The sequence below is a fragment of the Vigna angularis genome, chromosome 11 (genome assembly GCF_016808095.1).
Source record: "Vigna angularis cultivar LongXiaoDou No.4 chromosome 11, ASM1680809v1, whole genome shotgun sequence".
NCBI classification, from domain to species: Eukaryota; Viridiplantae; Streptophyta; class Magnoliopsida; order Fabales; family Fabaceae; genus Vigna; species Vigna angularis.
The window spans coordinates 12,429,341-12,492,455 of NC_068980.1; the positions used below are offsets into that span (position 1 = coordinate 12,429,341).

Sequence of the window (63,115 nt, forward strand, 5' to 3'; positions counted from 1 at the left end):
AACAGTATCGAAAATTGTTATTTAAATTCAACCAAACTATATAAAAATAATTCAAATCCTAGTTGTGGTCCTTGAATTTGTGTTTATGACATGCTAAAACTATTACTAACAATTTCAACAATTGACTCCACCTGATTCTTCTCCTATTCATAGTTTCCCACCTAATCTAACCCTACCTCAGGACTCTTGTATCACACAAGAATAATTATGCACTTATATATATAAAAAGAGCGAAATATTATTGAAAATTTTCATGTTGAAATATAAAATAATTTAAAAGTTTTGATAAATTTTTTTAATGTATTGATAGTGCCACGAATTAATAATCTTAAATAGTGGAATTAAAGCCCCAAAACTAGTTATATTATATCAAAGCGTCAATTAAAGCTAACTTGGTAGGATAAAGTAGTTATCATGATCACCGTAATTTAAATACAAAATAATCTCTTACCCGAATAACATGCTTATTGGTTCTAAAAATCTGAAAATCACATTCGATTAGGAAAGAAATATGTAATAATATTATTGTCTCATTATGTTTTCTTATTTTGGAAAATTGACTCTGCCTCATAATTATGCTCCGATTTACTATATACATTTATAAAATAAAATAAAAAGATGGTTGGTTATATAAAATTATTCAACAAATTAAAATAACCATTGTTGAAGGGATCGTGTCATAAAAATGTGATGAAGGAAATATTCAGCATTTGAGTATAACAAAAGAAATGGAATACGTTGTGCAATTTACATTTTATATTATGAAACGGAAACAGCGGGGAGAAAATGGGTGTGGCGCCGTTGGCTGAACTTGTTACCTATTAATTAGGTAAATGTGCAATTACATTGAAAAATAATAGATTTAAGAAGGAAGCGAGTAAAGCGTCACGTGGTGATAATTTTGTTGTGAAATTCTTCCATAACTAAGCACACACAAAGAGTGGTAATATTGTTGAATTAAGAACCAAAAGTAACAAGGAATTTACCACCCAATAAATATTATGCTTAGAAAGGAATGGATGTGTTTTCCTTTGTTTCTCCTCACACAAGGGAAAAAGTCCAAATATACCATAATGAAAATTATTGGCATTAAATAGAGTTTTACCAAGCTCTGATTATGGCTGTGCTGTAAACGAGTGAGGGAAGAAACGTTACAAGGACTGGATCGTAACAGTTTCGTTCTTTCCCACTTTTTCACACGAGAAAACGGAAAATAAAAAAAGAAAAAAAAAGTGAGTGAGTAGAGAGTGGGAAGTTGGCAACCACCTAAGCCGGTGAACCGGTAACCTGTTCAAAGTTTCAAAGGGTCTTCATCGCCGTACACACTATATAAGTATTTCTTGACGAATCGCAACGAACAAGAAGGTCCCATCCCATTGCGCATTCATAATATTTCACTCCCTCTTTGGCCACTCTTGAAATCCGTGCAGTGCTAGTCCCAAACCGGACACAGAGATGAGAGAGAGGCACTGAACGCAGAACAGCGTTGCCGTTTTGAAGGACGCAAAACGACGAAGCAAAACGCGTTTGGAAGAGCACCTTAACTGACAACTGTACCAGTGGAAAATCAACGACGGTATGGTCGTGACTGTCACTACTGCATCGATATTTTGTTTCATTTCACCGCCACGAAATTGGATCTGACTTGCTGATTCCCAAAATCTTCAAATTATTCTCACTGCTTGGAGACACTTTCGAACGATTCACACACTTTTTATTTCGCTGTCAAAGTGAAAACCAAAAGCACGATTTTCTCACAGGCCTCGCTCTCAATTACTGCAGATTTTATTCAGCAGCTCGCTGAAGCAGTGAGCCGAAGCACCGTGTGTAGAAGAACCGAATGGGAAAATCGACCAACGGTAAGAGAGACTGGACGCAGATGTACGCGATCTACGGAATGGAGCAGCGCCAAACCCTAATTTTCCTCCTCTGCCAGGCGATGCTCTTCTCTGTGTTGTCTGTTCTGTATCTTCTTTATTTTGATCTCGTTTGCAACTTTTTCGAGCGAATCTTTTCCGGCGCCGGCGGCACCGCGCGATTTGCGGCAGGAATCACTGGCTCGGTCACGGCGCTCTCCGCGCTGTGCCTCTTCTTTGCGGCGGCGAACTTTTTTTACTCCTCCGTGCCGCTGCACTTCGACATGGCTCAGCGCATAGTCTCCGCCGTGCACGACTGGTCCTCCGTGAAGCTCGCGCTTGACCTCGGCTGCTGCGGTCGCGGCATCCTCCTGAACGCGGTGGCGACGCAGATGAAGAAGGAAGGGAGCTCCGGTCGCGTCGTCGGCCTGGACCGGTCGAAGCTCACGACGATGTCGACTCTCCGCGCGGCAAAGATGGAAGGAGTAGGCGAGTACGTGACGTGCCGCGAGGGCGACGCGCGGCGGCTGCCGTTTCCGGATAACTACTTCGACGTGGTGGTGTCCGGCGTGTTCGTGCACACGGTGGGGAGGGAGTACGGCGCTCGGACGGCGGAGGCTGCGGCTGAGAGGATGCGCGCGGTGGCGGAGTTGGTTAGAGTAATGAAGCCTGGTGGAGTGGGAGTGGTGTGGGACCTATTGCACGTGCCGGAGTACGTGCTTAGGTTGCAGGAGTTGAAGATGGAAGATGTAAGAGTCTCCGAGCGTGTAACGGCCTTCATGGTGAGCAGCCAAATCGTTTCATTCCGGAAGCCCAGTCAACACGTGCATGGCCCCGCCGAGGTTCGCCTGGATTGGAGATTATGTTGACGGTGGAATTTTTCACACTAAATAGAAAAGTAATAAACATATATCATACTGAGAAATGTTTTTTTGTTAAAATGTTTTATCTTTATTTTTTAAAAAGAAAAGATATGAGTGAATATCTTAAGGTTAGTTTATGACTGGGGAGGCGAAGTCGAACCAGATGTTGAAAAAAAAAAATGTAAACAAAAAGATGGATAGCTTAATAACTTGATGACAGATCTGGAACAGAATTTTTGTATATGTTGATGGTTATATAGATAGCAATGAAATTTCAGCACTTTTGGTGTATATTGTTCTTATTTGTTTTTTGATTTTTCGTAAAATTGATTTTACCTGATAACTTGATCTTTTAGGTTTTGTGGGTTAGATTGTGGAAAAACTTGTCTTACATCTTTGAATGAGTTTTTTGTGATTTTGCTACGGTTGCAAATTGTTGAAAGGAGTTTAATTATGACCTGAGGGAAAAGCCGGTGATTGTGGGTTGAATAGATGAACAGTGAGGACAAGGAAATAGATGGTAACTTTTGTATTTTATTTTTTTAAGCCTGAAGATGTCGTTGTCTTTATTTAAATTTAGGGGTTTTGGTTTCCTCTCTCCATGTGAGGTTGGATTCTATTAGAAAAGGTTGAAAGCTAATTGACGAAGAATGGATGGGAAAAAGAAAGTAGTGATATTTCTTTCCAGTATTGTTCAACTTTGTGGAGGTTGTGGGTTGAAATGATGGCGAGGATTGGTGACCCTGTTGGGGAGTCACAATCAGAGATTTTGGATGGTGAGGCTTTAACAACATGCATGAGCGGGTTTGTTGGAAGTTTACATCTCATGCTTAGGAGTGTTAGCTAGTAATAGAGAGCTGAAATGGTTTGCCAAATATTTAATCTAGCCTTTACTCATTTTACTTTGTTTGTTCTACCAATTTGGGCGTGATCTTCAAAATTACCGCTGGTATAGTATTCACAAGTAATTATGGTCAATTAATTGAGCTATGACTTGCATTGTCTCTGTAGGGTTGTTGCTTCACTGTCAGTTGCTACTTGCTAGAAAACACTTGAAAGACAAGAAGTGCTTAAGTGCATTTACAGCAGACATTTACTTATTTTATCCTGCTCTTGTTTGGTTTTTTGGTGCTTTTGTTTCCTCCAATGAAAGAGAGAGGGGTAGTATGTTTTGTTAGACGGGAAATAGGAAGGGCATTGTGGAAAATCTAACTCGCATTTACAATTAATGAACCGCACAACCAATTCAATTTAATAGGGGGAAGTGTCGTTGTCACTGTTACTGATTTGAATTGCTTACTCTTAAATCAAAACCAATAAGTGAAAATTATATGGTTAAGTTTTTTCCTCATTGACATAATAATAGCTTAGATTATCTAAAATAGTAGGCTCTCACAGGACCACATGGTGCATGTGCTCCTCCAATCTGACACCAGACGAGTCTGGGGCCATATTACCTATCCCGTAACCAATGACCTCAATCAGGCCATGATTTCCTTTCTCAGGTTCAATGGACGATCGATCACAATTTCTGAATTATCCATACCATACAGTCTGAATCCTCTCCGTTGTAATTAAAAGTAGCGATAAGGATTCAGAAACCACTGCATCTTCCTCCCATAATAGTCATAACTTGTGATCTTTCCGGATATGAAAATCGGAAGGATAATGTTTCACTTTTAGACCAAGTCAGAAGTCAGAACCCAACTAAACAAGGATTTGTCGTTTACCGTAAAACTTAAATTAGAAAATTCTTTGCTAATCTTAAACCAAAACTTGTCGCAGAGATCCTATATGATTCTAAAATTAAAATCCATTAAAAATTGTGGTGATGATATTGGATCCATTTACTGTAAGTAGATGCGATGTAAATTAGAAAGGGCAAATGCTTGTTTCTACTTAAAAGCAAACAAGATAACATGATCAACATTTGAAGATGATAATCTTGCATTCCATTGATAATATATGTCGATGTTTATTTTTCTTCTGGGGACCAGAGACACGCCTCCCAACTAACCTATCTATTGTAGCGTGGAGAGAAAAACATTCATCCAAACTTTAACGCAAGGTCCACAACCGCCATAGGCACGATGAGTTCTGCCGAGAGCAGAGATATATTTTCTTTAATCTTTTTGAAACTGAAATCAATGGTTGATTTCAAACCAAGAAGCTTCTCATACATTTTCGTATACATATACCGTACACGGTTTACGAACCCTGCCCCATTTTGAAACAGTCGTGGTGAGCTACAAGAGCAAGCTGCAAGCAATCTATTTTGAAACGATCAAAAGAGCAAAGCAGAGTTGTACATGTACAACTATTGACTAGGAATCAATACATTCTCTTTTACAACATGTATTTTATTATGCCACATTAATAATCTTCACACATACTCTGTCTACGTCAACGCAACAAAGACAACTATACAAGATTTCGTGCTTTTTCTTCTTTTAATTCTGCTGCACTTTGTTCACTTTGTGCCTGGGCACAGTGGTCATGGAGTACATGTTAACACAATTTCAGTCCAAATCTTTTACTAAAGAAAGACGAAAAGTAAAAACTAGTTGGATAAATTTGGCAATTTGAGATCACAAAGACGCCAAAGATGAGACGTGAAGAAGTTAAAAATTTAGCAAACAGGGAAGCCTGCAGTGTCATGTGAGGAATGACAAACAGGGCCAAAGCACGACCCCATGTGGATATTTTTATTTACCCCTGTGGGGGAAAATAAATAAAAGAGAAGCAAATTAATGCATCACATTACCATGATCCATGTGTCACTACTTCTTCCATTGATATGTCTCCTATCTCTCTCACAGCATCTGGAGAAAAATTAAATGGCCATGTTCAGCTGTTATTTGAAAATAAATTGATTTGTTTGGGATTGAGCTCATTCTTTAAAGTTTGGTGGTGCATTCCATCTCTGAATTGCACCCTCACCAATTTGTTTGAATGATTACCGTACTTAATCAACAATGCAGCATGTGAGCGAGAGCCAGGGCCAGGTTTTGTTGCTCGTATTTGTTAACATAATTCTTCAATGTGAGGAAAAAGTAATAAGATTTAATGTGGACTTCAATATTTAGTTGGAATCTTTGTGGACTAAAGGGAATTATAAAGTATTATGAAACTGTCATATCGCTGTCTGTACTTTATCCATTTATGCAAACTCACGGTACCAAGATTTCACAAGAGCTAGGCCTATTGAGTTTTTTTTTTCATTTATTTATAAAATATGTGTATTTTTTTTAAACTTCATATAAGATTAAAAATTAAAAAACTTACATGCAAATGTGAATCAATATAGTAAAAGATAATTTTGTAATTTCATCAAAATCAATTTACATATGGATCTTTGTTAGGTTCAGACGTTAAATTTAGTGATTTGTTGGATGTCTTACATAAACAAGAGATAATACCAACTTATAATACATAAATATGTGCAAATATTATCTTATAAGTTGATATTTTGAGTTAGGTTTAAAGTCTACTTCTTAATATGGATTAAAGTCGTGGATTTAATCTCATGTTTGAGATCATATGTTGTAAGTAGTACATCAACTATAAATAAGATTAATTTATAGTATATAAATGGATGCAAAACTTATCTTATAATTTGATTTTGTGAGGTTGAGTTAGACTTAAAAGAGATAAAAAAAGAATAAAGAGAATCAAAACAAATCTAACTATATTATTATTTGTTTTCATGTACATTAATATCCTCCCAAAAGCTTATTTGACAAAACTTTTTTCTTTGAATAAAAAGGTATCAATTTCAATATGTTTAGTTTTACAGTGAAGAATTGGATTTTGAATAACGGTCACTCCACTCTAATTGTCACATTATAGGGCTAAACCAAAAAGGAAACTAATAAATCAATAAGAAGCGTATGAATTCAGGTGATTTCAACAACACTCGCCAAGCTATGAAATTCAACTTCAATAGAAGATATAGCAAAACTAGGTTGTTTCTTTAACCACCAAGAAATCAATTTTGGACCAAAATAAATCACATATCTGAGGTAGAGTGTCAGTCATCAAGTTCTGAAGCCCAATCAAAATGAAATAGAGTCTTCATGGAAAAAGATTGAAGAAGAAACAACTTGAAGACATAAACCATAACTAATAGATCATTTTAAGTACCTTAAAACGTGCTTAATTTCCTTCTAATGAGAATCCAAATGAGTTCCCATAAATTGAAACACTTTATTCAAAACATAACTCAACTCTGGTCAAGTAATTGTAACATACTAAAGATCACCAACAAATGATCTATAAAGGGAAGGATCATGAAAATAATATGAACCAATTTTAGTGAGTCTACAATGAGGTGTCATGAGGAGACAAATTAGGCTTGATTCATCTTAGTCTTTTGTAAAACATTTTTTATATACATGCTTTGAGTTAAAAAAAAAGAGATCCAATAAGCATGGATTTTATTACCAAGAAATATACATGTCAAAACAAGCCTGAATCTGTGAACTAACCCACCTCACCACGAGTTTGAGTTGGATCGGATTAAAAAATTGAAATCTTTTTTATTGTGACTCAAAACGGGTTCGGATCACTTAACCCACAAGTTTGATGGGTTTGAGCCAAGTTATGGTGAGCCATAACCTACTTATCTGTTAAAAATTCTATCTTTCGAACTAAAAAACCCCTAATTTCGTTGCTTATTCTCTACCACTCCCACATTCATTCTTTCTTTGTTCCTTGCCTTTGTCAGACTCGGTTGCCTCTTCTTGGACCGTTGGGTTTTTTTATCTTCTCAGGGTTCTTTCATGCTCCTTTGTGATCCTCCAACAGTCCTTTAACGCTCCTTCGTCGCTCATTTGCTAGTCCTTTTCCTTCCTTTATTAATCCTCCGCATTCCTTAGCACTACTTTGACGATTCTTTGCACTTGTCTATTTCTCATCCGCTAGTCCTTCACCTTCCTATGTGATTACACGACATTCCTCCTTTGCTTTTCTTTTCTAGGTTCGTAAGTTAACTTCCCTTTCTATCATTCTTCTATATATGTTTGTTTATTACATATGTTATTTACTTTTATTTTTTCAAAAATTAATTTAAACTATTCTTCAAAGTGTCAATGTGAATTACAATGTTGATGATATTATAAAAACTAAAATAAAAAAAACGTATTGAGCCACCTTTAGTTAACAATGAAGATATGATGTTAAAAAGAAGAGTAAGAAAGCTAAGACTTGAATATTTGAAATATTTTTCTAAATTTAGTGTGAAAGATGGAAAAGAGAAGGCTAGATATAATGCATGTGGGCAACAATATATAACTGGTGGATCTAAAATAGGTACTTCAACATTATTGTGTCATTTAAAAATCATACAATGCTAGCCCAAAATATAAAGATGTAAAAGGAGTGATAATTGACAATATGAGAAAGTTGAGGAGAAGGGAAAATGATAACAAACATGTTCATGAGATTATGACAATAGCTACCATAAAACATGGTTTATAGTTTAAATTTTTTGAATACAATTGGATTAGAGAGTTGCTTTGATATTTTAATCTTGATGTAAAGCATATAAGTAAAAATACAATTGTCTATGATTTATGCAAATTTCATATTAATATGAAGGAGAAATTGAAACATGAAATGCATTAATGTCTTTGTCGAATTTGTTTGACATTAGATTGTTAGACTAGTTGTGCTTATGAGGGATATGTTTGTTTAACAACACATTTTTTTGATAAAAGTTGGAGATTGAATAGTAAGATCTTTGCTTTTTTTTTTTTAAAATAGAACATCCACATATGGGTCATGGTTTAGCAAATAAAGTGTTTGAATGTTTGACTGAGTGGGGAATTAGAGGAAAAAAATTTCTATAATTGTAGACAATGTTATTGTCAATGATTGTATGAAACAAATTTTGGTCAAGCAATTAAGCTTAAAAAATAACTTATTATGTGATGGTGAATTTTTTTCATGTGAGGTGTTGTATCATATCTTGAATCTTATAGTTCAAGAGATTTTAAAAGTGACTGAAGTTGCTTTGAAGAAAATTAGATAAAGCATTACATATTTGAAAGGGTCATGGGAAGAAAAATAGCATTTATAAAAATGTGTTGTTCAAGTGAGGGGTATTGATGCTGAAATGGGTACTCACAAATAGTAGTGTTGAGTGGTTCGAAGGCTACATTCAACGACACTTATCCTGATAAGGTAAGTTTGCCCTATTTCTTCTTATGGCTCGAAGAAAGTTGACACTTTGGGTTGTTGGAGACATGAATACACATTTTGGGAGCGCTTGCGAAGTTCTGTCAGGCTGAGAAGAAAAAGGAGAAGAACCTCCTTATAGAGGAATATGATGAAGAAATAGTTTTGTTGATGATAATGAGCCTGAATGTCGAGTTGTCGAGATGGGAGTTAGACAAAATCAAACATTCTGTTAAATATTCTTTCATTTATGACTTTTGATTTTGGTGATTCACGATATTAACTTTCTTTTATGATGTAATTTTACAGTAATTACTGTAATTATTCTTCAATATCCTATTTAGGAAAGTATTTGTCTATATTATCATAATTATAGGATCTTGATTGTACATCACTACTTGTATTTAAACAATGCATGATCAATGCAAACTATGACATTCAATACCATTTTTTTATCTTGGTATTAGAGCTTTCAAGAAAACAACTCTGGATCCATAATCACAACCATCTTATCATCTGTTGTCAATCAAAAAAATGACCTACCTTCTACATTCTCTATCAAGTTGGACAAAAATAAATATCTATTATGAAAATCTCTAGTCTTGCCAGTGATTAGAGGATGTAAACTTGATGGCTATATACTAGGGAAAATAGAATGTCCAGACCAATTCATTGTTGCAGAGAACACGACAACAAAAGTTAATTCTAGCTGTGAGGATTGTCAAACTTAAGATCAAGTCATTCTATGATTTTTGATGAATTCTATGTCAATTGACATTACAACTCAATTGCTTCATTGGGAAACATTCAAACAACTTTAGGATGAAGCTCGCTAGAGTAATCACCATATCTAGAATCATCTATTTGAAATCTGAATTTCACAACAAGTAAAAGAGACATGAAGATAAAACAATATCTTAGCAAGATGAAAAATCTTGTTGACAAGTTAAAGCTGGTAGGTTCACCAATCGCTAACTCTAATTTAGTGTTTCAAACACTAAATGGTTTGGATTCTGATTACAATCCAGTGGTTGTCAAACTGTCTGACCATATTAACATTAGTTGGATTGAACTGTAAACTCAATTGTTAACCTTTTAAAGCATAATAGATCAACTCAATAATTTCACTAGCCTTAACCTGAATGTCTCTGCAAACTTTGTTGTCAAGAAGGAGTCCAAGGCAACAAATTTGGATCCTAAAGGTGATTAGAGAGACTCTAATTTTAGAGACACGAAAAGTGGTAGAGGAAGAGGTAGGATGTCAAAACTAATATGCCATGTATTCAAAAGGATTGGCCACACTACTATACAATGTTATTATCGATTTGATAAGTCCTATACAGGAAAAACTCAATCTCCTGAAAGTGAAAAACAAGGAACACATAATGCATTCATAGGTTCACCTTATCAAGGTCAAGATTGCGAATGATATTTTGATAGTGGAGCCAACGACCATGTGACTCACCAAAGTGACAAAATTCAGGAACTTTGTGAAAATAATGATACAAATTCTTTACTTGTTGGTAATGATGAAAGATTGAAAGTAATGGTCTCAGGATTAACCAAATTGAATAATCTTCATTTGCATGACATTCTTTATCTTCCAAAAATGACCAAAAATTTGTTGAGTATTTCAAAATTGACTATTGACAATAATATTCTTGTTGAGTTTAATGAAAATTGTTACTTTGTGAAGAACAAACTGACAGGAAAGTCTCTTTTAAAAGGGGGATTTAAAATGGCCCGTATTAACTGTGTGACAATAAAAACTCTTATGTCTACAAGTCTCTTAAAGAAAATTGGCATAGAAAACTTGGACATCCCAAAAATAAAGTTTTGGAAAAGGTCTTGAAGGAATGCAATGTGAAAGCATCATCTAGGGACTCATTCACATCATTGAAGCTTGTTAATTTGGAAAATTGCATGCATTGCCTTTCAAAAGCTCTTCCTCACATGCTAATTAAATTTTAGATTTAATTCATACATATGTTTGGGGTTCTGCTCCAATTTTGTCTCCATCTAGGTTCAAATATTATGTTCATTTTATTGATGATTTTAGTAGGTCCCATGGATTTTCCCCTTAAAGCAAAAACTAGAAATTGTACATGCATTCACTCTTTTCAAAGCTATGGTTGAAAATCAGTTTAATAGAAACATTAAAGTCATTCAATATGATGGAGCTAATGAATTTAAACCTGTCCAAAGAATTGCCTCAAAATCAGGAATTGTTTTTAGAATGTCTTGTCCCTGCTGTCAAAATGAGTTGTAACCCGCGAGCCACCCCGACTCACCACGAGTTTGAGCCGAGTTGGGTTTCAAAAAAATGTAATTTTTTTATGCGGGCTAGTTTTCAACCCAGCTCATTTAGAAGCCGGCTCATCCGGGTTGAACCCGTGGTGAGCCGGGTTGGCTCACTAACCCACCTAATTTAATTTAATTATTTAATATTTTGTGTTTTAATATTATTAGTTAGCATTTTTTTTTATTATATTGTAGACGACGATAAAGAAGAAGATGTTTCAAGAGAAAAAAATATTATAGATTTATCTATTCAAGACTTTAATATTATAAATGGACAAGTGATACAAAAATTATCAATGTTAAAACCTTATTTGTTTGTCTCTGGTGCTTAGTTTTGGATTACGCTTGGATTGTATGATATATATATTTTTTGAATTGTATTTGAAGTTTAACATCATTTTAGAGTGAAATTTATTTAGATTTGAATTAAGAAAATTATAATTTTTTTATTTAAAAAAAAACTTATAATTAAATGAGCTAGTGAGCCAACCTGTTTAACCCATCAACCCGTGGTGGGTCGAGTCGGGTTCGAATTTTTTAGCTAGCTAATAAATGAGCCGGATTGGGTTAGCTCACTAAGTGACCAATCCATGGTGGGTCAGGCCGGGTCGAGCCGGATTACCTGTTTTGACAGCTTTACCCCACACCTCTCAACAAAATGGCAAGTGTCCCGATTTTTGGGATGTCCCGATTACGAGTAAAATCTAAAATTTTTAAATTCATAATACCATCGCGGAAATTCACTTATATAATACCGAAATTTGTAAAATAAAAACGAAATAAAATAAACCCGCTTACATTGTCTCTAACATTTATAGTACAAAAACTTTAAATAACACAAGTCTTTTTCCCACTCTTACGTCTCTATCATGCATCTGGAGCATCTGCAACATCTGCTCCCGTATAACCAAAAGTTATACGATCATCGCAAGACACACACAACCAAAAACACAAACAAATATGAGTAAGCTACCATAGCACAACCAATAACAATAAAATATATACATAGAAAGCAAACACAACTTAATAACAAATCAATCATCTACAGCGCTATCCTACTAACATAATCATTTTTTACACCTTTACCACCATCGGTATCCTCATTAACCCTATCACGACTATACCATCAATGTTATCCTATCAACAACGTCTTCAACACATCGTCACTACAAATTCCCAACATCATCAAGAGGGACCTTGGTCTGTCTCCTATACCCAACCATACCACCTATAGCTTCCCCATACAGACTCATATACCACCTGTAGCTTCCCCATACAGGCTCATAACCATACCACCTATAACTTCCCCATACAGGCTCATAATCATATTACCTGTAGCTTTCCCATACAGACTCATAATTATACCACCTGTAACTTTCCCATACAAACTCATAATTATACCACTTGTAACTTTCCCATACAAGCTCATATCACACCACCTGTAGCTTTCCCATACAGGCTCATATCACATGGTCGATAATCCAAAATTCAGGATTTACTAGATACAGGATAAACACATTCCTCTCTTCAAATGTATACCACTATTACAAGACCTCAACTTGACTCTCAAGATATTAGAATTCTTAGCTATGGATCTCCACTTATTGGTTTTACAAATCTTAATAAAAAAAATCAACCAAACATAATCCATAGTCAAACTAAATACTATCCATATCTCCAATTCATCATTCACACATATATAAATAAAATATAAAGTTTTAAGATATTTTAAGAATCAGAACCCAATCCGAAATTAATAAATCATTGTTACTTTAATTAATCATTAAATCTCACTACTTCCCTTTTCGGAAGTAAATTAATTTCTAATTTCAAAAAATTTAGTTTTAGTTAATTTGATTTCCAATTAATTTAAAAGTCAATTACTTTCCTTTTATCACCAAATTAATTTCTCTTACAGTAAATTAATTTCATTTCCAATTAATTACTAAATAAATATTAATAATTTTCTTCTTATAATTATAATAATTATTATTATAAATTAATGTTTTCATCTCTCCCTTTTATAATTTTATTTTATTAATTAATGTCAATAATTATGAATTCTGGACACTCCAAGCTAGGTTCAAACACTGGACTCTGCAAACCCAACTAGTTAAGCCCAAACTGAACCAGTCCAAAGTCCGCCCCAACGCTGTCAGCTCAAACCAAGACTTAGCCCAACCCAAAACCAAAAGAATCCTTAGTCAGAAGCTGCCAAGGCCGGCCACCGCAACTCCATGGCGGCATCCGCCAGCCACCAACAACCACCATGAAACCTCAGATCCTTGAATAGAAGAAACTCAACACGCGCAATCAAAAATTCACACAAAAACATCAAGGAAGAACCACCCCTAATTGCGTTCATCAGGATCAATATCCTTCATTACAGAATGTCAAAAACATACAAATTCCACAATTAAAAACGCAAGAACACGACTCCCTAAAGTCTCAAATCGAAACACAATTCTCGCCGCCAATCTGCATGGAAGAAGAATCCCAACCCCATCGAAATCAGAAGAACCAACAATTTCCCAAATCAAAGCGAAACGAAACCCTATCTCACAAATCACAAGAATCAGGTATCGAAACAAAAACCCCTAAGAACCCAATCGCAACAATCAGGAAACCCAGTTTCAACCCTGATTCCAAACGCGAAAACTCATCCAAGCCCCAGTCACCGCGAAGACGCCTCTAACAAAAACCCTCGCCGCGAACCAGAACGGAGAAAAGGAAGGAAAATTAATCTCTCCCTAGCATCGGGAACACGTTCCATGGCAGAAGAGGAAGAGAAACCCTCCTGGAGTTGTGCGATGAAGAAACTCTGCCCAGATCGTTCCTCAATTGCGCAGTCGCCATCGAAGAAGCCGGGGTTTGAACCCTCGCAAAAGTGTCGCCGCTTCAGGACGCCTTCACCGCGCCTCGTCGCGCCGTCGCTGGCCACTCACCTCCATCACAATACTCTCGCTGACCATGCTCACGAGAAAGGGGGAAAAGAAACGGAAGAAGCTTCAAGCTTTTGGCCAACACGTTCAAGGGAAAAGAAAAGACTGAACGACAAATGTGAGCGTGATCCCTCGAAAAGAATAAGGCTGGACCCTTAATTGTGTTCCATTGATTCAAGCCCAAATTGGAATCAGAAAGAGAAAGGAAAAACAAATATCTGGGCTTTAGGAAAACCATTAATTTGCCTCTGATTAAGGTTTTGCTAACTAAAAAAAACATTTAATGACAAACCCTAAACCTAATCAACTCCTGATTTTAAAGAAATCCTAAAACCCTCATTTTCATTTTAACTACGTGAATTCAATTTGAGTATTAATAGAATAAAGGCAATTGATCAAAAACTACAACACAACATCAATCATGATATAAAATATTCAAATTAAATTACAACTACACAACAATTAATTCAACAACAAAAAATCAAGCATACCTTCGTATTCATCATACAATAAAAGAGAAGGTAAGCTTCCCATGCCTCCCAATTTTAGGCTTTAATGATACTAGATTAATCTACCATAGACTCATACGCTGTTAGGCTTCTGCTAACTTATCCAAAAATTCTTTTCTCCTAACTAAAATAAATTTTCTATCTTACGAAATTCTTTTCTCCTTTCTCTCAATTTTTACGTACCTATTTTTTTAAGCTTCTTTCTTTTTATTTCTTGTTCAATAAGTCATTATTTTATTTGTAATTTAAAATATATTATAACTTAAAAGTAACTATTTAGATGGTGCTCCCTATAAATTCTCAATCAGTTTTTACAAACATAACTACTATATTTTAAGCTTTTATTTTTCAACTTGTTTAATTTCTGCACCTCAACACACAAAGGAAAAAGACATTATTGCTCTTAGACAAAAATATAACTAAAATAAAATAAAGGTTTCTCATAAACCTATCTCCCTAATATTTGGACTCATATCCATTCAAGACACACATCTCTCTACCAACAAGCCAACACATCACATTAAAAATGCAGGACATCATAAATTTAACAACCATACAATAACATGTGTTACACTTATATCAACAAAATAAATAAATAACATAGAACTTGATGTTTTACTCAAAACTTGCACACCAACTAAGTTACACAACACCTTGTGAACTCATGCAGATTTTAATAAAACATATTCAAGTCTTATTTATAAACTCTTCTTTTTCTAGGGTATTACAACAAGCCTGAGAGAAAACACATCCATGTTGCTAAACTTGGCCTAATCTCATTAGCACAAGCAAAAATTCCCTTACACTACTGGTGATAAGCCTTCTCAACTGTTGTTTATCTAATCAATAGACTACCATCATCAATAAATCCAAACAAAAGTCCATACTCCTTCATTTACAAGAAAGAACCTGATTATGGAAACTTGAAACCTTTTGGTTATGCCTGTTATCCTTATCTCAAACCATACAATCAAAATAAACTCCAATTTTATACAACTAGGTGTGTGTTTCTTGGTTATAGAAACTCACACAAAGAATACAAAAATGCATTAACTCTCATGGAAGAATTTTAATCTCAAGACCAATGATTTTCAATGAGAATCAATTCCCCCTCATAAAGGTTTTATTGATACGAGAAATTCTTTAAAAGAATTAACTAAACCTATGTCAATTTTGCTTCCAAATTACTCTACAAGTATCACTATGACAATATTCTTGAACTGGACAACAATACTACAAGTCATCAAGAAGAAATCACAAGTGATAGTCCTGCCAACAATGGTACAAATGAAGGATATCTTGGTGAATATTTTAGTGATAAATCAAGAGAAAGTCAAGAAGAATGTTCAAACTCAATAGAGTTAGTAGAGAACAACTAATAAACTGAAACTTTTGAATCTAACAACAACACTTATTGGATGGTGACTAGAACCAAAGCTGAAATTTACAAGCCTAAGCAACCATACATAGGATTGACAATGGTTCGTGAAGATGACAAAGAACTAGGAAATGTCAAGGAAGCTTTAATCAAGCCAAAATGGAAAGAAGCCATGGATGCAGAGTTTAAGGCTTTAATGTGTAATCAAACTTGAACATTAATATTATTCAAGGGTCAAGAAAGCATTATATACTCAAAATGGGTCTTCAAATCCAAGTATAAAGCAGATGGTTCAATCAAAAGAAGAAAAACAAGACTTGTTGCAAAAGTTTTTCAACAAACAATTGGCATAAACATTGATGAAACTTTTAGCCATGTGGTCAAGTCCAACTATGTCAAAATCGTATTAGCCATTTCAATACATTTCAATTGGGATGTTAGGCAACTTGACATAAATCATGCTTTCCTAAATGGAAATATGAAGGAAGCATTTTTTATGCATCAACATGAAGGCTAAATAGACTCAACTAAATCAAATTATATATGTAGATTTTTCATGGCCATATATGATTTGAAACAGGCATCAAGGGCTTAGTTTGATAAAATAAGAGACATGCTTTTGAATTGGGGTTTTCAAAACACTAAAAGTGATTCTTCTCTATTCATTCTTGTTGAGATTATTGATAAGGGGAGCACAAGTTTAGTTGAACCCAAAATCTCAGTGATATCTGTGTTTTTGATGATGACAACACATAGTTAATAAAAACTCATGTGGTTGTACTATGTTAAATGTTACATGCTTATATGCTTACTGTGTTGCATTTGTAAAGCATGTCTGTGAACATATGTTGTTGATCAAAGCATACCACTGTGTTTAATATGTGACTTTATCTGTGTATGCATAACATGAGGTTTCGGAAATGAAAAACCACAAGCACTTATGTTTGAACTTTGAAGTGTGGCAGAACAATAATTTTAAGACGATTACATTATTGATAAAATCGATTAAAACTCGTATGTTTGCACAAATACTTTTCAAATGTACTATGATAAATTTTGTGAAGAAAAGTTTTAAAAAATGTGCTAAGTATTTTTACTTAATCGATTGCATGCAACCTGTATTCAACTAAGTTAGTTATTGATTTGAAAACTGATTAAATGCTTGACATAACTGTCACAACGGACATAATATTTAAATATGTTGACCAAGCATTTACTATGAATCGATTACATTAAATGCGTTTTCAATTAATGCATTTGACTGCTATTATTCTGTTACAACTGTATTCGACTACATTATAGTCAAATCGAATTAAAACGCGTCTGTTTTGTGTTATTCTATATATTGACGCATGAATTGATTTCTAAAAGAAGCATTGATCTTAACACTTTCATATCCTTTCAGTGAACTCAGTGATATCTTACAGAAGAGAGAAAAACTCCAAGAACCAAGAACGACCATGGTGATCGAAGTCTTGAAGGTTTCTTGCGTAGCAAGGTTGATCTGTTTTAGAAACGTCTGATCCTATTGCACACAAAGGTGTTTTCTACGTGATCAGGAAAGCTTTGGGAATAGCTTAGAGTTGCTAGAATTCCCTGTGGTGTATACAGGAAGAAGAACTAGGTTCTTGACTTTGAGGGTGTCTCAAACGGGTTGACAACAGAAGATGATTGTTCTTGCTGTGTGTCTGTTTTGTACTACCTATATTAGATTAGTGGATTAGAGATGTGTTTTACATTTTGACGTGAGGTCACGGTAAAAACCTTAGTTTAAAAACTTAGATCTTTAAAGTGCATTGGCTTCCAACTCAGGTTGATTGGAAGGACAATGGATGTAGGCTTGGTCGAACTAGTATAAAAAGCAGTGTTTGAATTTTCTCTTCCCTATCTCTGCATATAGTCGATTAACCTGTCATTGCATTCGATTAAGCGTACTGTTCCATTTCATACAAATTTACTTGTGTTTTAAGAAAAGTCCAAAAATATTTTTACGCATCACCAATTCACCCCCCCCCCCCCCCCCCCCCCCCCTCTTGGTGTGAGAAACTAAGCACTTCTTTTTTAACTATTCTTAAAGGTACAAATCATACCATGTTTGTTCACATTTATGTTGATGCCATTATTATAACAAGAAGCAACCACCAGTATTTAGAAACATTCATCAACCACTTTGTACAAACAAGTCATAAGTGCATTGTAATATTTGACAAACACAAGGCCAGACATTGCTTTTGCTGTCAACGAACTCAACCAATACATGAGCACACTTACCATGGATCATCGGCAAGGAATAAAAAAAATACTAAGATATCTTCAAGGCACAATCAACCTATGTTTACATATAAAACATTCAAATGATCTTGACATAATGGGGTATTCTGATGCAGATTAGACAAGTAGTACTGATGAAAGAAAATTCATTGCAACACAATGTGTTTCTTCGAGAAACTCTTGTTTCCTAGTCTTCAAGAAAAAAAAAGGTAATGTCACGATCAAGCATAAAATCAGAATACAGATCCCTGATTGATCTTGCTGCTAAAGTAGCTTGGATTAGATCTCTGCTAACAGAACTAAAACTACAAATGCTAAGAAAACCAATTATGTGGTGTCATAATCTAAGTGTCAAGTCAATTGCATCTAATCCTGTTATGCACGTATATTCTAAACACATTGAGATAGATGTGCACTACATACATGATCAAGTCCTACAAAATGAAGTAATTGTGGCCTATGTTCTTACTACTAATCAAATTGAAGACTGTTTGACTAAACCTCTCAATCATACAAGATTCAACCTGCTAAGAGAAAAACTTGGCAAGACCATAGCACCACCAGTTTGAGAGCGAGAGTTAGACATAATCAAATATTCTATTAAATATCTTATCATTTATCACTCTTGATTTTGACGATTCATAATATTAATTTTCTTTTATGGTTACAATAATTATTGTAATTATTCATGAGTATTCTATTTAAGAAAGTATTTGTGTGTATTACCATAAATATAGGATCTTGATTGTACATTACTACTTGTATTTAAACAATACATGATCAATGTAAATTATGACATTCAATACCATTTTCTATCTATGATATTCATTCAAGATTCAACATGCTAAGAGACGAACTTGGCATGACCATGTCACCACCAGTTTGAGAGTTAGATATAATCAAATATTCTGTCAAATATAATATCATTTATGACTCTTGATTTTGGCGATTCACAATAGTAATTTTCTTTTATAGTGTAATATTATAGTAATTATTCACTAGCATCCTATTTAAGAAAGTATTTGTGTGTATTATCATAATTATAGGATCTTGAATGTACATTACTTATTGTATTTAAATAATACATGATCAATGCAAATTATGACATTCAATACCATTTTATATCTATAGATACCAGATGTCGAGTTCAGTCAGGTTGTGCTAAACTATTTTCAGATGTCGGGCTTGGTCTAGGTTATGTAAGCTATTTTCAATGAGCTGGTTGATGTTGAGCTGAATCTGAGCAAAAAACCAAAAGTCAGACACAAGAAAAACTCGACAAGCTCGCTGATGGAGAAATCAACCACTGCCTAGTATTGGGTTTGTTCAACAATAATAATAATAAAAAAGCACAAGAACAATAATCGATGAAAACAATTATATTATACCAATAAGTTTTATATATAATGCACGTTCTCAATCAGACACATTATAGTATTATAATATACACATAAAATTCTATATATATAAAACGAGAAAATAGAATAAAAAAAATTGTTAAAACAATTAAGTCAAAAATATCATATAATACAAGTGGTATATATGTAAACATAACACTATTACATTCCCCCAATAAACCGTCGTTTAAATAAGATCATGATGATTTAGAAGACTCCACTTAAATTTAATAAGGGTAAATGTACCAGATGACCCCGGACGGTCCCAGACAGAGCACGTGGGACGTCCGGCCAGACTCGAACACTCAAACTGGACGACCATGACAGGTAGGTTTGTAGAGGTGATAAGGTAAAACACCGATTAGAGGGTTTGGCTCGAGATTGGGCCGTGATTAAGACCCTGTTAATCCTAGGCCCATGACCAAAACTATAAATACAAGTCAAAGGTAAGAGGTAGGCAAATTCATTAATTGCACATTTATTGCAGTACTAAAACAACCGATCAGACCTTTTACTGACTTAAGCATCGGAGCACCTTTAACAGGTAACCTCCCAAGCGCACAGGACGGACGGACATCGACCTACAAAAGGAAGGATCACGAGAAGAGACCAGACGTAGAAGAAAGTATGCAAATTTAGGTGACTCGACCCCATATAGGAACATTTTGGCGCCCATCGTGGGGCCGAGTGACTAAACCCAATGGTGACCATGAGAAACATGAGCAGCGATGATACGGTGCTCCAAAAGAGGTGTGGGTTGAAGGTAGTGGAATGATGAGTTGGATCGTGAGTAGTGACGAAATTGGCGCACAAGAAGCAACTGGCAGCGGAATGAATTGGATGCAGCGGATGATAACACTTGTGGTTTGGGCAGCAGCGGAAGAATGAATTCAGTGGATGCAGAGATGGAGAAAGAGATCTATGGTGAGTGGGTTCTCTAGCTCAGGCGGCCTTGACTGGAAGGAAGCTAGATGGAATAGGAAAGCTCAATAGGAGGTGACTTTTGGTAGAGTCTCGGTTGCTGGAAAATGCTTCAGCAGAAGTAAGACTCATTAATCATCAAAAGTAACTTTACAATGAGAAGAGGTGCTGATTTATAGCCAATCCAGCAACCATTTCAGTGCCTATACTAAGCTGATGATCAGTCGTGTTTAGTGGATCAAAGGCCAAGTGTAAGGAAGTGAAACATGTGCTGGAAATAATTGATGCACCGAAAACATGTGCTACACGTGAAGACAAATCAGCAGCTGGATGGGTGCACGTGGGGTTTGTGCTAGCATCTTCATGGCTGAAATGAGACTTTATTCTTCAGCACTTTATTATTCTTTTCTTGGGTTTCTTCTATCCTTCTAGTGATGGGACTTTGGTGTGCTAATTGTGCTTGGTCTCCGCGTATCATCCCCTCCCTCTTGGAAAGGATTTGTCCTCAAATCTGTTGGTTTGTCTTTGCGAGGACTTATTTTTGTAGGATCCATCAAAGTTCCTCCCGGGTCAAATATGAGTCTGCAATAATCATCAAACATAGCTCGAATTAGATTTATTTGACCCAATAAGATACATAAAAAAATATGTTTAGAAGACGGTTTCCTAGTTTTGAAAATTTCAATTTCGATACAATAAAGAAACCTTATTTCTTTTGAAATTTTATTTTTGTCTTGAGTTAGTTGTAACCACAAAGGTAACAATAACTCAAGTGAATTGCCATTTTTTTCAAGTTGTAACATTGTGAAAGATGGAGTGGCAAATTCTTGGGAAGAAAAGTAGAATTTTGAAAACTTAAGGATAGATGAGGAAAAGTTTAAGGATAGAAAACCTTCCCTTAAGAGTCTTGGTTCTATGAGGAGTGTGGATAAAGGATGTGCTTTTAGTTGTACTTTCTCCCTTATCTCTTGTTCTTTTTTTTCTTCTTCTTTTCTTTCCTCTTGCTTTCTTTTTCTTCTCTCTATTTCTTCTTTTTCTTGCTCCCTATTGAGCTTCATTTGTGCTTGATCTTTGGCCACCTGGGTAGGTGACAGAGGATGAAGCACAAATTTTTTATCATTTTTGTGCATAGTTATGGTATTGGTGAGACCATGGTGTGTAGTCTCATTATCAAATTTCCATGGTCTTCCCAATAGCACATGGCAAGCTTCCATAGGAACTACATCACAAATAACATCATCTTTGAAGTTTCCTATGGAAATTACCAATTTAACTTGATTCTTGACTGTTATATCCCCATCTTTATTTAGCCAATGAAGTTTGTAAGGTTTTGGATGGGGTATCACAGTAAGATTCAGTTTTTCAACCAACCTTGTGCTACAACAGTTACAGCAAGATCCACTATCAATAATGAGAGAACAATATTTTTCTTCAATTTGATATCTTGTGTGAAAGATGTTCTCTCTTTGTGATAAGTGTTCTGGGCTTGGTTGACTGTTAAGCACCCTTCTCACCATAAGAAGTTGACCCTCACAAGGATATACTTCCTCTTTATTACCTCTTTCTTGCTCATTCTCACTTTCACTAGGGGTTTCACTTTCACTACTATATGTGTCACTACCTCTTAAAATGATTATTCTTTTGGTAGGACATTGAGCAGCTATGTGACCCCTACCCAAACATTTAAAACACTTGATCTCACTAGTGCGAGTGTGTGAAGAGGATTCTTGTTTGGGTTTTTCAACTATATTGGCTAGAGGTTTGAGGGGCTCTTTTTCTTTAACAATCTTTTGTTCAAAGGGGTATTGAAATCTTTTAACAGAAACTTTTCTCAAATTTTGTTGTTCTACCTTTATACACATTTGAACAAGATCATTCAAATCTCTATAAGGTAGGAGTTCAACCCTATCCCTGATATCAAGATTCAACCCACTCAAAAATCTGGCCAAGGTAGTTTCCTCGCCCTCTATTATTTCTGCCCTCATCATGTATAGCTCCATCTTTTGTCTGTATTCTTCAACAGACATAGACTGTTGTTGCAATCTTTGGAGCTTATCCATGAGTTCTCTTTTGTAGTAGGAGGGCATGTGCCTTTTCCGAAGGGCATATGTAAGCTCATTCCAATATTTTATTGGAGGAAGTCGTTGTCTCTCTTGGACTGTAGCAGTCCACCAGTACATTGCATACCCTTGAAAACTTAAGGTAGCAAGAGAGACTTTTCTTTCTTCTCCCACTTGATGGCAAGCAAAAATTTGCTCTACCTTCATTTCCCAATCTAGGTAAGCCTCAACATTATCTTTTCCATGAAAATGAGGCAATACCACATTAACTTCTTTAGGGGGAGGAGGATTTTCAAATTCCCTTCTATGTCTTCTTGATGAAGAGGGTTGATGATAATATTATCCTACTCTTAAGGCCTCTTGTTCATATTGGGATTCTCCACTATAACTTCTCTCCCTATTTTGGACTTGTTCCTCTCTCAAAAGTTTCAACTCATTTTCAACCATGGCACTATGTAGCTCTCTTTGGACTTTTTCTTGACTTATTTTTCTCTCAATCTCATTGAGTTGATTGACTAGAGTTTGGAATGAAAATTGATCTTTGGGAGGATCACTAATTCTAGGGGATTGTCTTCCAGACATTTTTGATGAACTTAAAAGTTTTCTTGAAGTAAAGACTAGAAGTTTTCACTTGAGGACAATATTCCAAGTAAGAGAAGTGAACCGTATAGGTTGCTTAAATACCAAGTCTTGCCTTGCCAAATATTCCTAGTTACTTACTAAAAGTCCTTAAATCAAAATTACCTCTAGATTCATTAAATGTTTAAAGACACACTCAAACTCAAAGAAAAGAAAAAAATTAGATCCTAAATGCGGACTTCTAAGACTTGGCCTATGCGCTTGCAAAAATTAATTGAAAGAAGTGAAATCTCCTAAGTGAGGCTTGGAACTTTGGATCCAAGACACACTCACTGCCTACCAATTGTATATGACAATTAAAAGCAAAGTTTGCAAGTGAAGGAAGAACACTTGTGAATTCTTCCAAGTCACTTGCTTAATGGCCAATTATAAGTATTTTTGCAAGAATAGAAATGAAACAACAAGAGAATGGAAAGTAGAAGTGGTGTGCAGCTCTGGCTTCTCTCGAAGGAAGTGAAATTAGTTAATTCACACTAATCTCACAATTGCCAAGTGAATTATGCTGCTGTTGCAGCAACCAGTTTGATGCAGACCAGTGAAGAATGTGGTTTTGCTGCACCAAAAAAATCAGCCCCAATGTTGATCTTTCCTTGCTCCAATCCACTTCCTAAGATGCTACTAGTGTTCTGGGACGCTTTGATATAGTTCTGCACCCAACATAGAGCTCAACCAACCACCAATAATCAATTATTAATCCAGAAAAACAACACTGCTGCTGCTAGAAAACTGTTAAACCAGACTGCACAACTATAGTTTTATCAAACAACTTATGTGCAGGATTTTCAAACAACTTAAATCAATCAATTAATCGGTTTCCAATGAATGGTGGCACTCAAAATGAACTTAGGAAAGGATCTAGAGTGGATTTGAAAAGCAAGAAACAAAGATAAGTTGCAGCTATGATCAATTCGAAACCAAATTTAAACTAGGCAAAGTGTTTGACAAAATGCCTAGCAGAAGGCTGAAAAGTGTGCATCAGAGTTTTCAAATTTGCTTGGTACAGGTTCAAACAGCTTTTTACAGTGCAGTTTATGGTAAGATTTGAATTGTGCACTTCTTTTGATTCAATTGAACCAAGCTTTTGCTACTAATCTAACACTGAATCTGATGCATTAATCATACCAAACACTAAATTTACAAAATCTGCAACTTATATAAGAAAAAGTGTTGAAAATTGGTGGTTTGAATGGCAATTTTGCACAAACACGTTTGGACACTTAATTTTATGATTTGAGCAACTTTGTTTTACCAAATGTGACTTGTTCAAACTGCCAGCAGAGGCTAAAATCTTGGAATTCCGATTTTCACTACTTCAGTTGCTCTTTAACACTAAAATTAAGCCAAATCACCAACCAATTTTCATTATTGGAATCAAACTGAATTGGAAACAAATATTATAACTTTATAACAACAAATTAAACTTGAACAAGACTCTAGAAATGCATTAAGAGATGTCCAGAAGTGAGTTCTAAGCTGGACAGATTCAAAATCAGGAAAAGACTCAATCAAAGTGTTTGCAGCTCGGTCCAACTACTCTAGTAATGACTTTCGGATTCTGCTGACTGGTGCAACCAGTTTTTATTGTCTTAGACAATGTACTGTTCATATGGTTTGCACATATTATAATTGCAGCACATCAACACAGCCAGGGATGATGTTTCCATACGGTGCAGTTTCAGAAAAAAAAAAATTAAAAACCAGATTTGAAACAGATTTGAATATGCATCAATTGGCACTGTACTGTGATGGAATTCAAGATGCACCGAGCTCTTTAATCATTGCTCATCTGATGTGCTTCTATTGAAAATCCAATCAAACCCAGCAGATTTATCCCAAACCAGTTTCAACTCAAAAATTTGACAAAAATAAACCAAAACACATTACTGGACATGACAACATTAGATTTCCAAATTAAAAGACTCAAAACAGTGAAGTGAACCGATTAAAATGATAAACAATAAAGCAATTAAAAGTTGGAAGAAAGAAATTAACAATAGAATCTACGAGAATTGGAAATGGAATGTAACAGTGTGCACAGAACAAGAAAACACGAGGAAAAGTTATGATAGTATGGAATGGAAAGAACACTTAGCTGGAGCGTGATGCAGAACCTAGGCTCTAAATACCACTCGGTGCTCCAAAAGAGGTGTGGGTTGAAGGCAGTGGAATGATGAGTTGGATCGTGAGTAGTGACGAAATTGGCGCACGAAAAGCAACTGGCAGCGGAATGAATTGGATGCAGCGGATGATAACACTTGTGGTTTGGGCAGCAGCGGAAGAATGAATTCAGTGGATGCAGAGATGGAGAAAGAGCTCTATGGTGAGTGGGTTCTCTAGCTCGGGGGCGTTTAGACCGAAGGAGCCCACAAGGGTCCACGTTTCCAACAGTACACCCTATTAAACGCCCTCGAGCGAAGATATTACAAGAAGCTTTGAGCACTAAGCTCATACAGGTGCCCAAGAGGCGTCTTACCCCGCTTGGTGCCGACGGGAACAAGCACTGCATGTGGCATCAGAACTTGGGTCACACCACGAAGGAGTGCGTGAGTCTCAAGGACCAGATCGAGGAGCAAATCCGGGCTGGGCAGTTGAAGAAGTATGTCAAGACCGAACATACTGAACGCCACGTTGGCTCTTCGGCACGACCACGTAGTCCTCGTAGGAGCCCGACGAGGCACGATGTTAGGCGACAGTCACGGACCTACGATAGTGACCGTTCCCAGTAGGAAAGGCGCCGGAGCAGGAGCAGAAGTAGGAGTAATGACCGATTGTTGCGCGGCCACATTAACACCATCTCAGGAGGGTTTGTCGGGGGAGGATCGTCCTCATCAGCGCGGAAACGCCATATTAGGGCCCTTCGCTCGGTTAATGCAGTGTAGAGAGCCAATAGATCCATGCCTTCAATCACATTTACGGATGATGATTTCCACGCTCCGGACCTGGAGCAGGACAATCCCATGGTGATTACAGTGGAGATCGCTCGGTACGGGGTGAGCAAGGTGCTGATCGATCAGGGAAGCTCCGCCAACATTCTTTATTAGAAGACATTTCAACGAATGGACCTGTCAGAGGACATTATCGTGTCGGTCAATGAGCAGATGGTGGGATTCGCAGGAGAGCGGGTGGACACTCGAGGCTACGTGGACCTCCGTAGTCGTCTAGAAGCCGAACTGGAGGGCGACAAGAGGAAGGTTCGGTATCTAGTGGTAGATGCCAACACGTCGTACAACGTTCTTTTAGGCCGGCCATGCTTAAATGGGTTTGGGGCAATAGTGTCTACCCCACACTTAACGATGAAATATCCATCGAAGAGAGGAACAATTTGTATCGTCATGGCCGACCAAAAAACAGCTCGGGAATGCTATGCAGTGGGGTTAAAACTCCACCCTCGGATGACGCAGCGACGGACGATCAGTTCAGAGGTGGCAATGGCCGACCTCGATCCATGAACGAATACGGATGATTGAATAGAGCCGATTGGAGAACTGCGTGAAGTGAAGATAGGGCGTAATGAAGAGCAGATTACTCGCTTTGCGGGGGGTTGGAGCCAGGAGTAGAATGGGAGTTACGGGAGATCCTTTTGCGTCATTGCGACTTGTTTGCTTGGGCAGCGTTCGACATGATGGGCATCCACCCCTCAGTAATGTCACACAAGCTGGCTCTGGTCAAAGAGGCCAAGCCGATCGCTTAGAAGAAAAGGAGGTTAGGCGCGGAGAAAAGCGTGGCCGTTAATGAAGAGGTGTGCAAGTTGAGGGAGGTCGGCTTCATACAAGAGGTGATTTACACCACTTGGCTGGCAAATGTCGTCATGGTCAAGAAAAGTAGTGGAAAATGGCGGATGTGCACAGATTACACCGATCTGAACAAGGCATGCCATAATGGAGTGTCCGGCCATCATATGCTCAGCTTTATGGACGCTTACTCTGGCTACAACCAGATTCCGATGTACATCCCGGATCAAGAGAAGACGACCTTCATAACTGAGAAGGCTAATTACTGCTACAACGTCATGTCGTTCGGCCTTTAAAATGCAGGGGCCGCTTACCTGCGCCTAATGGATAAGATCTTTGCGGGACAGATTGGTCGATGCATGGACGTTTATGTTGACGATATGGTGGTACGGTCGAAGTCCGATAGCGACCATATTCGGGATTTGGAGGAGGTCTTCGGACAGGTGAGGCGATACTCCATGAGGCTGAATCCAACCAAGTGTACTTTTGGGATAGCCGCTGGCAAATTCTTGGGCTTCATGCTGACTACTCGCGGCATAGAGGCCAATCCGGACAAATGCGCGGCTGTCCTGGATATGAGAAGCCCTATCAGTCTCAAAGAAATCCAGAGATTGGTGGGTCGACTTACCTTCTTGTCTAGGTTCATTCCCAATATACGTCCGATCGTCATGAGAATGAAGAAGGGGGCCAGCGTCGAAGGATGGGATGTCAAGTGCGAGCAGGCGTTTTTGGAGGTTAAGGGTGTCTTGACCAACCCTCTAGTCATGAACAAACCATGGCCGAGGGAGGAGTTGCAAATTTACCTAGGCGTGTCGCCAACCGCTATTAGCATCGCGCTAGTACAAGAGAAGCCGGAGCCCCGGCTAATCTACTTTGTAAGTCGGGTACTACAAGAGCCGAGACGCGTTATCAACAGGTGGAAAAGGTGGCACTGGCCCTCCTCAACGCGGCCAGAAGACTCCGTCCTTACTTCCAAAGTCACCAGGTGGTCGTTCGCACGGACCATCCAATATCCAAGATTCTGAGTTGTCAGAGTTTGGGTTAAGGTTCAAACCCCGAGGACTAGTCAAAGGTCAGCACCTGGCCGACTTTGCTGCAAAATTGCCACACACTCCTGATCTAGGCGAGTGGAATTTATATGTCGACGGGGCTTCCGGAAGGGCAGGAGGGGGTGCAGGCGTAGTCCTGGAAGGTCTTGACGAGTTCCTACTGGAACACTCCCTTATATTCAAGTTTAAGGCGTCCAATAACCAGGCCGAATATGAGGTCCTGATAGCTGGTCTTGCCCTGGCTCACGATATGAGGCCACATCGACTTACCTACCACAAGGACTCCCAGCTCGTCGTTGGACAAGTGAAGGGCGAGTTTCAGGTGAAAGACGAGCGCCTCCTCAAGTACTTCCATAAAGCCCAGGCCTTACTTGAAAAGTTTGAGAAGGTAGATATTAAACATATCCCACGGGAGGAGAATGTCCGAGCGGACATGCTATCAAAGCTCAGTAGCGGGAAGGACAAGGGTCAGTTAACGACCGTAATCCGGCAGGTCCTGTCGGAGCCTTCGGTGGCATGCCTTGCTATCGGCACGGACGACGGGGAGGATTAACAAAGCAAAATTTGCAAATTGATGCAGGATCAGGATAACGGACGCCTAGTTCGACCAACGGACGCCCGTAAAATCTCAAGGTATGTTATCATAGGGGACGATCTCTATAAAAGGGGATTTTCAACCCCCTTCTCAAATGCCTAGATCGGACGGAAGCATCATACCTGTTGGACAAGCTGCACAATGGTATATGCGGCTTACACACTAGCGGGCGCACACTAAAAGCCCGCATCGTCCGAGCTGGTTACTATTGGCCAACGATGGAGGAAGACGCCAGGAATATTGTCCAGAAATGCGAAAAGTGTCAGGCCCACGCTAATATCCCGCAAGCTCCTCTAGGCAAGTTGCATACCCTTGTCTCACCTTGGTCATTCGCCCAATGGGAAATGGACATTGTGGGACCCTTCCCGCCTGGACGAGCATAGAAAAAATTCATCTTAGTCGCCATCGACTATTTCACGAAGTGGGTGGAGGCCGAGCCTCTCGTGAGAATAATGGCCCAGTAGGTTCATAATTTTGTATGGAAGATAATATGCCGGTTCGGCCTCCCCCAAACGATCGTGACCGACAACGGCAGGCAATTCATTGACAAAAAACTTGGTTCGTTCTATCAAAGCCTGGGGATTAAACATGTTACGAGTTCGGTGGAGCATCCCCACACGAACGGACATGCAGAGGCCGTGAATAAAACCATAGTGGTCGAGCTTAAGAAAAGGTTGGGAGAGAAGAAGGGAGCATGGGTGGATGAACTCCCTGAAGTCTTGCGGGCATACCGATGCACCCCACACAGGACCACCGGTGATACCCCGTTCGCCCTCACTTATGGCTCCAACGCCATGTTACCAGTGGAGTTGGGGGAGCTTTCCTTGAGACGACAACCACAAGATCCTCTTCTCAACAACGAAGAACTCAAGGTGGAGTTGGATACTCTAGACGAACGCCTCGACCGGGCAGTTCTCAAGGCCGAAGCTTGTAGGCGAATGGTGGAGAGGAAGTACAACACCAAGGTGCGACCCCGAAGCTTCAAGGAAGGCGACCTGATATGGAGGAAGATGGGAGACGCAAGAAGAACGACCACCCATGGGAAACTCGCGGCAAAATTGGAGGGGCCCTTCAGGGTGACTGAAGACCTTCAGAACGGAGCATACCGTCTTTGCCACCCGAACGACAAGACCGTCCCCAATACGTGGAACGCTTTCCACCTAAAATTTTACTTCAATTGAATTTGCTCTTGTAATGTCTTTTTCATTCCAGATATCTAATACAATGCTCCGGCTTTCCACTACTCATACTACTTAAACTATTGGCGCATTAACCAGAGGACGGGTGGTGAAGGGCGAGTTCATAAATAGAACCACTACCACTCGAAAACTAACTACGCCGAACGGGTGGTGAAGGGCGAGTTCATAAATAGAACCACTGCCACCCGAAAACTAACTACACCGAACGGGTGGTGAAGGGCGAGTTCATAAATAGAACCACTGCCACCTGAAAACTAACTAGGCCGAACGGGTGGTGAAGGGCGAGTTCATAAATAGAACCACTGCCACCCGAAAACTAACTAAGTCGAATGGGTGGTGAAGGGCAAGTTCATAAATAGAACCACTACCACCCGAAAACTAACTACGTCGAACGGGTGGTGAAGGGCGAATTCATAAATAGAACCACTACCACCCGAAAGAAAAACTTACCAAACGGTCGAAACCCAGCAAAAACTCTTAGTAGCATAACTTTCCAAAAAGTATGACAAATATCGTAAGCAAAAGATAAAGTAGACGATCGGATGATAAAGCAGAGTTTAAAGACTTCAAAAGTTCATTGATAGCATTCATCATCGTCCTCGGCCGGACGGACATCTTCATCGCCTACCGCCTCTTCATTGACCGGCGAAGCGTCTACCGACATCATCTTGCCATCATAAACATCTTGGCCAATATCAAAATCGGCAGCCAAAGGGTCCGCCCCCAGCTGAAAGGCGGCCTGACGGAGAGCCTTATTGAAACCTTCTTCATGCTCAATGGCCTCGTTGGCCTTCATCAGCTCGTCGGCCAGGCGATCTACTTGCTCTTATAGCTCCTTTTCGCTTGCAGTCAGCCTCTTCGCCTCTAGTTTCAGTCGTCCAGCCTCCTCCGCTATCCGGTCACGCCTGGTACGAGCATCCTTCAGTTGTTGGACGGTCGTGCTCAGCTCCAAACGCGTCTCGTCCAAATTCTCTTGTAACGCCGACCGTTTCTTCTCGCATTCTTGATGCTCAAGAGTGAGAGCTTCCATCTGGGTCTGAAGATCCTCTACAGTCTTCTTTTCGGCAACAAGCTCTGCTTGGAGTTCCCCGGCGCTCCTACGGTCAGCAAACTCGCGCAGATACCAGGCCAGCATTGCCCCCCGCCTCGCGAATTCTAAGGCGGCCTCAGTGATGTCCTTCTCCGACATAGGTTCCACCACCGCTCGTTGTGACGAGCTCATATGAAAGCTCACGCGACCGCTAACATTGAACGCCAGCTAGAAGAGACCGCCTGGCAAGGGGTGAGGAGTGTTACCCTCACGGCGACTCTTCTTAATAGGAAAATAACAAGTAGATAGTGGCAAACGCCGTACCGAACGTCATTTGGTCAAAAATCCTCATGCCCAAGGCATTCAACAAGGTTTCGGGCAGGGAGGCGGCGGGATAAGGCATCAATGGTCTTAACCGACTCTATCTCAACAGGGGTCATAGCGTAGACCAGCACAACATTTATCTTGGCAGGATCCCTCTTCCAATAAAAAGGGAACAAGGGACCACCCGCTTCGGTATGAAATTGGGAGCGACCGCCTTCTTTGATTATTACTTTGAAGTTGCGGTGCTTGAAATTTTTGAAAGACTCCGAGTACGGCTTGAACAGACAGCAATCGTGGACGGAAGTTAAAGAGACCCAACCCCGCTTGGCAATCGGCCGGACGTTAAAGTAGTGGAGAAAGATGGGAACAATGGGAGTAATCGCTAGAGCCGAACACATTGCCACAAACGCTTGAATACAGGCCCACCCATTAGGGTGTAGTTGTGAGGGGGCAACGTTCAGCCTTCCAAGCACGACCGACTGGAACGCGGTGAACGGCACCCGAACGAACATCTGGTTGAACAGATACGTATATACAAAGAAAAAGTCTTCAATATGAGTCCCCTTTCCGTGAAAGACTCGCTCGTTAGGATGACTAACCCCGAGACGGAACAAACGGGCATCTTCCCCATCCCTTGCTATGTACGAACGTTCCGCCCACAACCGCAGTTCCTCCCGGGTAGAAAAGTCGGGCTCATAGGACCCCACTTCGTGGGAAGCCCAGTCGTATCCCCCGATCACGAGCCACCCACCAGCCGGTTCAGCGTCTATGACTACGCCCCCCTGAAGAAGGAAGAGCGATATCTCGTTTATATCCATCTCGCCCCCACTCGCGGAAGACTTCGACCCCGATCCCCCCTCTTGCTCAGGCCTTTCAAGATAAGACGAAGACACCGAGCTGGGAGACGACGACCTGCTCCAGTCGGATGACTCCCCGCCTCCCCTGCCCGTCAACTCATCGGAAGAAGAAACACGAACAATAGACATTTATTAATTACCTTGGAAAAAGAATTTTCAGCCGAACGGTAACAACAGAAGAAAAAGAGTGTGTGTGAAAGTGACTCAGCCCCACGCTCCTATTTATAGCAAAATTTTTGAAATCGCTGATCCACATCGACCGTCCAAATCTGGCACGATCAATGGCTCAGATCAAGCGACAATCCCACTACTCGAGACAAATGGCCTATGATAGTATGCCACGTGTTTTCCCGCTCAAAGTCAAATTCAAAAAGCGCCGACCAGCCACTCGTTACTATAAAACCCAACGGCAACTAGTTCTCTAGGGCTTGGGGGACCTGATGTACCAGATGACCCCCGAACAGTCCCAGACAAAGAACGTGGGACATCTGGCTGGACTCGAACACTCAAACTGGACGGCCATGACAGGCAGGTTTGTAGAGGTGATTAAGGTAAAACACCGATTAGAGAGTTGGGCTCGAGATTGGGCCGTGATTAAGGCCTGCTAATCCTAGGCCCATGACCAAAACTATAAATACAAGTCAAAGGTAAGAGGTAGGCAAATTCATGAATTGCACATTTATTGCAGTACTAAAACAACCGATCGGACCTTTTACTGACTTAAGCATCGGAGCACCTTTAACATGTACCCTCCTAGGCGCACAGGACGGATGGACATCGACCTACAGAAGGAAGGATCATGAGAAGAGACCGAATGTAGAAGAAAGCGTGCGGATTTAGGTGACTCGACCCCATACAGGAACAGTAAACGTCATCTTTCACTTGTAAATAAATCAGAAAACTCAAACTTGAATAAGAATATACATATTAATTATAAAAGATAAATCTAATTTTTTTAGTTTATTTTTTATTTGATAAGTTAATAAATATATTGAGTTCAATCCCTTCAAATATTTTTTAGGACATATGAAATTAGTTCTTTTTCTCAATTTACATAATTAATATTGTTTACTTTAGCTTGTTAAATTTAGTTAGTAAAATTGATATTAAATTTTGTAAACTTAGTTAAAATAGAAGAAATTATATAAGGACCAATAAAACTTGGTAAACCTGGTAATTTAAACCGACAGTGATCATATTGGTAAGAGAAAGTGATAGTTTTACCTTGTCTAAAATAAGACAATTGTCCGTCCACTCTAATTTCGCAAACAGGAAGCATAGCAGACCAATCACATAGTAGCTCCTCTAAGGTAGGGCAAGCATAAATCTCAAGTCTTTCCAGCCTTTTCAGTGGTAGGTTGTTTGGAAGATCACATAGTCTCAACGATTGCAGGCCAATCATGGATTCTAAAGCTTCATGAAAACCTTTCAACTCTTTGCATCTTTCAATCTGCAACTTCTTCAGCGAAGGACTGAACACCCATCTCGGAAAACGACCACCTTTGTATCCTGTTACTGTCAAACTCACAAGTTGTTGGGTATCTGGTTGAAGCACTTAAAGAATCTTCTCAGCTTTTTTTTCCTAATTTGGTCTCTTCATTTCTGTCCCATGACAATCTCAACTCCTTCAATCTCTTACTTGACATATTGGCTTCCATCACATCCTCTACACTTTTCACTCTTCCTAGATGCTTCATCTCAAGATCTTCTCTGAGCCTCGTTCCTCCCAATTATGCCTAAAGGAACCCTCTTTTGTTGCCAACAAATAACGAGGTTAAACTCCTCAAGGAAATCAACTTCCCCATCTCACGAGGCAAGCTTGATAATTTATGGCAACCCTTAAAAGATAGCTTTTGAAGACATTTTAAGTCTATCCATAGACATTTTAAGTTTATGGATAGACTTAAAAGATAACTTTTAATTTGTGGCAACCTTTAAAAGATAGCTTTTGAAGACATTTTAAGTCTATCAATTTTCCGACAAGTATATTGGGCAGTTTGTAGTACAACAAGTGTCATATCCATAGACATTTGACAGAATACAGAAAGTTTAAATTGGCTTGACTTGAATGAAATAGTAAAAAGGTGCATGAAAGGTGTGAAAATAGATTTGATATGAGAAAATAAAGTTGATTTCAAGATGGACTTCAAGATGATAAAGACGTGTTGAAGCTAGATTTCACCACTTTTTCCCTCTCTTGTAATGGTTTAGTTATTATTCATAAAGATGCAATTAATTATGTCTTGAGAGTTATCTTTGAATGTAACTCTAGGTCCATTCTTGGCACCTAGAACCTAAGATCACTAGAGACTTCATTATGATTCCTCAATGACTGCTTGAATTGATCATTTGCATTAAGATTAAGACTCTATAACCAACTAAAGCCTTAGATTTATTCCTAGTATTTAAAAGCAGGAGGAAAATTAATTAGACCACAACTTAGAACTAGTTTCCACTCAATCCTAAACTAGTGAAATAAGATGAATGATCAGTTCATCCAACAATAAATATAAATTAATTCACAAACATGTAACAAAAACATACTTTGATGAATAAAATAGTACCAATACAAGAGAGTTTAAAAGATTACATCTTTGCTTCAACACTCTAAGAGATTTAGCTCTTCATAATAGATGGAAAGATTGAAAAATAATGAAGAAACTCTCTAAAAGTCTTTAAGGTTTTCTTGTGTGGTTCAAGCCTCAAAATTGTTGCTCAGCTACACCAATATTAGTTTTGTCCAAAATTGCTTGAATTTTCTCCATTTCCTTTATTTTTCCACTTTGTCTCTCTATAAACATCAAAAACTGCAAAAGCAAATTAAATTAGTGTGATTTGTATAAGTATTTAACAATCAAATTAAGATAAATGTCAAATTCATCTAAAATTTCATTCATTCATATTGGACACTTATCAAAAGGCATAATCTATATACCTTTGAAACAAAACAGTAAATGGAATTCTAAATGGTAATAAAGAAGTTGGTTATCTGTTAATAAAGTAAACATTAGTTAGAAAATAAAGTCCCATAACTTCAAAGGAAGATAAGATTGTTTAAGAATAGTTAGACCTAACTCAAGAATATGTACGTATTTTCTTCAATGATGATATAAGGACAAATCAACCTATGAATAATTTCACGAGTATTAAAATATTGAGTAAGAGTTCTAAACTCACTTCAATCTATTTGAGCGCTTTCGATTTCAGTATCACATTACAATTCAACCATGGCTATAAACTGCTGAAAAATATTATATGTTTCAGACTTATTCTTCAAAAATTATATTCAAGTGAACTACTTGGAAAAGACATCATCAAAGCTTAAGTAATAGGAAAAACCATCAGTGGAGACATGAAAATGTTCACGTAAATCAATGTAAATGAGATCAAGAGAAGTGTAGTAGATAATTTCAGATAATGCAAATGATAATCTATGCAACTTTCCAACACAACAGGTTACATAGATTTGGAACGCAATTTTATTAGATACGTGGAATATTACAATGATTCGTAATAACTTTTAGTACATAATCATTGGGATGACCAAGTTTGAAAAGCCACAAAGTTTAAGAATTAGGAGAAACGTGCTATTTTAATTGTGGATTTACAATGAAAAACAAGATGCATTTAGCAACAAGATTATGAGAGAAACAGTAAGTAGAAAAAGATGGAGCAACAAACTTTCAGATCTAAAGTTGCGGAAAGACATAGAGACCATCAGAATCTAATGAGTCAAAAAGCTACACATCATTGATTTTTGTGATTTGACAACACAATGATTAGGAGGAAACTAAAAATAGACTTGATGTCTTTAAAAAACTTGCTAACACTAATTAAATTCTTAGTGATGGAAGGTACATGTAACAATTTATTCAAAATAAGAGAAACATGAAAATTTAGAGGTGAAATTTACTTTGTGGAACTTGAAAACTGAGGTGGAAGACATTGGTCATTCTTATGTGACATAAAGAGAAGCACCAAAATTAAGAATCGACTTCTAATTTTCAAAATTAAGAAACATAGAACTTAAATATGAAATCTTGTTGTGTGACACATTTGTGTAGCATTTGGTACACCATTGAAAATAATTTTTTCTTGAAGATCAAAGATGAGTGAGGTTGATAATCATAATCATACTGATAATGACAAACAACTGTTGTATCTTCAAATTTAAAACAAATTTGGCATTGAAAATTGGCATAACGATGTCGTCCTCTATTGTTACCTCCATACTACAACTATTTCCGTAACAAAAGCACCGCGGCCACAACTAACGTAATTTGGGTAATGACTATTATGATCAAAATTACTAGCATGACTATTACTATCTAGGGTTTGCAGAATACTTATGACTAGAATGTTTCTTTTAAGAACGTAAATTGTTTGAATTGGTAAAATATGTTTGATTATAATCGGATTCTTTGTAAGTAACGTTAACGTAAATTGTTTGAATTGGTAGAATTATGAAGCTGCTCTCAAATCTTTTATGAGTGAACACAACCGATCAACTTATATGAAATTGATGAAAAAGGGGTTTATTGAAGCCGCAATAAAAGGATTTGGCCATGTTCCTAACTACAGTACACTATATATTTCTTGCCTCACGAACAAAACATTGAAGTTTATATGCATTCATCACTGGTTCAATTTATTGCCTTCATTAAAGAAAATTAGAATCACTCAACTCCATTGATGAATCTTAAGCTCTCGATACCACAAAATAAGGTATGAAATCAATTATTTATATGAAGAATCGAATTTCGGATATGAAATTAATGTCTATAGCTATACGAAGAACAACATAAATTTTTCAAACTTTTTAATATGATAAAGTATTATGCTATTTGATGATGCCTATACTTTTTATTGTTTGTTTCTTTCTCCATTAATCATTATTTTAGTTTAATCAAAATATAAAGCATAAATCATTCTTTAAGATAATTTTTAAGTAAATTGATGTTGAAAATTTTATACTTTTTCTAAACATAATGGTAGATTATATTAGAGAATAATTAATTATATAAAAATAATCGATTATGATAGACATATATAAAAATAATCTTTAAAAAATAATAATAAACATGTTTAATAATATATATATATATTTTTTAAAATATTAAAATCAGTTTCAAACTGTATATTTTGAAAACATCATCACGCGTATTTATTTTTAATTATTATAACAAAAAATTTATTAAATAATTTTTATTATAAGTAATTATTTGTATAAAAATAAATAATTTGTATATTTTTTATTATTAAATATTTTTTTATTACAAATAATTATTTAAAATTTAAAAAATAGTTATTAAAAAGATACAAAATAAAATAATTTTTAATTTATAAAATAGTTCAATTTAGGTTAATAATTATTCAAAAAGTTAAAAAGTTAAAATGAAAAATTAATTATTTGATTTTAAAATAAAAGTTAATTAAATTCTAAAATTGAAAAAAAATGTGTAACAAAAAAAAACAAATCCTCTTTTCTAACCAAAAACCAAACAAAGAGTCCCTTTTACTTTTACTTTTGAAATGGGATTCATGCAACCGAACATCAAACATAGTGATTTATTGTGGCAATACTTTCTACACCCTGTCATTTCTGGAATTTATTTTTCGGAATATATAATAAAACAATTTTGATTTTTTTTTAGAAGAAGAAATTTGATGAGATAGAGGAAGCAATTGCCATTTATTGTTTGAATCTTTTCAGAGAAAAATATATAAGCCCTTCCTAATCAAATTTTAGTCTGCGTAGACTGTTGAAAATAAAATTATGGAAATCGTTTAATGAATAGAAAGTTGGGGGAAATACGAATGAACTAAGAACGTATTCTCTCTGATATTGGTAAACGCAACAGAGTTGATTTCAAGATGGAAGATTTTAAAAAATGCTAAAATTCAGATGAAGATGAAAAATATTGATACTTTCCATAAGTATTTGTTAATTTATCGTATTTAAACTACAGAAATTAACATTTTAATTATATAAAATCATAAATTAAACATTGTTGTATTTATTGCATTAAATTTAAGAAATTTATAGTTAAATAAGTAAATTTGGCGATTGGGATCAGTATCTAATAATTAGAAATGCAAAGCTTGTTAGTCACCAAAGAAAGAATTGCATACATCCGCAATTAAGAATTAATATTTGATACAATATCAAACTCTAAAAAACATCTTAAAATGAACTGAAAATCAAAATCAATTTAAATGGTGTTGCATATTTTATTATCATAAATACATTTGTCTATTTATTATCATGTAAAAACGTCCTAAGTAGACAACTGAAATAAATATCAGATAATAAAATGCGTAAAACTTTCTATTTTAAAAAATTGAATAACAGAATTACATGCATAGTTATAAAAGTCAACACCTAACACGCAAAAAAAAAAGTGAAATTCTTACAGTTACACGTCTAAAATTTCACATATATTATACAAGTAATATTGATGTTAAATCAGTGACATGATATTGAAAAACAGAGAACCCATCATGAAGCAATCATGCAAGCATAGTATGTTCAATTAGTTCAATGGAATGAAACAAATTTAATTATATGCTAATTGATTAATGAGATGGGAGAAATTTAGGGGATGGAGGGAATCAGGAAAATGTTCGATTCTAAGGAAGCAAAATGATGCAAATTGAATATGGTGGTTCCTACCAACTTTTATAATTTTATGTATAATAATGAGACAAAAGAATGTTATGATCCGTGTATCTGTCTATCGTACAAGAGCACAAAATTCTACTATACATGCGCCAGGGTTGCTGCTGCTCAAACTTTGGAAACTGCATGGAGGCTAAAGGCAACACAAATCCAACTATAGAGATTTTTTCATGCAATGGAATTACCAGGCACAAAGTTACACTTCCTACTTTACGGAAATAAAAATTTCTCAAACATCCTAAACTCCTATAGAACACAAACTCAATCAAACTTGAGTATGGGATAGTGAAAACTCATGAATTAACTGGAATGCAGAATGAAGAACTGAGAGGCGGAGGCAAAACACAAACCAGATGTGGTCCAGCAGGCTTGCAGCTTATATTTGCCTCGTCAACATCTGGCAACCCTAGTAGGGGAGGGCGAACATAACCAGCCACCAGTGGCATGCATAATACTGAGATAATAATTCTTGCGCCTGTCATGACCAGAACGAAATCCATATATCAACAAAGGCATAGCACATCGCAAGTCATTCAACACTGGCAAATATCTGTTACTGAAAACAATAATTTTCTAAACAGTCAATGGATTCAAGTACCTTGTTCTGTGGACAGAGATGCGTATCCTCTTTTCCTCCCGGCTATCATCCAATTTCCAGAATTTGCCTTTACTTCATATAGCAACTCATCCTGTCAAAATTAAAAACAAATGGCATCAAACAGAATACATTAAGAGTTGAAGATCGCCCAATAATCTCAGTATCTATCCAAATTCAGACACCATATATTTAACCAAAGTTACCTCTCCTGTTTCTCCAAATAAAAGCATACAGCATCTTGACATCATTCTATAAGAATAACCATGCATGCTTAGTGGGAGGAAAGGATGAAGGAAAAAAATTGTTGATAGAGTAATAGGAAGAGGTGAAATATATTACTACATTGGAAAGATTGGAGAGAATATCATGGAAGGAACCAATAAAGGGAGTTTTTCTTTTTCCAACGGGCCCATTAAAATTGATAAAAATAAATATATTGGTTGCATCTTGGTTTTAGTACTAGCATATCAATCCCACGATCTCATGGATTTGTTTCCTAGAATAGACTATGCTTGTTTCCAAAATTATCCAATCAATGTGTGTGTGTGTGTATAGAAGATGTATGTAATGAGACCGAATAAGAGAAATTATTTTTTTCTAATTTTGAGATGATATCATCCTTGGGAACCTCTTATCGTATAGTTTAATTGTAGCCTTTATTGTTGTGTAAACCCTAAGACGCAGCCTTTATTGTAGTGTAAACCCTAATGCGCAACCTTGTTGCACCTCTGTGGTCCCTATTGCAGCCTTCACTGCTGCCCCACCATCAAGCTAGTTACAAACTTTCTTGTTGTGCCGCCTTGGTCTCTATTGTAGCCTTCATTGTTGCGCCTCTGATCATAATCATAATGGTTGAAATGGAAAATGGTGACAAGCCTCATAATGTAGGAGAATTACAAAGTTCATTCAGTCTATCGATTATCTTCATTGGTGAAGAGCAAGAAACAAAATATAGTAGCAAGATTTAGTGCAGAAGAAACAGAGTTATAACCTCGTCTACTTGTCACTAAAATGACACTTATATGTGACAGTCAACTTGTTTATCCTATTAGCTTAAATCTCATCTTTCATGAAAGAACCTAACATATTAAGGTTAATTATCATTTTATTCTAGAAAAGATTGTATCTAGAAAAATCAAGACTGCTTGTTAAGTCTACCGATCAACTAGCATATGTGTTTACTAAATCATTATGAGAACCTAAAATTGATTATATTTGTAACAAACTTGATACATACGATTTATATACACCAGGTTGAGGGAGAGTATTAGATATAATGGGCTTAAGCCATCTCTTTGTATTTTCCTATTTGTAAATCCATAACCCGGTGTACTTAATACACATTACGAATTCAACCTATGCCTCTCTTTTTTATTTCTATAAGTAAAAAAAAAAAAGTTATCTAAAATGGTTTCAACTCATTAAGACCATTTTGAAAGGAAAAGGAAAGACTAGCCATTTAACCAATGATGCTCCTGCTGAAGTTGATCCTAAATTCAAGTCATGGGATGAAGACTACTCCATGAACACAATCAGAGTAATTTTGTCTTTGGCAACAAATCATGATTGCAACTAAGAATAGATTCCTATATGGGGATTTTGAAGAAGAAATATGCATGGAGTTACCACCTCGGTATATAGGGTAGATTAAGGCCAACACAATTTGCAAGGTGAGAAAAACACTATACAGGTAGAAACAGTCAACTAAAGAATGGTTTGAAAGATTTACCAATGTTAGGATGGGCCTTAAAAACAAACAAAACCAAGGGAACCACAATTTAATTGTCAAGAATTCTAATTCAAGGGGAGTAATACTTCTATTGGTCTATGTGGATGATATCATTGTTGCAGGAAATGGGAATTGAGGTAGCCCATTCCAAGAAAGGGATCTTCATACCTCAGCAAAAATACATTACTAACTAGCTATAGGATATAGGTAAACCAACTCACAAACCAGCAAGTACACCTATTGATCCAAATACAAAGTTGGGAAGTGCAAAGGATGATGATATTATAGATAAAGAAATGTACCAAAGACTTGTGGGGAGACTTATTTATCTGTCTCACATTAGATCAGATTTTGCTTTTGCTAATAGTCTAGTCAATCAATTTATGCATAAACCAAAGGAAGCACATTTTCAAGCTGCTCTTAGAATTGCTTGGTATTTAAAGGATACCAAAAAGAGGAATTTTGTTCAAAAAATAAAACAAGAATGTCAGTCTTACGACATATAATGATCTGATTATGCAGGTTCAATTATGGATAGGAGGTCAACTAATAGATATTGCACTTTCCTTGGTAAAAACCTAGTAACTTAGAAGAGTAAAAATCGAAGTGTAGTAGCTAGATCTAGTGTCAAAGTAGAAGTTTGAGCAATGACGCAAGGAATGTGAATTGTTATGGCTGAAGATTATACTAGAAGATTTGAGGATAAAGTGGGATGAAACTATGAGATTATATTGTGACAATAAATCTGCAATGAGCATAACTCAACCTTGTACAATATGATAAAACTAAATACATTGAAGTAGACAAACATTCTATCAAAGAAAAGCTTGATGGTAGATTGATTTGCACCCGATATGTGTCTACTCAAGGAAAGCTTGCAGACATATACCAAGGGCTGAGTAGCAGTAACTTTGAGAAAATTATATCCAAGCCGGAAATGGAGAACACTTATTCACTAGCTTCACTAGCTTCACTAGCTTGAGAAGGAGTGTCGAGACATTTTAGGAAGTTTTAGATTTTATTCTGTCAAAGATACTTTACGAAGCTTCAGATCTTATTCCTGTTGGTTTTAATTCTGTATCTTGGTTTTATTACTAGCATATCAATCCCATAATCTCAAGGATTTGTTTCCAAAGATAAATTGTGCTTGTCTCCTAAATTATGTAATCAATGTATGTATGTGTGTGTGAATATATATATATATATATATATATATATATATATATATATATATATATATATATATAATGGTACCGAATAAGAGAGATTATTTTCTTATAATTTGGAGAACTTTCTTTCCTGTCTCAATTTGTTCCCAAAATTAAGGTCCCAAGATGTATGCAATGAGACTGAATAAGAGAGAAATTATTTTCTGATAATTTGGAGAATTTTGTGTCCTGTTTCAATTTGTTCCCAAAATTAAGGTACCTAGATGGTGCAAAAAATATCAAATACACAAATAAGTAGTGTCTGTATCCTCATTTAGCAGTGACACCAAACGTAAAAACACATAAATAAGTTGTTGGCTATTTGAAATCCCAGCACCAGAGAAATAGAACACCATAAAAATGTAGAATTGAAATGTTATCAAAATTGTTCTCCGTTTATTTGAACTTACATTATGTTTAGAAACTCCTTCGTCATCCAAATCCTTTAACCTTTCCACTCTCCATTGCATCTTAACTAGTTGTCCAACTCTCAGGCCATCTGAAGGGAGAGGAAGAAAACCAACAGCTAGGCAAGGATCAAGTACAGGCCTTTGCAAAGTAATTGCACTTCTGAATATTAACTCTTGTCTGGCATCATCAACTCCAGTAGATTCATTCATGACAGGAGGGTGAGCCCCAATTGTTCTACTACCAGAAATTCCGTATTTGATATTTAATATGCTTTCTGGTTGCTTCCTGGCTTCTGCATTTAGTTTTGAAAAATCAAATCAGCTTATTAACTGCATAAATCAAACTATAATAATTTCCACAAGTACTCTTATTGGGACAAGAATTTTAAAAACAGGTAAATCCAAATATCACTCGGCTTGAAAATTTTGAACATGTCAAGACCTCAGAAAAATAAAGAATGTCATAATGCTTTAATGTATCCATAGCATAACATTCTATTGACAAGCCACCTATGCTTAATGAGTAAAACCACACAAGGAAAAACATAATAAAATAAAAATATGAACAGTAAGGTAGTAATATAATCAAAATCACTAATCAATTGTGCCTGCAGAACTAACAAACACTACAAATCAAACCATTAGAGTTTGTTTGGTTTGACGGATGGGAGGGGAGGATAACAGAAAGGAGGGGAGAGGTTTTAATTAGATACATATTTGGTTGAGGAACGGAGAGGAGAGGTTTTAATTAGATGCATATTTGGTTGAGGAGGAGAGGATTGGAGGTAGTCCTTTTCTTGTTTGGCTCACAAGTGGAGGGAAGATATTTTAAGAATACCTTCATACCGTTATAACTGGATTTCAAAAGATAAATAAAGTTACTTTTGTCAATACACTAGAAATATTTCAAATCACCTCCCCTCCAAATGCCCCCGATATTGGAGGAGAGAAAAGAATAAGATTAGGAGGGGGTTTTTTGACTTCCTCTCCCCTCTTAAAAATTGAACCAAACAAGGAATTTTCAAAAGAAACTCCTTGCCATTTCCCTCGAACCAAATAATATTTTAGTGTTTAACAAAGACTACATGTTAAAGATACAAGAACAAAGTCCTCAAAAACATTTGTTGCCTGTTAAGAAAGACCAATATAGAATTTCAAAAAAAAAAAGAAATATTAGTTGAGTAATTCTGCTGCAATTGGCCACAAATTATTAAACTTGAAATAGAACAAGCCAACCAATCAGAAACCTCTGAAAATGGGTGGGATTACAGTTTCCAAATTCTGCGGTGATTAATCAGTGCATTTATCAAAATAGTTTGGTGTAAAAATATTAAAAGCAACAATAACATCATTTCAGTGACCTCCCCAACGAAATTAAATTACCTTCTGCATTTGTTTTGTCTAGGCAGATACTAAACAAAATTCCTGCTTTGGAAGTGGGAGATATGACTAGCGGGAAGAAACTTGAATTAGCTCTACCCTCAGTTTGTCCAGTATGAACAAATCCATCTTGAAGATCAAGCCAAGCATCATATACAGTTAGTGTAGCCTTTACTTCTGAGTGAAGTATTATCTGGAAGTCATGTGAAAATTTGCATACTTTATCAATGAAAAATAATACTATAAACTCAGAATTTTAGTGGTTACATGAGAAAATATTATTGTTATATTTCTGTAAAGATATATAGGAATCTTCATACAAGTAGAAAGCTCATAATATTAGCAGTTGAATGTTGTCATAAAGAATAGACCACTCAAAAGCTTAAGAAATTTGGGAAGGCAAATGAATGATTTATATATAACATATCCCCTCATGCAAGAAAGCTTTGGAGTTGAAACATGGACAGTGCTCAAGTCTACAACAACTTCGTCAGAAATTTTATTTAGAATAATGCAGGAAGGTTATGGAGGGTGTGATAACATGTCAATCCAATCATTCCAAAATTTAACTTGTTTGGTGGAGCACCAAATGGTTTTAATAACAAATCAACAATGGTTTGATTGAAGCATCTTATAATGAGATGCAAACCTTGTCACTGACCTTACAGAACTCCTACACTTGTCATAAATCAACCATTCCAAAAGCACAAGAGTGTGTATGTTTCACGAATTAAAAGTTCAATCCCAGAAATGTAATATTCCCATGTTTGTTATAACTATTGAAAACTTATTCCCAAGATTGTTTGTTCCTGGGAAAGTAGTAATTTATTTTTACTGTGTTTTTCTACAATTTCATTCCCATGGAGAGGAGTGGGAAAGCTCCCTACTGGAAGTTATTTTTAACACACCTGTAGCATTCATTTTTGCTTTAATTTTATTTAAATTTTTTAAAATTATTAAGGTATTCCTTGAAATATAAAAATGTAACCCATGCTTTTATATATACCTAAAAATAACATTCCTAATTACAATACTTTTGGAAATGTGATTCCTGGGAATATAATATGATACCTTCCCCTAAGTTAGGTAAAGATCCATGAATGGTTTTATAATGACATAATTAACATACCATGCCATGCAAGAGCCCTTTGGGCTTGAATTGTGCACAAAACACAGGTCTTCAACATTGTGCTCAAATTCAATTTCTTATTAGAAAATGGAAACAAAAATGATTAGTTTTCAGACAACTTGGACGTAGACTCTCTGATATCATGTCATTAACCAACTGTATTAAAAGCTTAATTTGTTAGGAGAAGGTACATACATAAGCATTTAACAGCTATTTGCAAAAGAAAAAAAAAATAGCTGAAAGTACACATTCTTTTATGATGGCTAAGTAATATGAAAACACCTTGAGATTTACATATTCCAAATAAGGTCATGTTAAGCATCATGACCTTGAGATTTACATATTCAATCTATCTTTCATTTTTTCTCTCTGCAGGTAGCAATCAAAGTTAGTCCAAATCAAAAATAGGCAATGGATTTATTATTTCCACTTTTTGGCACAAAAAACTATGAAAGGGACAATATTCTATGCTTTGATTCCGTTATCTTTTTAATTCATGATTGTTAATGGCATTTTTTCTTTTATCAGCATATCGTTCAAAATCAAGCGCAATTACATAATTATGAAAATAAATATCCATACCTGCAGAAGCAGGGTGCCGTCATTGCATTTATCAGTAACACGTGTCCTCACATAGAAAGGATCTGTAAAATGAACTGCTAGGGTCCTGGATATCAAGGTATGCGACTATTAAGCAACCAGTGGCAGAGTATCTAAAAGTCATACCCATGACATGCAAAATTCAACGGATGTATGATATATTATGTTGATTCAAACATAAGGGTGAAGGGAAATGGAAAAACCTTTCAAATATCTGATTGTGGAATGCTCCAAATTCAAGTTTCAGAGCTATTGTTCTCATTCCATCTACAATACTCTCTCTCCTTGTTGTGGCTGGAAAGAGAAAACAAAATCAGTACATTTAAAAGAGTATGTATGGAGCCATCAAAACTTGTCACCATATTAACCTGAAGAAGATCCTCTGCTAAGTGTGTCACTGATGGCACGTACCAGAACCCAAAGAATAGAAGGATTGTCACTTGCCCAATTCGGAAATTCTATTTTGCCATCATTAAGTGTCAAGCGTTCAAAATTTTTATCAGAATTTAATTGAGCACAGTCATTTTGCAGCTGGTCATCTTTATTCTGTGATACACCAGCATAGCTTTCCATCTCAATTACATGTGACTCTTTAATCTCCAACCCTGGACCAGTATCGATATGCAAGACAGCAGCTTTGAGGGAGTATTTAACAGGTCGAACTAAAATTCCAACCCATTGGTGTTCATTTATCAACAAAGCAGATGAAACAGCAGCATCAAGATCAACAAGAGCTCTAGGTTTGAAAACCTAAAAAGGACAAAAAGGAATTATTAGGTAATTAACTTTTTTTTGTCACCAAAAAGATAAAGAGCACTACTGAAAACAAATGGTAGATTGTAATTACCAGAAACCTATACAACATCAATTTAAGTTCAGGTTATGTACTGATTAAGAGGAGAACAGGAAGGAAGTAAATTAATAAGAATAGAAAATCCCTATCTTCTATTGAACTGTCACACTGCATTACTTTTTTCATCTTGCTAAAAGTCTACCTTCAAAATGGGTTTAGCTGGCTTTTCATAACTCATAAAATCATCACTATCTGCAGGACCAACTTTTGAAAAACTGTGAGATCTAAACCTTAAATCTCCAATCTGTCCAGTGAGAACTCCAAGAACATAAGATCCTGGTTTCTGAGGAGGTAGATCTAAGGTAATAGTATTCCGACCAGCGTGTAGCACAATAGGTGTAGAACTTTTCAAAGCCTAAAACAATTTAAATAAATGAGTTAATCAGAGAAGAAATAATTAAAAGCTATATACTTCTCATACTATAGTTGAAAAGAGTAAAATAGCTCCTAACAACAAATACCTACCTTTACACCGTCATCAGTATTATATGTTGCATTTAATGTAAGAGTGATTGAATTAAGAGTTATATCGTCTGGAAACCCACTCCATACAGTTACAGAAAGGATACCGGGATCTCTATCACATAACTCCAAAGGAGGCCCAGGGTTTCCAGAAAATGTTATTAATGACGATACATCAAGATGTATAGGGTCCTTCATTTCACTATGAGCAAGACGAATGACTTCTGATTGAAAGGCTTGGCGCTCCTTGGTCAAAAATAATCCTTCATCAAGAGAGAGTAACCTCACACAAGATAGTAAGTAGCCAGCTTGATCATTGATCATCTTCTGACACTCGGCTAAATTGGGAAGAACCTCAGCCAACAGATCCTGCCATCCTTCACCAGCATACAGTGCACAAACCTTCTCATATGACTCTGCAGCTCGATCAAAATTCCCATGCTTAAAAGCGACAGCTGCTATCTCACCATCAAGGACAACACCATGTCTTTTCCACCAGGAACGATGGTAATTGTCAGCAGCACCTTTAGTTAGCTCTAAATATTTTTTCTGCCCACAACCAAGATACATATTATTCAAAGAGGTAAAGTATTAACAAACATGTTTACAAGTATTCAAGGAGCATTCGATAGGAGGAAAATGTAAAACACAATCAGAGATGTGGATAAATTATCAGAAACTATCAAAGAGGGATCTTGGAAAGTAATTTCATTGAGCTTGTACTATGCGTCACACTAAGACGATACCTCAAATTCCTCAGATGATGATAACGATCTCCACAGTTCTGGACTAGAAATGGTTTGCTTCAAAGCATGCTCAGCTGCAATGAAAATCTCAGCAAGCCTCATTGGTCGGTCAATTGAACTATCGAAGTTTCCTGGTGAAGAATTTGTACGTGTCATGGAATTTGGAGGTGCTTTGTGTGGTGACATTCTTGTGGATGCATCGAAACCTGATCTGTCAGCATACAAATCAGATTGATAAAAAAACCCGAATTGTAATAGGAAAAATATAGGATTTCTGGTCAAGTCATGAGAAAAGAATCCATTTGTAACAAAATATATTGCATTTTATTACCCATCCATTGGACCCTGACGACTATCAAACATTTCAGACACATTTCCAGCCGAAAGTGAAGCCCTGCGCCTGTTGGCCTCTCGCAGAAGAACAGTAGGTTCAAGGGGCAGAGGTTTCCTCTGGATACCAAAGTGCTTGGTTCTGGAAGTTGTTTGGAGAATAAGCTACAAATATATAATCATATTATTTAAGGTAAAATATGATGGGTATAAATCTTGGGAAACAAATAATAATAATAATAATAATAGTAATAATAATAATAGAATAATAATAAAACATACAGCAGAAACTCAACTCAACCCATTTCATATGTAAATTTGTTCTCATTATTTCATGTGAGATTCTAATTCTACAAGAAATCATTAGGATGCTCCAACTAGGGTAAGGGCAGAAGGGGAGATGTTTAGAAGTGAATTTTAAGTCTAACTCAATCTCACAAAACTAACTTGTAATATGAGGTTTGCACCTACTTATATACTCTAAATTGACCTTATCTCTCGTCGATGTGGGACTTCCAACACATCCCGTCACGCCGAAGTATATACATCTCGTGCGTGGAAATAGACACTAATGGATGGTCCGATAGCGGCTTAATAACAGGTGGAACAATATGTCCAACAAACATCAAATCTCTCTAGGATAGGTTCTAACTCAGCTCTGATATCATGTTAAGAAGTGGACTTACCCTAACTCAATCCCACAAAATCAGCTTATAAGATGAGGTTTACACCTACTTATATACTCTAAATTAGCCTTATGTCTAGTCGATGTGGGAGTTCCGACAAGAGGGATTATAGACTATAACAAAACTGGCATAGCAACTTTAGTAAAATATTGTGAGTCTGCATTACAAGGGAAATGAGAGACGGTAGTGTAACCATTTGGGTAGAATATTTTCTCTATCATGCCACGGTAAATTCAGTTCCCATGAAAGACAAGCAATTTTTTCTACTTCTAGTTAAAAACATATTTTCAATTTATAATACAGGAATAAAAGAAATGACAAAACGCCTTGAACCAAAAATTAAGTAAACATGTTTAGAAAAAAAAAATGGGTTTGAAACAGTTGTATGAAAAGCATAGCCATATGTTGTTCATTGGTGCCTTCGGCTGGTGCAAAATATGTGGGCTCATAGGGCAATATATTTCAATTCCAATAACATGTGAATTGTTGACAGATGGAGGCCGGACAGACCAGTTTAGAAAAAAATATCATGACTGCTAAAAATTACTTTGTATGATTCACATCAACTTCGATGTGAAGATTCTAAAAACTTTTATGTTGGCTATTGGCTGCATCATACAGCCCTCCTCTATTTTATACACATGGAACTCTGCACCACTCAGGTACTGGGGTCAGGGGAGACAAATTCCTAATTAAGATCCTTTTTCATACTCTGTCCACACCAGTTGATATATTAGTGAAATGTCAAGGGGTGAACAATTTTTGTTAATTATACTCTCTGTTGGGTGACAAAATCGGGTAAATTGTGAAGTCATTCCCATCATTTTGACTACAATACCTTTTCTTTCTCAAGCACCTCTACGGATGAGTCAGCAGGAACTGAAGGCCAAACAGCTGGCTTTGGCCATGGTAGCAAGCTGAGGGAAGCACTGCACAAAGGGAAAGAAACAACTATTAAACCAGAAACAGGGAACACTATACCAACTGTGATGTAACTAATCATGCACTACACGATTAATGAAAGGAATACAGCATGATCTGATTAAGAAAATGCAAAAGAAAATGTTAGACTTCAATCACAAAAAAATTTACCTGTTGACAGGACTTCTTTCTATATCAGTTCCATACCCAATTAAATAGGCAAGCCTCAAGAACTGCCAAGACATAATAACATTTAGAGAGCAATTCTTGTTAACAATGGTATGGAACACAATAACAATGTAGTTGATAATCAATGTGGCAGAGAAAACGAGGACAAAAAAGATGCCGTTGATTCAACTCTATTTCTAAATGGTGCATTTTTGTCATTGGAGTTGTTTCATTTGAAGAGTGGATCAAAACAAAATAGATATCCAGTCTATTTACCAACTTCATGAGAATCCTACCTTAACTCTAGCTAGAGAGTATAGGTCACCCAGAAGACGAAAAAACTCCTTCTCTATGTCAGGCGCCACATCTCCATCAGTATAATTTGAAGTGGTTGCTTTAATTAAAGACATGCAAGCAGTTGCTACCCAGACTTCACGCATACAAAACGGCAGAATCCGCTGAGAAGAAATATCATAATGAAGTCAAAATGGGAGAAACGAAAAAATTATACAACTCGAACTGGAATAATACAGTAATATAGACACGTGAAGAGAGAGCATCTGATCAAAAACAGTAAATCAAATACCTCATGCAAGGACAAGGACTTAGAAAAGCTTATTATGAATGAATAGCCTCGTGTTGCAGCCTCAATGGGACGATTTAGCTTGAATAAGAGCTGCAAAATGACAGTAATTTACTAAGCCACATAGTTCAGTTAAAGGATGGTTACTTGCAATATAGTACCTGAACACAAAATGTCAAAAAGACAACACAAACAGATAGTCGATAAAAAGGCTTTGAACATTACAAATTTTGGAGCACAAACATCTCTAAATCAGTGACAAAGACCAAATAGATCCAACTTTAAGAATTGTTAAATGGATTAGTGACAAATCAGGTCATAGAGAATGGTACTGCACTAACACCATGTTGAAAAGAAACAGGGAATAATGAATTTTTTTGTGTTGTGTACATACATAAGTATCCTTATTTATAAAGAAGAGATATACAATATTAAGAAAATAAAGTCAACATCTAATAACAAGAAATATTTGGTAAGATATTTCCCAGTCATATCATATCATATCTCCTTATTTAACATTGTTGGAATTCCTACGTCGGTTAAAGATAAAATCAATTTTTAATATATATATATATATATATATATATATATATATATATATATATATATATATAAATGCAAAGCTCACCTTACAAGCCGATTTTGTAAGATTGAGTTAAACTTAAACTCTACTTTTTAACATGATATCAAAACCATAGGTCAGGATCTTTTCCAGCCAAGTTTGATGTTTGTTGGGTCTATTATTGCATCCACTATCGGGTCACTATCAAACCACTCATTAATTTCTTAACAAATGTAATCAAATCATATGACTAACATGAAAACACAAGACTTTTGAACCATTTGACATATTTTTCTAAATTTAAAAGAAATGCACACTTTAGAATGTATGAGGTGAGGTATTCTAGATCTTTAGCAAATGCTATGATATTTAACTAATAAAGTCTTTGTAATGTTCAAGAGGATCAATATGAAACAGAAAAGAAGGTTTGTTATCCAGCACTTGTACAAATATGTATATATTTGGGACAATAGGAAAAATAAATACAAGATGCAATTTACTTGAAAGAATAATTAGGCTAACAATTCTAACTCTATTCTCCAAGTGACAATGAATCCAGGCAACTTGGAATGTGAAACGTCTTTATTAATATGTAATTTACAACAATACATATGTAATTATAGTATTAATATTTGTTAATCAAAGATTTGTGCAATTATTACTAAATAACAGAATTAACTTCATGATGCACTTAAAGAAAACAAAATTACAAACTTTGAGCAGGATTTACAAGTATATTCTTTGGATTTTGACAGTAAATTGCATGTGAAACAATTAATAACGAAAATAAACATCCCAGCTTTCTATAAAAGACGGTTGCAGGCTGCTCAGTCTCAACATTTATTTAAAGCACTTGAACAATCAAATGCCTCCAGTGATTACGCAGAGGTCCATATACTGGCATACGAGAGGAACAAAAGGAATATTATAGTTAAAAAAATAAATGGCTTTTAAGCAGCATATTATCTTTTAAACTACCAATTTTTCGTGTTTGCATGCAAATTTTTTATATTTATTTTAAATGAATGCAAAAGTTAAAATTCAGTCTGATCTATAAATTGCATCTTAAACACTGTTTTCAAAACCAAATTGGTCATTAAACCAGTTAAGGTACTAGTTCAAGGTGTAATGGTTCAATCGATGGGTCGAACCAATACTAATAAAATTATTTTAATAATTAAAAACACACTAAACAATGTAAAAATATATATAATATCATAATTTTATCTTGCTCAAAACTAAATAAAACTTAAATTTATAGGTTCTTACAATTTATAATGCATAAAAAGTTTAAATAAATATGTATCACATTTAAACTCTAAGAAAAAAGTTAAAATTGTAAGTATTATTATCTTTGTTGAACCGGTTTTTTACTAGTTTGACTGGTTCACTGGTTCTGTACATTACCAGTTGTGCACCACAACCGAACTAGACGAGGGACTGATTTTCAGTATGACCAGCGGTCCAATTTTGAGAACCATGATCTTAAATTATATAATATAAAAAATAATACAAGCAAAGAAGCAGCTCAGCTTACAAGCATCAAAGAAGACATTAGGGCAAAATCAACCTAAATTTGTTTTACCACAAAGCTGCTAACATATTTAGCATTATATAAGTGTTCTGGCCAGGGCAAACCTTTGATTGACATGCAAATAGATACTGTCTGAATTCAAACTCCCTAAACGTGTCCTCTTGAACCATCTGTGTCAATGGTTTATTTATTGGATTAAGCAATGTTGCCTGATCATCACCATGATCAGCCCCTCCAAAATCTCTCTGCTTTCCAGTCATGTTAACTGCATTCATTTCAGTCATTTGAATCAATTTTCATTGTTCACAAGAGACTATCTGTTAGACACAAGATTTAATGTTCCCGTGAAGGGGGTTTATAAAGCACAAAATTGTCAATCTAAAAGCATCAACTTTATTTGGCAACAACAACAACAGAGAAAGAAACTAAGCATCAAGCACCTGTTTCAAGATAACAGAGTTCCAGCTCATCATATTCTCGTAACGCATCATCATGAAGGTGAGCCATTTCAAACATAAAAGCCAAGCTTTCCTGAGCACAGAATACAAATTTATTAAAAGATCCCAAAAGCTCCCCGAAATAGTAGAAAGGGGTAATTTATAAAGAACAACAAAGATTGGACTTTCATACGTCAAAATCATTTATTGCACTTTTAAGTATAATTCATCAAAATAGCATTAACCTTTAGAATAAAAAAGTTGCAGAAGTTCCAGACTGGCATGAGGCGCTGTTCACTGAGCTTTCTTATCTCATCCTCATAAAATTGTACACGTCTATCCAGGGTATTTCTGATGCATTCCATTATCTTTGATTCTAGATCCTCCCAAAAGTTTGCTTCAGGAAAATGCATGTCATATTTGCAACATCTAGATGAGGAAGAAACCATGTTAAAAGCAACAAATGAGAAGGAAATAAAATTGTCAATAAAAAGGGAAGGAATTAAGTTGTCATTGATGCAATTAAACTAAATATTAAACATAAACTTGAATAACAAATCTTTTATCTTTCTCCATTGTTATTATTTCGTTTGGTAACTATCGCTGTGTTTTTTCCTAACTCTACCATCAAAATTCTCGACCACTTGCATGTGTAATATTAAGAGATGATTCCATAATATTTATTAATGAAAGAAAGAAGAAAAAGTATTGATCAAATAATCCTATTGAAAGAAACTATAAGAGTGAACCTTGAAGCTAAATTCCAAGCACCACTTTTGCTTTCTATATCGACACATCAAGGTCATACTAACCAAAACAGTAAACAATTAAATAGTTTAAATTCCTATGTGTTGATCATATTCTGTAATATATACTAAAAAGTTGATAAAACATATTGAGTTGTAAAGAATATCAGCAAACTATCAACAAAACATTCAAACTTCCATTGGAGAAGGGAAGAGCTCAATTGTTGCAAGTCTAATTTGTCAAGTTACCTTTCTCTTTTTTTGGTATTAAACTCAACTTCAAGTTTAGCATATACTTTCTTCGCCATTTTGTTTGCCTGATCATTAGCTGGATGAGCTTTTGATACAAATACAACGAACCACTCCCTTTCTTCATTTTGGACAATTAATTTCAAACGTGGTTTAAGGATGGTTTTGAACTCATCTAGATCCTGGGAATAAAAGTAAGAGTTAAACTACACAATAGATCCACAACTGAATCAATAACTGAAAGAATTATACAACAAAAACCTATTAAAACCATGAAATTAAGCTCTTATAATGGATTTCTGCATTATATTATCAGTATATACTGTTATTCAAAGAACTCCCAAAAACATGTAAAAAACATCAGCATTGTTTTACACAAGCAAGAAAACTAACCACAATCAGGCTAATTCAACATGATAGTTACACACCAAGAATAGATTAACCTATGAAATAAAACTCCTAAATGGATTTCACCAGCAGATTAACAATAATGTCTGTTCCAACACTCAAAAACTTCAAAAAACAGGTAAAAAGTGATCAGGATTGTTCTTCACAAGAATCAAGGAAACTAGCAACACATCAGGACATCAGGGTGTCATCAAGGTGTCATCAAGCTAATTCAACAGAACCAACAAGAAATAACATTTAAAATGCAATCTTAATGCCAACAAAAGTTACAGATGGTGAGCAGGAAATGCGTGCAGAAATAAACCTAGTCAAATCCAATGAATTAAAATGGATTCATTGTAGCAACTATCTGAAGACTGAACATTTTAAATAAAAAAGGATGTCATGCAACTTATTTATAACCATAGAAGCTAAAGAAGTCAGGTGCAAATCCAAAATGTTGTTTTTCCGAAATCACTTCACATTAAAGTTCATTGGAAATTGAAGCTTGGACAAAGAATACACACAACATAACCTTGTGCAAAAGCAATATAACTACAAGAAAGGATTAACTAGGACCCAATGTCAGCTCCCTAATTAAAAAGGTTGCATACCATGTAAGAAATCTTAACTTAAACAGATTGGACAAATCGTCGTCTTAACTAAAAGCTCAAAAGTTAAGTATAAGCCCAAGAATGTATCTAAAACAGACAAAATGTTATATTTGAAAACAGATTTTTTTTCTCAATAGGAAAGGCATAAGTCATTGTAAATTCTTACTATCAAAAGTAAAAATAAAAGTACCTTTCTATGTAATCAGTTTTATCAAACGTATTTCAAGTATTTGTTATTCACTAACCTATTAAAAGCCTTTCTTTCAACTTGGTAAGAATTGAATCAATATGCTTTGCATGTTATTTACCTGTTACTTAAGGTTTTTCACTCAAATTCAGTTGCACAAAATGTAGCATCACTAAGGACGTGTTTAATTAAAAGACTGTAAGAACTAATAAAATAAAAGCTTGTCACATGAGGGCTTAATCATGAGCTTTACTTTTATGAAGATTATTGAAATGAGCCAAAAATAAATTTTACAAAGGTCAGAAGACCAAATAAGATTCTTAAAAGCTTTTCCAAACACTTCCTAAGATATATATCAAGCATCCATAAGGAGTAAATGAATCAAAAATGTAACAGAAAGAGCTGCAAAATGTGGTAAAAATCATAGTGGACCTCCCTCATCTTGAAAGGAACAATAAAAATATATGTAGCTTGCAAAACTGATTGATAGTTTCATTAAATCCAGATGGCTGCTATATAGTCTTCAAAATATATAACCACAAACATCTTTTCTTCTGATTAATAGCAATTTATTCTCTCTATTATAACATCAAAAAAAATTTCTCATCTTCTAATTTAAACTGAAAGCAATACCTTATTCTTTCTACTGTAACAACACAAATCCCTTCATTCTCTCCCTTAAACTAACTGTAACTACAATACAATTCATTTATTTCATTCAAATCAAGCATGCCCAACACCTACCTTCCTGAGCTTCGAAAAGGTCTCAAGTTTCAAGGCTTTAGTCATTAAGTCTGCAATCTGATCCTGTGTTCCACAATGCATCAACCTCACTTCTCCATCTTTTGTAAGATCTCTTAAAAAGTAGAAACACACTCTGTTATGTTTGCTTTTTCCATGCATGACTGGATTTTTTTAAAGTTTAATGGTTGAGTTATTATCACACATGATGCTCGTGCTACCTTCTTGAGCATGGTTTAAATTTCTCAAAAACTCTTCTCATCCACATAGATTGACATCCACAAGCAGCAGCAATAAACTCTGCTTTAGTAGTTGAAAGAGCAACATTTGGTTTATTTTAGACATCCATGACACTGCTCCCGAGCTTAACAAGAAAACATAACCAAATGTACTTTCAGAATCTTCACCTAAAATCTGTGAAAGCAAGCAAGTCTTCTTCTCCTCCCTTCTTGAAAAAAGATCCCAAAGCCAATAGTTCCCTTCAATTACTTTAATATTCTTTTTGCAGCTTGTAAATGCAACTGAGTTGATTTTTATGCATACCTACAAATTAAGCTCACACTAAACATAATATTGGGCCTTGTAGATGTAAGATACATCAAACTTCCAAGAATTTTCTTAAAATACGTGTCATCTTCAGATGCACCATCAACATCTTTGTTAATTTTATAACCAAGAACTATTGGACTTCTTACATGTTTGCTCTCAAACAATCCAAACTTCTTCATTACATCAGTGGCATACTTTTTTTTTTGACACATGAAAATTCCTTCTGGTTTATGCAAAACTTCAATGTCAGTAAAGAATCTTAGGTCAATCATATCAAAATCTTGCATCATAGACTTCTTAAACAATGCCCTCCTCATCACCAATGTAAATAAAATCATCAACATAAATGCTAATAATTAATCTTACCTTTAGTATTTCTTTGGATTGACAAAGTTTGCTCATTTGGGCATTTATTTAAATCATTCCTTCATGAAGTGAGACTATATGATTGAACCATGTTCTTAGTGCTTGCTTTAGGCCATACAAAGCTTTGTAGTTTGTATACCTTGTGCTCTTCTCCTTTCTTTACATATCCGTTTGGTTGCTCAAAGTGTAAGTCCTCATTTAACTCTCCATGAAAAATAAGCATATTTGACATCGTCTCATCCTCTGCCTGCTGCAATTGCCACAATCATCCTTACTATATACATGCATACAACAAGGACAAACACTTCAAAGGAATCAATTCCAGTTTTGGGGAGTACCCCTTTGCCACAAGTTGTGCTATATACTTATTGACTTCACCAAACTCATTCAATTTTGTCTTGAAAATTCATTTCACTGCAATTGGGAGATCCACGAGCTCCCAAGTTTGGTGTTTTTTCTAGTGAACTTATTTATTGTCCAAAGCCTTCCTCCATTTATCATGATTCACAACTTCGAGAAACAAAGTTGGATCATCACTCATAATGTTTTGTACCATGTAGGTTTATGCTTCTTCACTCAACTCCAAACCACTCACAATCCTTCCATCCAAGCTAGTGTCCTCCTTCTTCTTTCAATTGCATTTACATGTGAATTCTCTACTTCACTATTAGCATTATTACCCTTCATATAATTTTCATTATTAACATCACTACCCCTCACATTATCTTCACTAGCATTACTAAAATCTTCATCTTCCACTAAACCATAATGTTACTCTCCCTTCCATGCTCTCCCTCACTTTCCTCACTATTAGCCATCATCACCCCAAACCAATTTTTCTTCTATTTGTTTTTATAATTTCATTCTCAATCTCAAACTTTTTTCTTCCTCAAACACTACATCCTTACTAATTATAATTCTATCTTTGGGTCAAAATTCTTATCATCAATTTGAACTCTTTTTGTCTTTGGTATGTGCAGAGGTACTAAGATATTGTCTTCTGGTCTTATATGCATGTATGAGATTCAATGTCAGCACACCATTCACTATTCTTAGGAATAGGATTATGGTGTTGCTTATTGACAAAACAATCTCCACAAGAAACATTTAAGACTTCCAGCTGAGGAAGTCCATGCATCATATTCTTTTTTGTTTGTAGTGTCTTTAATCCCATATAGCTTAAGTGTCCATACCTTTGATGCGAAAAGGTAAGTTAGTTTGAGGAAGTATCCAAACATTCTTCAATAGGAGCACTGTTGTTGGAGCTCTCATTGAGAAGAATAAGCATATGATTGGAACCCATGTTCGTATGTGCAATCAATCCTTTGCTTCAATGATAGAGATTATATATTCCATTTTTTATGAAATGGCAAGACCTTTTTCTTGCAACTGCCTCATACTCAACAAGTTGTTTAGAAACATAGGAACATAAATTACATCTTGATAAGAAAAGTAGTTCCATTAATCGACAATCTTACATTGCCTTTTCCAACCACAGACATTGGAGAGTTATTTTCACACTTAACAGAATGCTTATGTTCTTCCACCATGTTAGAGAACACTCCTATGTCTCCACACATATGATTAGAACATCAAAGGTTCAAAAACCACGCATCATTTCTTTTGGTTTTATTTTCTTCTGAAAAAGCCATCAAAAGAAGCTCCTCCTCTTCTTCATCCAATTCAATGTAATTTGACTCTTTGTTCTATTTGAGACATCCAAATTGAAAATGTCCCAAATTGTGGCACTTCAAATACTCCACCATGGCCTTTGAGAAATATTGTCTTCATTGTCCATATCCTCGACCCCTATACGCTCCTCTTCCTCTTCCCCTTTCTCAACTATTTTCAACCTATGCTTGTTCCCCATCTTCACTACTTCTTTTAAACTTTTGTTCATGAACTACCAGAGAGCTTTGAAGCTCGTCAACAATATTCTTTCTTTCTCCTTTGAGTCCTCAATCGAAACCACAACATAGGTGAATCTCTCCATCAATTTTTGAAGAATTTTCTTCAAAGATTTTCCCAACTGTTACAACTTTACATCAATCAACACAACCCCTTCATCCGACTCCTCAAAACTAGTTTCAACCAAGCTCCCTATACCATTGGCACGAGAAAGATTTTCCATCAACTCACTCTAATAATCATATGTAAACCATCAAAGTGAGGAACTTTTGCTGAAATCATTTTGTCGGTCACCTTTGTGTTATGCTCTATTCTCTCTTAACTAAGTTGAAAGGAACTAAAAAATATATCTAGCTTGCAAAACTGATTGATGATTTTATTGAATCAAAACATGTAACCACAAATATATTTTCTTCCCCCTATTAATAGCCATTTACTCTCTATATTATAACATCAAAAACCTTCTCATCTTCTAATTTATAATAATAACAAAAATACTCTATTCTTTCTACTGTAACAGCAAAAACCTCTTTGCATCTAACCTCAGATGTTATTAAAACATGCAATTTTGTACTGCAACCTTAACAATATAAACAACTGGAATTCTTGTTACCTCACAGGTGACAAGTACAACTGTTGCATAAGGCTCTCGAAACCAAAATAAAAACTGCTCCTGAGGGAACCGGCTGCGTAGTCTTGAATCAGTAGTTAATATGAACTCGGCTGGCAATGTGTCAACAAAGACAGGGTTCCGCGTCTTGTTATTCAAAGTCGCCCGTTTGAACGGCAAACGCCCCTCAAAAGCAGGTTTGACAGTCGGCCACAAGTCACTCACATCCTCCACTGAGAATCAATTGACAAAGCATCAATATAAAGTCACATGCACACAAATGCTCACGCACACATCCAGATCAATAACACTACATCTATTGTTTATTACTGTTTCTGCTTCCACTGCGACTATTCACTAACGACAACAGTTGAGATTATTCTTGCAGTTGACAATGGACCTCTCTCATCTTTACCTTAAAACGATCATCACAATACATTGAAATTGAACTATTGCTAGGTTCGATAATTACAATCAACAATTATTGACAATGCTAATATAACATAGGCAGAACAATAAATTGCAGCGAAAGGCAACTAAAACCCTACACCACGATCTAAAACTGATACAGAGTTCCTTTAAAGATAAAAACGGAAAGAAACGGAGCGTTTCGATGTGATTGCGAATAGCACAATGCTTGGAAACCACAAGCGAATGCAGAGAAAACGGAGGAGATTGGATCTTCGGTTAAAAAGCATGAAATACCTGAAATGACGAGGCGATCGGAGGCGTTTTTTATTGTCTGGAACTGAGCGAGGAAGTTGGCCATGGTGGATCTGAAGAATCAGGAAAGATCCATGGAAATGAAATCACGGAGAAAGAGAGAGAAGAGAGTGCGGTGTTGCAGTGAGTGAGAGTGTTGAGTTGGAAGAGCTAGTTGGAGTATGGAGTTCGGAGAGGTCACGGCCCGCAGATCTAGTGCTTCGCGGTGTACACCATCACCGTTCGCACATTTCATCAGACCGTTGCCTCAGCCGTCATGTCACTCTATGTATGCTTATTTTCTTCCGTGGGAAAATGTTAACTGCACTTTGCTTCTGAGAATCATTAGAGTTAATACCGCTCTCGTTTGCATATTAACTGTGTATACAGTATATGGAACTAGTTATATTTTAATTTTAATTTTATTTTATTGTTCTTATTTTTATGTATTGGTATATTTTCTTGTAAGATAAAATAGAAAAACAATTTATCTACACCAAATAGAGAAGTTGCGCTATGTTGTTATAAATTATAAATATGCTTTTAATTTCGAGAAATAAGTAAGTTTTAGTCTTTATAAAAATAATTACTTTTTTCTAAAGTTAAAAATCGTTATTTTATATTTTTAAAATGATACTAAGTACTACTTACCTACAGGGAAAAGAAGGTAATTGATGATTTCAATGATTTAATACAATATTAGTATGATACAACTAAAAAAAGAGTTTGTAAAATAAATTTTATTTATGTATTTTAAAATGAACAGTGTGTAATATATATGTATTTTAAAATGAACAGTGTGTAATATATGCAATATACCGATCGGAGTTAATGGGTAGTTAGTAGGTATTATTGGGTTTGATTGTCTAAAAATATACTGCGTTAATGGTTAATCAAGGTGTATGGCTGCCATAAATCCTATAAATACAATTGATGTGTAGGTAAAATAACTTTGATATATCCTAATAAAATAAAGACTTTTTTGAAAAAGATATATGACTTGAACGTCGTAGTGTTTTATGCAGGTCAACAACCCATCGGACTGGATTGCGTTCTCGGAGATTATTTGAAGATCGAAAGAGAGTAGAGCAAGGAAGGAAGGACGACCGACCCTCGGACAAATTCAATCGAAACATTTTGGCGTCCACCGTGGGATTCCCATGAAACCACGAGGAACCAAACGTGCGCTCGGTCTCGACATCGCTATTTCGGATCAATACCAAGTTTTGCAACAAGAGCAAAAAATTCCATAATAATTTCTAAAGACATGTCTTTTGTTTTGAGAACTTTCAGGAAGGTTCAATCGCTTGGTCGACTAGACCACAAAAGTTCAACCTTGTTAGGTTCTAATAGTTTCTCATTATAAAAATAAAATGTTGAATATTTTATTTAAGGCATATTTTTGTGAGTAAACATATCCTACTCAATCTCTTACCGCTTGGTCGATTGAACCACTAACGTTCAACCTTATCAGGTTCTAATGTCATCTCATTATAAAAATAAAATGTTGAATATTTTATTTAACGCATATTTTTGTGAGTAAAAATATCTTGCACAAGAAGGTTCAATCCCTCGCCGCTTGGTCAGTTGGACCACCAATGTTCAACCTTGTCAGGTTCTAATGGCTCCTCATTATAAAAAAAATATTGAATATTTTATTTAACTCAAATTTTTGTGAGTAAAAATATCCTGCACAGAAATTATCAATCCCTTAACGCTTGGACCACCAACGCTCAATCTTATGAGGTTCTAATGGCTTCTCATTATAAAAATAAAATATTGAATGTTTTATTTAATGCATATTTTTGTGAGTGAAATATTTGCACAGGAAAAAGTTCCAAAGAGAACTCCTAGCATCTACTGCTCAACCTTGGAAAAAGTTCAAAAAAGAACTCCTAGCATCTACATCTCAACCTAGGAAAAAGTTCAAAAAAGAACTTCTAAAGTCTACTGCTCAACCTGGAAAAAGTTCAAAAAAGAACTCATAATGTCTATTGCTCAACCTAGGAAAAAGTTCAAAAAAGAACCCCTAGCGTCTACTGCTCAACCTGGGAAAAAGAAGTTAAAAAAAGAACTCCTAGCGTCTACGGCTCAACTTGGGAAAACGAAGTTCAAAAAAGAACTCCTAGCGTCTACTGCTCAACATAGGAAAAAGTTCAAAAAAAGAACTTCTAGCGTCTACTACTCAACCTAGGAAAAAGTTCAAAAAACAACTCCTAGCGTCTACTGTTCAACCTAGAAAAAAGTTCAAAAAAGAACTCCTAGCGTCTACTGTTCAACCTGAGTCTCCTGCTCAACCTAGGAAAAAGTTCAAAAAAGAACTCCTAGCGTCTAGTGCTCAACCTAGGAAAAAGTTCAAAAAAGAACTCCTAGCATCTACTGCTCAACCTAGGAAATAGTTCAAAAAAGAACTCGTAGCGCCTACTGCTCAATCTAGAAAATCTTGTCAGGTTCTAATAGCTCTTCATTATAAAAATAAATTATAAAATATTGAAGAGTTTACTTTATTTTATTTAACGCATATTTTTGTGAGTGAAATATCTTGCACAAGAAAAAGTTTCAAAGAGAACTCCTAGTGTCTACTAGTCAACAGAGGAAAAAGTTCCAAAGAGAACTCCCAGTGTCATCTGCTCAACAAAGGAAAATGTTCTAGAAAAAGAACTTCTATCAGTCGTCGCTCGGCTTAGAGAAAAAGCTCCAAAAAGAACTCCTAGCGTCTACTACTCAACCGAGGAAAAAGTTGCAAAGGGAACTCCTAAAGTTTGTCGCTTGGTGTAGAGAGAAATGAAGACTTAAAGCGCATCGAAAATGAACTCCCTAAATACAACGTGAGCGACCTCTTTTAAGCTCATAATAATTCATTCGCACCTCTTTCAATAAAGAGCTTGCTTGGGCTTGGGGGACTTATGTACTATATGAAATATACCGATCGGAGTTAATGG

General features: G+C 36.0%; 2 protein-coding genes across 5 annotated transcripts; one reads left to right on the forward strand and one right to left on the reverse strand.

Moving 5' to 3' along the window:
- The first annotated feature begins 1,217 nt into the window (after positions 1–1,217).
- On the forward strand, positions 1,218–3,010 carry LOC108333131 (uncharacterized). The gene is made up of 2 exons (XM_017568474.2): positions 1,218–1,576; positions 1,783–3,010. Exon 2 carries the CDS (start codon positions 1,841–1,843, stop codon positions 2,723–2,725), a length of 885 nt encoding a protein of 294 aa, XP_017423963.1. The 5' UTR covers positions 1,218–1,576; positions 1,783–1,840; the 3' UTR covers positions 2,726–3,010.
- A 35,736-nt stretch (positions 3,011–38,746) lies between these two features.
- LOC108333957 (trafficking protein particle complex II-specific subunit 130 homolog) lies at positions 38,747–60,526 on the reverse strand. Of its 4 annotated transcripts, XM_052870558.1 has the most exons (23): positions 60,177–60,526; positions 59,475–59,704; positions 57,093–57,203; positions 56,042–56,104; positions 54,110–54,291; positions 53,360–53,543; positions 53,118–53,208; positions 52,782–52,942; positions 50,585–50,674; positions 50,295–50,456; positions 50,002–50,063; positions 49,748–49,838; positions 48,225–48,388; positions 47,894–48,104; positions 47,151–47,696; positions 46,828–47,040; positions 46,201–46,582; positions 46,036–46,126; positions 45,815–45,899; positions 44,107–44,296; positions 42,724–43,016; positions 39,377–39,467; positions 38,747–39,253 (listed from the first exon to the last, which is right to left on the reverse strand). In XM_052870558.1, the coding sequence occupies exons 1-23, from the start codon at positions 60,238–60,240 to the stop codon at positions 39,072–39,074; spliced, it is 3,939 nt and encodes a 1,312-aa protein (XP_052726518.1). In that variant the 5' UTR covers positions 60,241–60,526; the 3' UTR covers positions 38,747–39,071. The 4 variants fall into 4 exon arrangements, with proteins under 4 accessions (XP_052726518.1, XP_017424976.2, XP_052726520.1 ...); XM_017569487.2 differs by lacking the exons at positions 56,042–56,104; positions 57,093–57,203 and having other exon boundaries at positions 60,177–60,525; XM_052870560.1 differs by lacking the exons at positions 57,093–57,203; positions 59,475–59,704; positions 60,177–60,526 and adding an exon at positions 56,954–57,004.
- Positions 60,527–63,115: the final 2,589 nt, after the last annotated feature.

What these genes read in the sequence shown, in the direction of transcription:
- LOC108333131 (XM_017568474.2), top strand. Translation starts at nt 1,841, where the DNA reads ATGGGAAAATCGACCAACGGTAAGAGAGACTGGACGCAGATGTACGCG.
- LOC108333957 (XM_052870558.1), bottom strand. Translation starts at nt 60,240, where the DNA reads ATGGCCAACTTCCTCGCTCAGTTCCAGACAATAAAAAACGCCTCCGAT. An exon ending in TTGTACTTGTCACCTGTGAG is followed by an intron (nt 57,204 to 59,474) that starts GTAACAAGAATT and finishes TGGCAATTGCAG; the next exon opens with CAGGCAGAGGATGAGACGAT. An exon ending in AGAAAGGAGAAGAGCACAAG is followed by an intron (nt 56,105 to 57,092) that starts GTATACAAACTA and finishes TGTGGAACACAG; the next exon opens with GATCAGATTGCAGACTTAAT.